Raw genomic sequence first — 69,516 nt, 5'->3', positions numbered from 1 at the left:
TGAAACCAGAGCAGTGAACTATATATATATATATATATATATATATATATATATATATATATTCGGTTTACATATGACTGCAGGTCCAACAACTTTCACCAAGAAAATGTAAATAAAACGGTTTGCCGTATTATTTGTTTTTTCAACTAATGATTTTGCGATGATATAAAAATGGCCAGGAAAGTTATTCCATGTACAAAGCTCAAATAGTACTAAACTACTACTACTATAGACCAACTAATAATTGGCAGCGGGGCACATTACATTACAGGATCTGCACGGCAATTCACATCATCGTCTCTCGTGGGACAGGCACCTTTGATGGCATGATCAGGGGGTGGTACTCGGAAAAGTGGTGCAAACAAGAAGTCATGGTCTGCACGGATCCCTCCCAGAACCTGAAGCCTCAACTCAAGGGCGGCTGAACTGGAGGCCCCACACGCATGCTTTCGCTCCAATCGCCATCAGCAGCCGTGGGTGTGTGGGTCACTCCAGGCTCTCTTTCGGCTGGTGATTATGGCGATCCGATCCTGCATCTGCACCAAACAATCATCATCTAGTTTAATCCCTGTCAACTCCCCGTCTCCTCCTCTGCGGTTGCGCTGCATTGCACTGCACCGGTCACCACTCACCAGTGCACACACACACCGGCTGATGGCGCCGATGCAGAGCCAGGCACTTGTCCTTGGCTCCATCTCCATGCAGCATGTTTCCAAGCAATTTCACCACGGCCTCAGGTCCTCGCCGTCGCTGACGTGTCGCCGTGACACACACGTGGGACCTGCGAGAGAGGGCAAAAGGGACATCCGGGGTTGGGGACGATGCGCTAGCGAATGGTAGGCGCCAGGCACGGCGACAAACGCGACGCTCGGCCCATCCCCCTCGTCCCGTCCAAATCCAATCCAATCCACGGAGCCGGTAAGGTTTCGTCCGGGCCGGCCCCGGGGCAACTTTGATCGCTGCCGCAGCGAGTGCCAGGATCAGGGGGGATCCCCACCGCAGCTTCACTGGTGGTTCCGCGACGCCGCATGCAATGCACGACACGACCCCGTCCGTCACCGTGCGCGCCCGGCGTTGAAGCGTTCGCCCTGTCACGCCCACGCCCAACGCCCCCAGCGAGCTGCGTACGCCGCGCGCGCGAGCCCGACAGCCTGCCGCTGCCGCACCTGGTCGCGGGCACCGAGCGGCGGCTTCCGCGCGGCACTTCCGCGAAGCCACGTACGCAGCCGCGGCGCGAGAGGGACGCCGACGCCGGCCGCGCCCCCGGGGCCGGGCTTGTGGAGTGGAACAGGTCGCCAGACGCCAGGTTGGGTCCGTCCGACACGGCCGCGAGCAGCAGGCCGGTGTTGACTTGTTTGTGCGGCCAAGGCTGGCGTGGCAGCCTGGCAGGTCCGGCGCGACACGCTGGCCCTGTCACGGCGCCGTGAGTGCGTGTCCTATATTATATTTTAGCCTTGTTTAGTTCGTAATTTTTTTTAAATTCGGCTAATATAACACTTTTGTTTATATTTAGGCCTTGTTTACTTCCCAGAAAATTTTGCAAAATTTTTCACATTCCCCGTCACATCGAATCTTTAAATGTATGCATGGAGTATTAAATATAGACAAAAATAAAAACTAATTGCACAGTTTGGTCGAAATTGACGAGACGAATCTTTTGAGCCTAGTTAGTCCATAATTGGACAATATTTGTCAAATACAAACGAAAGTGCTACAGTGTCGATTTTCCAAAATTTTTCGGAACTAAACAAGGCCTTAGCTATTATTATTCAACCATAGATTAATTAAGTTTTAAAAATTCATCTCACAAAATTACAAACAAATATATAATTAGTTATTTTTTAATCTATTTTATGTATGCGTCTAAAGATTCGATATAATAGAAAATCTTGAAAATTTTCAGGATCTAAACAAGAAGCGTTGACATTAGTGGTGGGAGGCGTTGACATTTGGCGACCTGCGTGTCCTACGTGGCTACGTGGTCCTGCAGTTACTTATTACTTAGGCCCTGTTTAGATTGAGGATGAAAATTTTTTGGGTGTCACATCGGATATGTCGGAAGGATGTCAGAAAGGGTTTTTACAAACTAATAAAAAAACAAATTACGTAGCTCGTCAGCAAACTGCGAGACAAATCTATTAAGTATAATTAATCTATCATTAGCACATGTGGGTTACTGTAGCACTTAAGGCTAATCATAGAGTAACTAGGTTTAAAAGATTCGTCTCGTGATTTTTAACCAAACTGTGTAATTAGTTTATTTTTTATCTACATTTAATGTTCCATGCATGTGTCCAAAGATTCGATGGGATGGATGAAAAATTTTTAGGTGAGTAACTAAACAGGGCCTTATTACAGAATAGAATAGTATGAGCAGGGTCAATGTGAAACCTGGGGCACCGGCTGACGTTGGTGTTAACATTCGAGACTTGGTTGTCAATGCAGTGCAGGTCAATCTGAAACCTGGGATACTTGGGCCGTGTTTACTTCCCCAACGAAAAAATTTCATGACACTCTATAGCACTTTCGTTTGTTTGTATTAATTATTATTATCCAACCATGAATTAACTAGGCTTAAAAGATTCGTCTCATCAATTCCGACCAAACTATGTAATTAGTCTTTATTTTCGTCTATATTTAATACTCTATGTATATGTCTAAAGGTTCGATGTTATGGAAAATCTTGAAAAACTTTAGGTTTTTGAGTGGAAGTAAACAAGGCCTTGATCAGGTCATCTGTAGACCCAAAAAAATTAAAAAAACTTTTCAAGATTCCCCGTCACATCAAATCTTGTTATACATGTATGAAATATTAAATATAGATGAAAATAAAAAACTAATTGCACAGTTTGTCTGTAAATCGCGAGATGAATATTTTGAGCCTAGTTAATTCATGATTGGACAATATTTGTCAAATAAAAATAAAAATGCTACATTAGCCTAAAGCAAAAAGGCAATAGATCTAGTACAAACCAAGCAATAGATCTTGTTTAGTTCGCAAAATTTTAGGTTTTTGGCTACTGTAGCACTTTCGTTTTTATTTGACAAACATTGTTCAATCACGGAGTAACTAGGCTCAAAAGATTCATCTCACAAATTTCAGGTAAACTGTGTAATTAGTTTTAATTTTTATCTTTATTTAATGCTCCATGCATACGACTAAAGATTCGATGTGACGAGAAATCTTGAAAATTTTTGCGAACTAAACAAGGCCGCCTGAGGGCAAATAGCGTGCCCTATCCACCAAGAATTGACTCCCTTTGATACGGATTTCCAGTACGAACTCGGAGTGGACGTTTGGGCCTTGTTTAGGCCTTGTTTACTTGCACCAAAAATCTAAAAATTTTCAAAATTATCTGTCATATCGAATCTTTAGACGCATGTATTGAGTATTAAATATAGACGAAAATAAAAATAAATTACACGGTTTGGTCGAAATTGACGAAACGAATCTTTTGAGTCTAGTTAGTTTATAGTTAGACAATAATTTCCACAAACAAAGGAAAATGCTGCATTGTTTCGAAAATTTTTCCTTCAGAAACTAAACAAGGCCTTAGTTCCAAAATATTTTGGGCCAAATGCAAACTTTTTTGTTACTTTGCATTTTGGAAGTAAACATGTCCAAAATATTTTGGTCCTAAACTTTTTACAAAATTAAATAGGAACATTGGTCTTGTTTAGTTCCATTTTTTTTTTGCAAAATGGACACTGTAGCACTTTCGTTTGTATTTGACAAATATTATTCAATAATGGAATAATTAGGCTCAAAAGATTTGTCTCGTAAATTACATATAAACCGTGTAATTAGTTATTTTTTATTTATATTTAATGCTCTATACATGTGTCGCAAGATTTAATGTGAAGGGAATTTGAAAAGTTTTGCAAATTTTTTTGGAAAGTGAACATCAAAATCAAAAAATTTTGATGTTAGAATTTTGATGGAGTCTCAAGGTTTTGGATTTTTTACAAAATACTTCATGAACTAAACAAGACCTTGATCAAGCTACTACTATACCACTGCCACTGCCCATAGTAGTAGCTGAAGTTTTTTTTTTTTTTTTTTTTTGGTAATAGTAGGAGGAGAAGATTGGTATGCGACCTGATCCAAGTGCCGGAAGGGGTCAGCAGTTTGATCCCGTCTCCGCACCCCGCATGCAGGACAGCGCGGACCTGGGTCCTCTCATTCTGCCTTCCGGTTCCGGTCACCGAGCGTCTCTTCTTTTTTCTTTTCTTTTTTTTTTCCGAACAACCCCTCTCTCTGCCTCGTTCCTAGTCCAACTGTAGTAAGGACGCTGTAGTATAATCAAGCTTTGATCAATTCGTGACAGAAGAACATATACTATTCTGGAAAGCTAACGAACAGGCCCTTGAAATGGACTACCCGGAACCTGGTGCTGGTGGTACGTCACGGCACCTGTGACCTGTTCTGTTGGGTTAAAATATTACTGCTACAGTACTATACAACTCCTTCCGTGTGCGGCGCTCGAACAATCGGAAGGGGAGGAACAACGCGTGTCAGGGACAGGCCCACAAGAAGAAGTTTGCGACGGTAACTCCATCGCCTATCATATCAAATGTTTAATATATATATATATATAATATAAATTATTTATAAAATTAGAAATACCGTTAAAAATATACAAGACGAATATTTTAAATTTAATTAATCTATAATTAAATGCTAAATATTAAATAAAATAAAAATACTATAATAGCTGTCGCACTATAATCAGATCACATTGTAGAAGCACTGTTGTGCTGTTGCGTAGATGACCTTTTCTCATCGCCACGTCCCGTCGCCCGCTGTCCACTTCTTGGCGCCCCGAGAATCCGACTCTACTGCGAAAGCGAGCACTGCTCGCCGTCGCCTTGTGTACTGTAGCTTGTACCCCCAACCAACTTGTTCTCTGTCCCCACACCGCGCTCTGCTCTTCCATTTCAAATGTTTTCGCAAACAATTTCTCCTTTTTGTCATTCAAAATATCAGCATATTGGGCCTTATTTAGTCTAAAAAATTTTGCAAAATTTTTCAAATTTTCATCACATCGAATCTTGCGGCATATACATGAAGCAATAAATATAAATAAAAAAATAACTAATTGTACAATTTACATGTAATTTGCAAGACAAATATTTTGAACCTAATTAGTTTACAATTGAACAATATTTATCAAATACAAATGAAAATGTTACATTACTCATTTTGCAATTTTTTTGAAACTAAACAAGGCCTTGGCAGCGTATTGGGTCTTGTTTACTTTTCAATATATTTTTTTTTAAAAAATAAGATTATTCTTCAAATCGAATCTTACGGTATATACATAAAATATTAGATATAAAGAAAAGATAACTAATTATAAGTTTATCTATAATTTACGAGATAAATCTTTTAAGTCTACTTATTCTATAATTAGATAATATTTGTCAAAAACAAGGCTTTGGTATACTACGTGTTTTGCACATGGTATTGGCTGCGACAGGCAGGGCGGTGTGATTCATGGCTTTCATCCCTTGGCACGGCAATACTACTCATCACAATACACACACATACACACATATCTTCAAATATAATTATTATAAAAATATATTTCTAGAATTATCATTACGCATAGAAATATTGCTATAATTTATTTGAACTTATAAAATAATTAACTCCGAATCATCCATATTCCAGTACACATAGGCCGTGGAACAGCAGCACACATGACGCAGCTGTGGTAGTGAATTAATCTTTCTTTTCTTTCTTTTGAACGAGAGTGGTCTCGAACGAACTCAATAATTAAGCGCGTGGGAATCCCGAGGCGGCGCCTAGCGCGGAGAACGAAATCCACGTGCCGCATGAGACCACAGTTATTTCCCTGTGAATCTCGATGCACCATGCATGGCAATATGACATTGGCATGGCAGACGAGACGACGGCACGACGCGGGGCGTTGGTGAGCGTAAAAACTGTCACACAGTCACAGTGAACCTACCGCGCCGTTTGGGCGAATCCCGAGCGAGTGAGCATCAAGATGCATACCAAGTCACTGACTCGGCTGGCGAGAAACTACTGCCCCCACGCCGCCGTACATTCGCTGAAACCTCACAATATTTCCTTTTGTCTGCCGTCACCGACTCACTGCGACGTGGGGTTCAAGACGCAGTTATACAATTTATTTATAATTTACGAAATAAATCTTTTAATTTTAGTTAGTTTGTTGTTGATAATAATTATCAAATACAAACAAAAATAGTAAAATATAAAACTTTAAAAACTTTTGGTATATAAACAAAGCTGTACAATTTGTTGCCCGTCAAACGTGAGCGGCATGCAGTCTGCTGCTGCGTTGCACGCCGGGTTATTAGACAAATCCATCGCAAATTCTACAAATACAGTATACTATAGAGCAGTACTCCTACCAATGTTTCCATGTGCCTTCGTTCACCGTGCTTATGGCACGCATCGTCATTGTTCTTTACTCTAATCTTGAGGAGCTTGTCTAATCCATTCAGTAATAATAACGGTACCCTCAAGACACCAACGATGCAAAATAGTACTATGAAAATACGATTGCCACTACTTCAAAGAAGATCTGCATGGTGGCACATTGATGGTTTCGATCGAGTAACCCACACTCCCAAGTCCCAGCCAAGGATGCAGAACTCCAATGGTACTGGTACAGCAATTATGCTGCGGGTAGCGTGGTCGATTCTGAAAATAATCTCTAATCAAGAATCAAGGAAAAAGAAACCATTTATTAATGGTAGTGGGTTTAGTTAACTACTCCTCCCTCTTGATCATTTGCTCTGTTTTTTTAACACATACGACTGGTTGGTGGGTTCTGTCTACACTGACCACTAAGTATTTTTCAAATACTTTTCCCTCTGAATTCTGATTCGGGCGCGTCTTCCTGTGTGGACCGTTTCTTTTCGTTCTCTCCCTGTCAAAGATCTGCAAATTGGAAATAAATTGACTATTTTGAACTAGTAGCCAGTTAAGTAGCAGAAACCGTTAAGTATTACCGAACGCAGCTACACGGTAGTATAGATTATTGTTGGCGACTCCAGTATGAAATGTGCCTTTCTCTCCGATCATACGTATCATTTTCGTCCTTTTTTGCCCCCTCTCTTCATGATAAGAACATAGCTAGCCAGAGCCCAGAGAGTAACAAAGTCTATAGTTTAGAGTAGAGCCAATAAAATTTTTGGATCTGAGACGTCCGGCCGTCGGCGGGATTTTATATACGGAGTATGTTAACTGCCGTATGATGCATGGCGGTATACATCAAAATGATATAGCTAGTTAGTTGCACGCGATAGATTAATACTGGCACATGGATTACGAATCAAAAATATCATCATCACTGTTTGTTGGTCTAAGTACAGTACTACCGTACAGTTCAGTTATGGGAGATCATTTGGGAAAATGTATTACTTAGGAATATTTTCATTTGTATCGTCACTTGTTCACCTGACTCGTTTACATGTCATCGACTAGCTTGGTGATATAGTCAATAAATCTCACATTTCAAAGAAAATGTATAGATGAAAAGTGCTCTTCGAATGGTGGTAAGATGAAATTTCCTATTTACTAAAAACATTGCCTTTCAGTCACGATGAGATTTCCTTTTTTGTCCCCTCTCTTCCTATTTTGCCATGCATATCCGAAGGAACAATGACATCAAATGATTATGAATGCATCCTTGTTTGCTTAATCTGTCTTAGGCTTTAGATATACTTTTAATTTAGTTTTTGTGAGCTATATCACAGGCCTAATCAGTAAGTGCAGTTCTCCCTATTCTTCTTAGGATGACCTTCCAAATTATTCTTCTTAAGTTATTTCCCTCTATTTCTAGCTACAATGGCAAATAGATCCTAGTGCTCTCTGCTATGTGTGATACCAACAAAAAAAAAACTCAAGATAGCAACATGATGAGAAAGCTCATACATGATAAACCCATAGAGATGAAAATATAAGAATCTAGATAAGATAGCCATTTCTAAAAGGAAAATAGTTTATCGAATGTAACATTAGATGACGTTGAGTAACCGAGACACGTGGGAGGATATTGTCGCTTCTAAAATGGGGAAGCATGGTGTCATTGACGAATGTTACATGTTCTAGAATCCTCTTTATGCAAAAGGCAAAATGCTCCACATGTAAGCGACTCAGCGCAACACATGTAAGGGAATCTCGTCGGTTTCCGAGCGCTATAGGATCTTCTTGACTTTTCAATCACGGGAACAGAGCAATAGATTTGATAACGCCATTGCACAATAAGATTCTAGCCCAAATATGATAAAATTGCTAAGCTTGCCACATCTTTGATAATGTCGTCACGCAAAATAAGCGTTTTAAAGAATAGTTTGACTTATTGACATCTCTTCACCTGACTTACATGTAGGAAGAACTATAGTTTACATTTGGTTTGCTAGATTAGTGATATAGAATAATATCACATCACAAACAAAATGCATAGAGGAAAAAATGCCCTTCAAAGGGTGGTAACATGAAATTTCCAATTTACTAAACAGACGGCATATGGCTTGGGTGGTTACTAATAAAGCTTCCATTTAGTCATGATGTATTCAGTTGTGACTTTATCTTTGTCATGCATATTCAAAGCCAATAATAATGACATCAAATGACTATTAATGCACCCTGATTGTGACTTTATCTTTGTCATGCATATCTGCTTCAATTTACGAAGTTTTTATGAGCTATACTGTAGGCCTATTCAGTAATACTCCCTCCGTCCAATAAAGAGTCAATTTCTAGAGTTGTCCTAAGTCAAACTTTTTAAACTTTGACCAAATTTCTAGAAAAAAATGCTAAGATTTATAGTATCAAATTAGTATTATTAGATTCATCATAGAATATATTTTCATATAATGTGTATTTTATATTATAGATGTTGTTACTCTTTTCTATAAAGTTAGTCAAACTTTTAAAAGTTTGACTGGCACGGATCCTAGGAATTGATTCTTTCAGGGACGAAGGGAGTAAGTGCTATTTACATATAGAAGTTAGTCTTGTCATATTGTTGTTAGGATGGCCTTAAAGTGGCTCTTCTTCGGTTGTTTTCCTCTATTTCTAACTAAAGTGGCATGAAGATCCGATTGCTCTATGCCATATGAGGTACAACTGATGATATGAGAAACCTAATACTTCGTACGTGACAAACACATGGAGGATTAAAAATAGCAAAATCTAGGTAGGATAGCTATTTCTGAAAGCAAAACAGTTCATCTAACGATGAAACGTTCGATGATGTTGAGTAACCGAAATACGTGAGAGGATCTTGTCGCTTCAAAAGAGAGAAAAAAGTGGACACCACGTGTCATCAACTAAACATTACATGTTCAAGAATTATCTCAAATTAAAAAGCAAAATACCTCATGTGTAGGTCACTTAACAATTCACATGTAAGGGGATCATGTCGGTTTCTAAACGCTAGAGGATCTTGTCGGCTTCCGAAAGGCGAAAACGGCGCAATAGATTTGGTAACGCCATTGCACAACAAGGTTCTATCCCAATTCTGATAAAACCGTTAAGATGAGCACAACTTTAACAATGTGCCGAATAAACCTTATTATTAAGAACAGCAGCTTATAAGACAGTAGTTTCTCTGATCCGGTAAAAATGGGAAAAGTGGCAGTTGGGAGTAACATAAGCTAGAGAGGCAATTACAGTTACGCACACACAACGGAAACTGGCATCGCTTTGGCGCAAAACCAGGAAAATCCTAAGCTGCCTTCCCGTCACGGCCACTCGTCTGGTCGTCTATATCTATAAAACACACTCGTCCCTCTCGAACCCACCTTCCCTGCCCCGACCCCGGCCTCTCCCTGCTCCTTCCGCTTCCTCCCTCCTCCGGCCCCGCCGCCCCTCCCACCCCACGCATCGAGCCCAAACAAAACACAACGCGAACGTGACGGGAGCGAGCCACACCAATCCACCAGAGCACGCGCACCGTCACGCGGGCGCGCTTCTCCCCCGACCCCGTCCGTCCTCCCGTTGCCGTCTCTCCCGTCGCGCGCGCCACGCGAACGGCACCTAGCCAAGGGGGCGCGATGAGGCCGGGCGGGCCGCCGAACTCGCGGGCGCTGCAGCCGCCGTCGCAGCAGCAGCAGCAGCCGGGCACGCCGGGCCGGGCACGCCGTCGCCCGGATCTCACCCTGCCGCTGCCGCAGCGGGACATGATCTCCCTCGCCGTGCCGCTGCCGCTGCCGCTCCCGCCGTCCTCCGCGCCGTCGTCCACGTCGTCGTCGGGGTCGCTGTCGGCGCCGTCGTCGCTCGGCGCGCCCACCCCGCCGACCTCCGCCGGCTCCGCGCCGGCGAACCCGCCGCCGCTGTGCGAGCTGGAGCGCGTGCGTCGCATCGGGAGCGGCGCCGGCGGGACGGTGTGGATGGTGCGCCACCGCCCCACGGGCCGGCCCTACGCGCTGAAGGTGCTCTACGGCAACCACGACGACGCGGTGCGTCGGCAGATCACGCGCGAGATCGCCATCCTCCGCACCGCCGAGCACCCGGCCGTGGTGCGGTGCCACGGCATGTACGAGCAGGCCGGCGAGCTCCAGATCCTGCTGGAGTACATGGACAGGGGATCCCTGGAGAACCACCGCATCGCGGACGAGCACTTCCTGGCGCACGTGGCGCGTCAGGTGCTGTCGGGCATCGCCTACCTCCACCGGCGCCACATCGTGCACCGCGACATCAAGCCTTCCAACCTGCTCATCGACTCCGGGCGGCGCGTGAAGATCGCCGACTTCGGCGTGGGGCGCATCCTGAACCAGACCATGGACCCCTGCAACTCCTCCGTGGGCACCATCGCGTACATGAGCCCCGAGCGCATCAACACCGACCTCAACGACGGCGCCTACGACGGCTACGCCGGCGACATCTGGAGCTTCGGCCTCAGCATCCTCGAGTTCTACCTAGGCCGCTTCCCGCTGGGCGAGAACCTGGGCAAGCAGGGCGACTGGGCCGCGCTCATGTGCGCCATCTGCTACTCCGACTCGCCGCAGGCGCCGCGCAACGCGTCGGCGGACTTCAAGAACTTCATCAGCCTCTGCCTCCAGAAGAATCCGGCGAACCGGCCGTCCGCGATGCGGCTGCTGCAGCACCCGTTCGTGGCCCAGCCGCAGACGCAGCAGGCGCAGCCGCAGCCCCTGGCCGCACCGCCGTCATGATGGCCCGCTGCGCCGCAGAAATCCACAATTCCGACCGATTCGATTGATTGATTGCTTCCCGTCGTGATCCAACTGGGGCGGCGGGTGGATTGATCTCTCACCTTTGGATTGATTGCCTGATTGGTTGGATGGCCATGAGATGTGGGACCTAGGGACGTTCTTCCTAGCCATTTTGGGAATTCAGGCCCTCCGCCACAGCAATCATCACCGCATCATCATCCATTGTTGTTGCTGTTGCTCCACCAGGAATTAAGTTATCGTCTTAGCATTTCTTTTTTTTCTTCTTCTTCTTCTTTCCTCACCCCACCTTCATCCTTTCAATGTTCATGTTCTTCCAAATGATAATCATATATAATATGGGTTGTTAAGAAAAACCACTGCGTTTCCATCATTTTGTAATACATGCTGCATCTCACAGTCATTCACTAGACTGGAAATGGAGGGAGGAGTAGCTGGTGGTGGTGATCCAATCCATCAATCAAGCTCCTGCTCCTCTGGTGGTGGAGGAGATGATGGCAAACATCAGCACGGCAGGGCAGCCTTGATGTGTTGTGTGCTTCTTGGATTCCGTAATCCTGGATGGATTCGACGGAATGACGGACGGATGAAATCTCGCTTCATTTTTTAAACCAAAAAAGGGGTGGAGGAAAAGATGGATCAAATCTTGGAAATGAGAACCAAATCATCTCCGTGGGGGGTGGTGGTCTGGGTAATGGCTCGCTCTGTTCCTTTATTCTTCTTCTTGCTGCGCAAGAACGGATGGCTGCCAGTGCCAGGCAAAGCTCAACCCCTGCCCTGCGAGAAACGATCACCGATGTCTCCTTTTCTTTTATTTTTTCCCCCTCGTTTCTGCTCTCCCGTTTTGGTCCTGCGAGTGCGAGAGGCGCCGCCGCTTTGGATGATGCACGGGCCTGCGCTCTGGTCATTTTTAGGCGTCGCTTGCCTCGTCGTCCTAATTTTTACGAGAGTTGAGAGGGCAGGGGAGAAGGAAAAGCAGGGCAACGGAGGCGAAGTGGGGAAGGAAGGCCAGGAGGGTCCCTGCCGGCTGCCGTGCGCCGCTGTGCTGAGAGTGAGGAGAGAGAGAGTTGCTTGGAAATGGACAGATTTGTAGGCCTGCGAAATCGGCGGCACATAGGAAATGGGTTATGGAGGAGGGTATGTGGACGTATGGGAATGGCGTGACGCGTGAGCCAGGCATTCCAGCACTGCCACGTGGGGCCGGGGGTCAGAGTATGAATAGCATGAATAGTGTGTGCTTCTTTTGCTCGCAGTGAATGCAGATTGCAGACACACACGAATCTCGTGCCTTGTCCTTCCGTGGCGTGTGCACCGGCTGACAAGCGATGCGACGAACTGTGCCGCGCCAGGCCTCCGCAGTTTCCATTGCAGGACGGAGAAAATCCCCCCGCAAGTTTCACTGCCAAATGCATGACGTCCCGGAGTTGTATGGACTATGGAGGAATTGGGATCCATGGAGGCCTTGTCCACCTGATCCTCATTCTCCAAGCTGATTCTCCAATAGAGAACCACTTCACAGAATTAAGAGAAGTTATTTTTTGAACTCTTAGTTAATTTATTTTGGAGAATCATCCCATAAAATTAGTAAAGAATCACTTCAATATTCAGAAAATAAATTTAGTAGAGCTCTTTCTAGATTAATTTGAGATTCAGCTTTATAAGCTGTGTCAAACAAACTCTGCTATGCAGAGCTCACCGCTACTACCTCCGAGTCAAGAGAAGAACAGAAGAAGCAAAGCGAACAACTCTTTTCTTCCCTCTTTTGTCTCTTCACACCCACTGGCTAGCGTCACAACCATGACAAGGTGAGATGGTGTCATAAACACAAAGCCAGTCTCAATAGTGTTTTATTATAGTTTTTATAAATATTAAATATATTGATGTGACACTATATTAATAAAGAGAGAGATGATAATACGAGTTTTATGAGAGTATAGAGTTTTATAGAGATTTAACTTTTCTACACTGTTTTAAAATATGGATAAAACTAAAGTTATGAAACTCCAGCGAGGATGATCTGATTGCAGTGGTATGTTGGGCACCATGCGTTGAATTTAGTACAGCGAGAGGTGGCGCGAGAAAAGTCCACAAGAAGTCCGTGAAAGGTGGTACGTAATGTACGTACACCCGAGTACGCCTATATATGTCCAAATCCAATCTGCAGGCCCGATCTATGGCCCCTTTTTTTTCCCATTATTACAGGAGTACTCCTATGTAATAAAGTGAGATGACAGTACAGTTACGTTAAGATAAACAGCGTTGATTCGCGAACGGAACGGCGCCGGATTGGACCGTGCCGTGCTGCTCCGTTCCGTTCCATTTACATGGCTGCTCACGCCACAAGGGGATTGGAGATTGGAGAAGAACCAGAAGGCCGGCCAGCGGCCACACGCCTCGCTTGCTGCTGATTAGAGAGAGAGAGAGAGAGAGAGAGAGAGAGAGAGAGAGAGAGAGAGAGAGAGAGAGAGAGAGAGAGAGAGAGAGAGAGAGAGAGAGAGAGAGAGAGAGTGGGACCGGAGGAAAGGAAACGGGGCATGGAAGCAGCAAAAGGTGTGGGGAAGGGGGGAACTGGGATGAAAGGCACCTCACACGGGCCGGCGCAGCGTGTCGATGGCGAGACGAGCTCGCAGTGGAAGAAGCAGAAGCCCGGCTGCCTGGCTGCGTCTGCCTGTCGCGTAGTAGCCCTGCCACTGTTTGGAAGTTTCGCCTCGGCGACGCATCGTCGGCGTCAGCGTATCTACAGGACACTACAGTAGGATCTACTAGTCCCTGGCACGGGAGGGATCGCGCCATTGGTGCGTGTTGGCTGCGTCATGGAATTGGCCCGGGGCCCAGCCACAGCCGCCGCAGACAGTTATGGGCAGGACTGGGAATAGGGTGGTGCGGTACGGGGCACTTTTGCAGTGCTAGAGGCTAGAGCATCTTTGTTAAACAAACGATTTTGCTAAGGGCCTAAAAACTATGGCATTGTTTAGTTCACCCTGAAAACCAAAAAGTTTTCAAAATTCCCCGTCACATCGAATCTTTTGACACATGTATGAAGCATTAAATATAGACGAAAACAAAAACTAATTACACAGTTTAATTTTAAATCGTGAGACGAATCTTTTGGTCATAGTTAGTCTATAATTGGACAATATTTGCCACAAACAAACGAAAGAGCTACAGTAGCGAAATTTAAAATCTTTTCGCATCTAAACAAGGCCTATATATAGTTTCTATACCTATTAATTTTTATAGACACTATATATAGAAATTATGGTCCTAATAGATAGTTTATATAGAATATTTTTTATCCAATCACATCTATTCTCTCTTCATTATTAACCAATCATATCACTTCATGTATTGGATTTTGTGTAGACATGGTTTCTAACTTAGACCCAGTTTCTATGATTTTTGCTCTCTCTCTCTTTAATAACTCTTTTGCCACATCAGCAAAATGCTTAGGTGGCACTGCAATTAATATCTATAGAAACCAGTTTCTGTGTTGGGAGTGCTCTAATGAATAAATAGCGGGCTATGTTTTTACCTTTTCTGCAGTAATTTTTATACTTGTAGCTTTCTGAAACTCAGAAACCGGGTGTGAGAAGGAAAAAAACAGGCAGGAGAGGAAAAAAAAACTGTGGGAACACCGTGACATAGGAGGCGTCGAGATAAATAGCAAGCTTGGAACCTACGTGTTTTTTTTCAGTTATAGAGAAGATGTACTAAGTGCTTGTCTTTAGATATTTTATTTAGATACAGAACTGTTTGAAGAATGTTAAAAAAACACGATTAGTGAGGCCTTGTTTAGATGCAAATTTTTTTTGATTATGACACTGTAGCACTTTCGTTTTTATTTGACAAACATTATCCAAACATGGAGCAACTAGGCTTAAAAGATTCGTCTCGTGATTTACTGGTAAACTGTGTAATTAGTTATTTTTTTATCTATATTTAATGTTTCATGTATGTGCCGTAAGATTCGATGTGATAGGAAATCTTGTAATTTTTTGGTTTTTAGGTGTATCTAAACAAGACCTGAAGTTGTTTTAGTGTGGGTGCTCGAGCTAGCTTTGAGCCTTCGAGTTTGAGCAGCACCAGCACACCCACTCACCACTCTCCACTCCACTCCACTTCCTCGTGGTTGTGGCCTTGTCTCATCTCACAAAATATAAAACACTGTACGGCGAATATACGGTTTTCAAAATGCGGGATCTGATCGTCTGCTGCCCAAAGCATAGTGGACACACAATTTTTTTTAACAGCACGTTGCTCTGTCCAGACCTCAGAGTTGCATGTGTCTGTCTCCCGTGTTGAGGTTGAGTACTGCCAAAATGCCAATGGGCGTTTGGGATCTGGAGCCCGGCCTCGGCTTCGGCCACCGCGCGCGCCTCGGATCCCTACGCATCGGCGCGCCGCCCCCAAAGGCCAGAGCTGCGCGCAGTACTCGTAGCTAGGCAACGTCCACATCGCATCGGCACAGGCGCGTGGCCAGACCTGCTACTGCTACGACGAGTAGACATCAGAGATCAGACGACCGCAACTTCGGCCTTGTTTAGTTTTCAAAAAATTTCAAAATTCTTGTCATATCGAATCTTTGTATACATACATGAAGTATTAAAAATAGATAAAAATAAAAACTAATTGCACAGTTTATCTGTAATTTACGAAACGAATCTTTTGAACCTAGTTACTCTATAATTAGATAATAATTATCACAAACGAAAGTGCTACAGTAGCCAAAACCAAAAATTTTCTCGAAGTGAACAAGGCCTTCATCTCGTGTTCCCCGGCGACGCATTCATGGCTGCTGGCAGTGCTCGCACTGCCACACGTTCGTGCATTAGCACCGGTCGGGAAGGGCCTGTTACCTCGGTTCTCGAAACGGTGCTGCCCTTCCGGGACTAAAGGACCTTTAGTCCCGGTTCGGGCAACCGGGGCTAAAGCCCTCCCCTTTAACACCGGTTGGTAATACCAACCCATGTTAAAGGGTCCTGTCAGGGCTGCCACGTTGCAGGACTCTTTAACACCGGTTGGTATGGTTTTCTTTTTTTTTGGTTCACTTCTTCAGTTCTGTTTATTGTTTTTATATAATATATAATAATAGGTTTTTGCTGATACAATAATATATTTATATTACACGCATATTAAGCATATATAAATGAAAATTATAGGCTTAGCTTAATAATTAAGCTTTGCCTATAATAAAATGAATAGACCACATCAAAAATTAAATAGATATGTAAAAAGCTTTATATATATATAGTTTTATATGTACAAAATTCGTAACACATATATACATAGAGTTTTTTCTCCCAATGTCTACAAACGATACAAATGATCATCGTTGTTTAGAATAAGAGTTTCGTTGCCGTTGAAGTGAAACTCGCCGTTTGGATTGATCACTTGGTCGCGGAGAAATCCTGCTATCGTCTCTTGGATAGCTTTGATTCGATCTTGTTGTAGGACCTTTTCCCTCAGTCATTCCGTCTTTAATTTGAAATAAATAAAAAAAGGTATTAGTTATCTAAGTTATTCAATATAATTCAGGAGATAATGAAAAGAGACATGTAACGTACTCTGAGCGTCTCTGTGGGTGTTTGATTGACTTGTGCCATCATGAATTTGCACACGTAATATGCACATAGATTGTTCCCCCCTTCTTGTCTTAAACACCACTGTACGATATATATATATATAAATATTCACGACCACGACAATAAGAAGGCTAAAAGTTAGCGAAAGTCTGTTAGCTAGTAGAACTTACTTGTGGATGTATTATGTTAAGCGGCGCTTTACATCCACTAAGATGTTCACGGTCAATGAATCTTTTCCAAACCCTATACACAGCCATTGTGGATCGTGAACTAATAATTACAGAGTCATATTATGATATTTTTGTAGCTGAGATCGACATTACGTACCTTTGAATAATGTTTACCATTTGTTGATAATTTTCTTGTGGTTTTCTCATTGAGTCAAAGATTATCAACCGGTTCTTGGGAATTTCAATGACCATGAGTATCCAGTGAAAGCTGTTTACACACATATATATATATATATATAGTCAGTCCTATAATGTAAAATAAAATATGCATGCACTTAATAACTATATAACTCACTCGAAGTTGAAGAGGAAGAGTATTTTTTTGTTTTTCTTTTTGGTTCACAAAGAACCTCATAAGATTGGTGCAGACTTCTGTCTCATGATCTGCTGTCCACATTGCCTGCGGAGCTTTGAAAACAATATAAGGGTCAACGAACCCAATACTATTGTCATTTCTCATTCTGAGCTCTCTCATTTGGTGCCTGCATATATACACCTGTGCAAAAGATTTCTTAATGTGTTCAATGTATTCTTCCTCCCAGTACCAACCTGTACATCCGCCGGTACCGTCCCACTGAAATTAAAAGAGAGAATCAAAAGTTGAATTAATATCATTTTAAAAAATATGCACATATATATAAGCAAATGTCTAGAAATAACTCACATTACGATCCGGACACTTGTAGAATATACGACCCTTGTTTACTCCCTCGTTCGACACTTTGTACTCCATCAAAATCTTCTGCCCACACTTGCCACAAGTAATGAGAGGGAATTCCGAACGGTATCGCTTTTGAACCCGTTGAGAGACCGAAGACCCGGTCACGGTTGCCATCTACTATCCATACTCAATTTTTAAACAATTATAAATTCCACATTTACTAGTAAACATGTATGATACAATGGACATTATGTAGTAATAAAAATAAATCAAGTGATATTAACAAACCAATTAATTTGAACTATCCTACTTTCTAAGATCATAAAAATATATATATGGATACTACTTCATGTGAATGATTCAAAATAACAAAGTGGATTTGAGCTAAAAAATGATGGGAACATCACAAGCCAAAAACAACATGAAAAAGACAAGAAAGACTGAAGTTAGTCACCTCCAAGCACGAAGAGACGATGACGGAGTCGAAGAAGATCAACGATGGGCGTTGGAGATGAAGAACAAATAAAGAACAAGCAAGAAGAAGCTTCAAGAACAACAATGGTGCTCTCGGTTTCAAATGGATAGAGGGGAAGAGGGAGCCGGCCTATAAACCGGACCGTTAGCACCTAAAGGGTTTGCCTCGGCCCGTGACTCTGGCTGGTGCTAAAGGGACCTCTTTAGCACCGGTTTGTAACACGAACCGGTACTAAAGGGTCTTTGCCCCGACAATACTTATCAGTAGCCGTTGGGCAGGTCCCTTTAGCACCGGTTCGTGTTACGAACCGATATTAAAAGGTCTCCGAGCTGCAAAAGCCGCGAGTAGTAGTCGTAAAAGCCGCGAGTCTCCACCGTGTCGTTCCGGCAGCCGCGCGCGCCGGCCGGTGCACGGGCGGGGCATGCCACTGTCACTGTGGCAGCCCGGCAGGGCACAGGCAGGCCGGGGGACCAGGCCAGGCTCACATGCCCCCCTCCGGCCGCCACAGCGGTGTGCTACATTACACGGCGGCGGCCGGAACAAGGGGTGTAGTCTGGTCACCGTGCTAGGCACGGAGGGCACAGCGTGTTCGCTTGGCACGTCTCACGTGGTCACCGTGTCTCCGCTACCCCCAGCACGCGGAGAGCAAAACCGTGAAAGATTCTGGGCGCGCGCACCGGCGGACCGGCCGGCCGGCAGGGGTCGCGTCCGCGTCTTGGCTTTGGCCGACCTCTGGTTCGTGGAACCTACGCTCCCGCTGCGTGAGGCGAAACGTTGGTGCGTGCCTAGTATCGAGGCCTAGGCTTCCACCATTTTTGTTTGTGTTTAACAAATATTATTTAATCATGAGCTAACTAGTATATAAAATTTGTCTTGCAAATTATAAATAAATTATGTAATTAGTTATTATTTTTATCTATATTTAATGCTCCATATATGAGTCGCAAGATTCGATTTGATGAATCTGAAATTTTTTTGAAAAGTTTTTGGAACTAAGGCCTGTTTAGATTTGAAATTTTTGGCCAAATTGGTAATTTTTTTTCTTTTGAGCCCGAGGGGACAGTTACTCCTACTGTATTTGAGCCGCAAGCAAAGGCTGACAGCGCCTGGGTGTTGCTTGTTCTGAGTTCTGAGTTTCAGACATGCCGACCGGCCGGCGACTCTGACGGGGACGAGGGCACGCGGCGACACGAGCACGGAGCACAACACCAATTTGTGCTTTGCACGCTGCAGGACAGACAGCTTCAGGAAATGTCCGCAAACCGTGTGCCTGTAGGCTGCTGTCCCGTCGGCGTCAGACAGATCGAATGCCCTCTTTCGCTGCGACCAGTGTGACCTCGATGAACCAAATGGTCGCCTGACAGTCAGCGTTACACATCATGCAACGCGAATTTCAGAACGACTCTCGGGAGGAACCGTGCCGTCGGTACCCATTTTTTTTTTTGTCTTTTGATGAAATTTCAATCTGTTTATAGAAATTCACGTGCTTTTTTTCTTTTGATTTGAGTTGAAAAAACTACATACACACTGCACAGTTTACAACTTACTGCCGACAATGCACGATTGACATTGCTATGGCACGCTCTGCTTCTGACAGCTGCATCGGTTAACGGCAGTCACAGTCTATTCAGACCAAGAGAGGAGAAACTATTCAGTTCGTTCAGCTAACCAGTCCACCATGAGTCCATGATCACTGTTGCGCTGCTCCATGGCGTCTCAGTTGTAGCTGGGCCTCCGTGTAGGCAAGGCGGACTGGCATGCGTTCGAGACGTGGTGCGGCCGCGTTGGATCGCTCGCCGCATCCTGCACGTCGTAAAGAATGGAATGGATTCGATTAATTAGTCATCAGATCTGGAAACGATTCTGAAAGGAGGAACTAGGAATGGCGTTAATTACGTGTCGTGGCTGCGAGTAGGGATTGCTGTGGCTGTGGAAGGTGGACGAGCTGTGCAAGCCGCCGCCACCGCCGCGGCAGCTCATGCTCATGGCCATGCAGGAGTCCATGTTGTCCTCGCCGAGCGCGCGCAGGCGGTTGAGCTCGGGGAGCACGACGGTGGCGAGGTCGGGGCGGTCCTTGCGCCGGAGCTCGCAGCAGCGGAGGGAGATCTCGGCGAAGCGGTGCGCCTCCTCCATGGGCCAGTCGTCGACGGCCGGGTCCAGGAGGTCGGCGAAGGTGCCGCGCTCCAGGGCGCGCCCGACGTGGTGCGTCAGCCCCATGGGCGGACGCGCCGTGACGATCTGCAGCAGCGTCACGCCCAGCGAGTAGACGTCCGACTTCACCCCCAGCATCCCCGTCTGCTGGTACTCCGGGTCGATGTAGCAGAAGGTGCCCGCCGCCGACGTCATGTGGCACTGCGTGACGTTGTCGGCCACCGACGGCGGCACCAGGCGCGCCAGCCCGACGTCGCTGATCTTGCTCACGTAGTTGCGGTCCAGCAGGATGTTGCCCGGCTTGAGGTCGCGGTGCACCAGCGGCTCCGGCTTCGCCTGGTGCAGGAACAGCAGGCCCGTCGCGATCTCCGCCGCGATGCGGAACCGGTGCTGCCACGGGAGCACCTGCCCGCCGCCGCCGCGGTGGAACAGGCAGTCGTCCAGGCTGCCGTTGGCCATGTACTCGTACACGAGGCAGCCGTACTCGGGGCAGGCGCCCAGGAGGAGCACCATGTTGGGGTGGCGGATGCAGCTCAGCACCTCCACCTCCTGCTGGAACTGCGACCGCCCCTGCGCCGCGTCCGGGCGGAGCACCTTGATGGCCACCGGCGTGTGGTCGAGGTGGCCCTTGTACACGGGGCCGTACCCGCCCTCGCCCACCTTGCGGGCCTCGTTGAAGTTGTCGGTGCCGATCTCGATCTCCTCGATGGTGTACTTGCGGTACCGGACCACCGACTCGCGCGCGCCGGCGGCCATGGACCGTAGCCGCTCCTCGGCCTCTTTGAGCGCCTTCATCTCCGCGCTGATCCGCTTCTGCGCCTCGAAGTCCGCGAGCCGCTGCGCCGCCTCGGCCGCCTCGATGGCCGCCCTGGCCTTGGCCTTCTCCTGCTCGATGAGCGCCATGGCCGACTCCTCGGTCAGCCGCGTCTCCTGCGACCGCTGCTCCTCGTCCATCTTCCACCGCTGCAGCTCCATGGCCTTCTGCTTGGCGCTCAGCGCCTCCTTGCACGCCGTGCTGTACATGTCCATGGTCTGCTTCAGCTCCAGCCGCAGCCGCTTCATCTCCGCCTCCATCTCGTCCGAAGGCTGGGAGCACCAGGAGGAGGTGCTGGTCTGGGAGTGCGACGTGCTTTCGTTGCCGAACGAGTCGCCCCACCGGCTCGGCGTGCGCGACGCCTCGAAGCTGTGCTGCTGGTGGTCGAGGCCGTCCGACCCGTTGGACAGCCGCGGCGGGTACCGCTCAATGCTCCTGCGGGGGGCGGTCCCGATGAACGATATGTCCGACGACTCCGGCAGCGAGAAGTCCGGGAACGCCTTCCGCGCCGACCCCGCGTTGTGCCCTGTCGTCCTCGCGAACGGCGACCTGTCAACGACAGGAGGTCACGCTCACTCCACCATGCTGTTCGTTCGATCGGGTTGCGTATGCGCGCGAGGCTTAGTAGCTTACATACATGATGTGGTTCTCTGGAAGCATTGGTGTCCCGGAAGACGGAGGAGGAGGCGTCCATTTCTGCGCATGCACCGGCTCCGGCTTGGGTCCCTGGATAATGGTCCGGAGCGGCGACACGGCCGGCGCCTGCCGGACAGCCTGCCGCACCGACGTCACCTTGCCGCCCTTGGAGACGACGTACACGGTGCAGAAGTCCGGCGCGGCCTTTGAGATGCTGCTGCAGATTTCCGCCTTGAACCTTCATGCACAAACCAAACCAGGATTGATTTCGTGCTGTCTTTGTTCACCGAGTTCACAGTGCTGGATCAGGATGAGGAATGGCGCGATGGATCGGACGCGTAGGCATCAGCACAGAACGGCCAGTGACTCGCTCACCTGACGAAGCTGCTCCTGGTGGTGGCGCCGACGACGAGCTTCTCGATGGCGGCGTGCGCGGCGAACTCGACGACCGACTTGGCCACGTCGTGGTCGTCCAGCACCACGTCCTTGCACTGGATCTGCAGCAAACAATACAATACAGGGCACGTATTGCATTACACCAGACACCGTGAAATCGCACCGTGTCACACTGCCGCTACCGTGCTACTACGTCTGATGTGCGCAGTGCATGTGTTTGCGTACGTCTTTGCGCGTGCAGAAGCAGCGGAACGGGAGGAAGAGGTCCTTCATCTGCGGGTCCGTCGGCTGCTTGTACCCGGCGGCGTCCTCCACCCCACCTGCACGCCGTCGTCGTCAGAAACACGGCAAGGAAGCTGACGAGGAAAATTTGGTCACGTCGTGGCATGGAGACGAAGGATGATGCTCGCCTGAGGTGCCCTTGGTGTTGACGTGGACGAGGACGATGGTCTGGCCCTTGTGGGCGAGCGTCTCGGTGGCGTACTTGAGGGCGTTCTGGCTGTTCTTGTCCTTGTCGATGCACACGGCCACCAGCGGGTAGCCGGCGGCGCCGCCGGCCTCGCCGCTGTCCTTACCGCCGTCGCTGTACTTGCCCATTGTGCTTCTGTCGCTTCTCCTGCTGGTAATGTATGCAGAGCACTATTTGGAATGGAGGATTTTGGCCTCCTATAATTTAATTCTATGCTAGCTTTCTACGATTCTGATGCTGGAGATTCATCATCCCCTCAAAGGTCTTGAGGAGGGGATGTGATCAGAGGAGGATTTTGGTGGCATCTCGATCTCTTTTAGACTCCTACACCTGTTCTCTGACCTCTATTGACTATAATTAGAGCGACTTCAGAATGTTTATCTTGTTCCTTTTGTGGGATTCAACCGATTTGACGGGCAGCCACCAGTTATCCCCTTCCCATTTTCCGCCAAGCAGGAGGTAATTAGATGGTGGCGCACAGACATGATGTAGATCTCAAACCAGAAATGACAATACAAGAGACTGACATAAAAGGACATCTTATTTCAGCATAGCAATCAACAAACTTTAGAGCGTCCGAACTACGGATTTTCGATAACATTGTAGATGCACATTTACAAGAATTTGCACTGTCATGCTAATTTTTACATTACTAACATTTACATTGCCAGCAACAAGTACAGGTCCTACGCTCTAATCACCTGGCACTGGCAGCATGGTGCGAGTACATGCCGATCCACTGGTGCCAATTATCTAACTAGTGTGCATAACAACCCCCATAAAAGATTAATGAACTCTCAGGACGAATTCACCGGAAAGAGCAGTAATCTTTTATGTAGTTGGTATTCATCAGAAATAGTCTACTTGTCTAGACTACAAAATTGTCTATCATATGGTATATGACATCTTCTCCATCTGAATTAATTGGATGGATCCTAACCTGCAAACCATTGCAAAGCCAAAAGGAGTGCTTAGACTTCCCTGAAACTACAATCCTACATCCTTATTACGATAATGTAAATCATGTAGCGATACAAGGAAGTTCTGTCTGTTACTACTGAAAAAGGAAGTGTAATATACATCAAGGGAAAAGTTCACAGCTACTGATCAGGTAGTAGTAACAATAATAGTATGTAATTTTTTTTCTCAGCTGCCTAACAGATAAGTTATCATATTACTTAGCAGTTGAACTCCCAATTGGTGGTTTTGTTGTAGCATAAATCTCATGATGGTTAAAAGTATGAAGTGCAACTGTACTAGAAGAATTGTCCACAAATGGCTTCAGTGTTACAGCCTTACCTGTATGTTATTATGAGCATTGTATCTTAGCCAGCTCTTATGAAAGCATACGTCCACACGTTCCCAGGTCACTTGTGTAAGGCCACGGATCATCATCTCTGTAATAACAGATGTCTTAATGCACAGCTATAGCAGGAAACCGACTGCAGTTAGATGTGCAGTGCAGTGCACATCTTACTCCGATCAAATTTTAATTAGCTAACGTTACGAATTAACAGGGAGCATTCAGCAGCATTTCAGTTGCCAGCTAATTAAAATGCTGCTCTTACATGCACTGATGCAACTCTATCCGGTGTTAAAAAAAGGAGAGCAAAACCCACACATGCAAATTTATGGCATATCTATCGGTCATAATTACCTTCATAACTATCTGCCAGTGAATCTTCTACAGATCCCTCTTGCTGATGATCCTCTAGATTTCCTTTGTCGACATTAATAACATGAGGATACTTTTCATCATTTGCTGTTAACTTGAGCTGGGAAACAAAGAAAGGCCACATTATAGACAGATTAGTGGTAAAGCACAGGAAGACTTTTATTGCCTCTTACTAAATAGAAGTGCTGGTTTACTTTTGGTAATTCATGCTGACGCCGAATCGAAGATGTTCTCCAACCAACTATATCTATTTCGATAAGTTAAGGGCACATGTAAATGGATACCTTTGACAATCAACTCATAAATTGATGCAGAAAATAGAAAATGTGTAGTAGCAGCTGGATACGATCATATGTTACATTAGCATAGGCAACACGATGCTTGAAAGAGCGCAATGCAGACCTGGCATAAGGTAACAGTGTAAAGATGACGTTTGAAGCCAGACTATGAATTATAAAGATTGATATGACTTGGTAATTACTGGACTAATACATGAATTTCCCGTCGTCACAATCTTCAACCATTCGTAGGAGAAGAGGAGGCTTTCTGTCATCTCTGTCTGTAAGGAATAGATGTTTACCAGTTCTTCCAACTATAAAATGTGCTGTTCCTGCAGCAGTTCTCTCCAAAAGTGGGACACCAAAAAGAAAGGGAAGCTGAAGAATACAAATATAAAAATGAATCAGGAACTTCGTTCCTGTCTTACTGATACTGTTTTGTTATTGAACTCAAACATACCACAGTGAAAATTTAATGAGAGAAGGAATGTTAAGAAATTTAGGAATAAGAATGAGATTCGGAAAATGGGCTGGTTTCTGAGCTGTTTGTCCAAGTTAATAAAAGGGCTAAGAGTTATATCATAGAAGAAGGTTCAAATATCTGTAGGCTCCTGGGACTTAGATGAATTGATAAAAAGGCTGATGATAATATAGAAGAATATAATAGGCATTCACAACTGAACATAAGTAAATAACCATGGAACTTACTTGTTTATTCCACCTTGAGCCCAAGTGTGGTGTAGCAGATGTAATAAAATTGATTGGTTCTAAACCAGCTATTTTACCACCACCAGGTACATTTTGTTCATCAGAAGGCTTATCATTGTCACAAGAAGATGTTTCATCCATGGCAGGTTCGTAAAGTTTTCCTATTGCATATCTTGTTACTAAACCGCCAAGCGAATGAGCAACAAAAGATATTTTCCTCAAGTTTCTTCTTCTCTGAACAATTTGTCGAACCTGCAGGATAAATATTTGTTTCATCTTGTAACCTTCCTAGTTAATTCAATGACACCCTGTAAACTTTAATGGATTAATAAAAGCAATCGTACTCAACTATGAATTGGCAAAGGACAAATGAACAGGAGATATGAATCTATTACATAATGAAATTAATGAAGTTATCTTTTTCACTTCTTTTTTTGTTTCCTGAATTGTCTGAGCCTTGAGCTTTGAGCTCTGAATCCTTTGTTTTTATCTCTGTTCTTCTTGTTTAACAAATTTCGGTAGGGGCGTAAGCCTCTCCTGTTCCTTAAAAAAAAATAAAGTTACTACTTTATAGTACCTCCTCAGCTAGCCTTTCACCCATCAAGTCAACTCCATCATATGTTAACTTTGAATAATTGCTCTGACTACCTGCATTAAGGAAATATTAATACAAGTGTTCTTAAAATTGCACAAAGTAGATTATATTTCAATAGCCACTTAGTGTGCAGTGGAAGTTGGGACAAACTTGACATGGGAAACTTACCGAGTACCATGAGGGTACCCACGGACATAACAGGATTGTCACTAGTAAACTAGACTGCGCTGCGTACCACTCCTACTTGCATAATCATTTCAGTCACTCCAATCAATTTCAAACTATTATTGTAGCCCACTATGACTGCTTCTACTAGTGCTGCAAAGTTTTCTCAGCGGCTGTTTTTAGAATTACACACCAACAAGCACCTTTTACAATTGCCCTATAGCATCACCAGCTCACCAGATTCAGTCACATCCAAATTTTCAGCAACCAACTAAAATCACCCCTGACCTTGGATCTTCTCCACTAAGATTTACTAAGATTGCTACACATTTCTCTGTTCTGCCCTCCATCCCTTTATAGGAAGGATTGAAGGTACCAATTCAACGGTTGCAATAACAAATTGCACCCGTCGACCATATTAAAAAAAAATGCACCCGTTTCAAATGGAAGAGAACAACTAGTACAAAGTAGAAGCACTCACGATGCACGAAGACTTTTCCGGGCAATCTCTTCACAAACTGCTCCGCTGCAAACTTCCAATCCGCCGAACTGATAAGCCACAAAATTAGCTGAAATAGTAGTACCAGTCTAACACCCCAGAGCAAAACGATTGCGCACACACACCTCCCGTACAGCCCGTTCACCATGACGACGAGGTGGTCAGCGTCCTCCGCACCAACCTCCTCCTCCTCTCGTCTCCCGGCGGCCTTACCCTCCGCGTCCGCCGTCTCCTCCGCCGCCGCGGTGGGCTGCGGCAGACGCTGCGACAGGAAGCACCGCATCCAGCTCGCCAGGTCCGGCTTCTCGTCCCCAGGGCGCGGCTTGCGCCCGAGTAGGAACCCCAGGTCGAGCCCGAGCCCCGGGTGCGGCCACCGCGAGCTGCTCCCGTTTCGGCTGCGGCTGCGCCCGCGTCCCTGGGGAGCGCTGGGGGACTGGCCCATGGAGGCGCGGCGGTGGCGAGGTGGGGAACGGGCGGAGGCGGTGGTGGCCACGGAGCACGTGGCGGAGGTGTAGAATCTGGAAGACGCGGGCATTTCCCGGTTAGTTGCTGGTCCACGTCGGACGGTTCTCGAGTCGCCGGAATGACCCCAGCCGTCCAGGTGTTGCTTTTAGAGAGAATCGAACGACAGCGATTGGCGGGCGGAATCGCGTGTGCCTTCGCATCATGCGGTTCAAATTTTAATAACTGGCGGCTCTTTAATTTGTCAGTCTATGCCACTTTAATCTATGAACTTGCAAACCTGAAAAAATAACCTCTGAACTTGTCCGCCTGTGTCACTTTAATCCATGAACTTGCAAACGCGAAAAAGTGCCCCTTGAACTTGTCGACCCGTGCCACCTTGGTCCATGAACATACAAATACAAAAATAACACTAGCTGCATGGCACTGTTCTGCCACGTTGCCGCCTCTGGTAGGCCATGCATGGCACTATCTATGGTGTTGACATCAGCGATGATGTCAGCATTTCTTTTTTAATTTACGAAATTGATATATTTTTATTCGTAGCGTCAAATATATCAAATAATATATCAATTCGTTGCATTTATTAATTAAAAGAGATAATTTTAAAACAATAAAAAATTATTCGTTTTCTAGGTTTCATATTTTTTCTAGGCAGAGTAAATCATGAAGAGGCTACACAAAACATTTCATGAATTTAGCATTTCACTAATAATTAGTTATGAATAAACAAATATTTGTTGACGTGTTGAAAGAGCCTTTACACGCATGGACCAAAGTGGCACAGGCCGACAAGTTCAGGGGCCACTGTTTTGTGTTTGCAAGTTCATGAACCAAAGTGGCACGGGCGGACAAATTCAGAGGTCAATTTTTCGGATTTCCAAGTTTATGGACCAAAGTGGCACAGGCTGATAAATGTTCACTAAGAACCCACGCCTCAAGAGATTAGTCACTATAGCACTTTTTGTTTTTATTTGACAAACATTATTTAATTATAAAGTAATTAGGTTTAAAAAATCCGTCTCACGATTTACAGATAAATTATGTAATTAATTTTTATTTTTATCTATATTTAATGCTTTATGTATGTGCCACAAGATTTAATATGATAGAAAATCTTTAAAAAAAAATAGGTTTTGGAGTGAACTAAACAAGGCCTCATTTCACCTGTCAAAATTTGTCATGGGAAAGTGGATTTCTTTCTTTCTTACCAATCCAATCCGATCAGTTTTGCACGCTTTCTCTGTGTTGATGCTTGACGCAATGCTACTTCACAAGTGTGCCAGTGCGAGCGCTTGATTTATCGCTTCCTCACCTCACCATTGCTCATGTCAGATTTATGACATGATAGAATAGACTTTCATGGTATTTCTTTTTTCAAAGGGAAGAAAATTTATATCAAAACTTGGTAAAATATATCCCTCTGTTACATATAAAAAAACCTGAAATGAAAACAAATGTTCTATTCAAGTTCATCATCATATCCTCGGTTTGTTGCCTAACAAACATTTGCCTGTCACGTCTCAATGCAAATACACCCTAAATACAAAGACAGAATCCTATCAAACACTAAGCTAGACTGCTAGAGTACTGTCCTCATGCTGAATCCGTCAACCAACACGAAACCTTAGATATGCCGCAAGAGCAAACATTCCAAAACTAGACCAAAATGCAGCTAAATTGATGAAAGAACACCGACGATTAAATCGTCACGTATAGCACATGCTACAGATCCAGCACCTCCAGCACTAGGCTCGATGTTTGATTTTCTATCTGGCCATTGATATTGAGGTCAATAACATTGAGTTAATATCCCTAGTTCCCACAAAAAGTGCACATTGCTCTTGTAAATAGTAAGCATAAACAGACCTCCTACCGATGAAATCGACTTCCACAATGGCCATCTTGTCACGACCAACGTTGAAGTCATTGCGAAGCTTTCAATCGAATATCAATGACGATATTGTCTATAGACTTAAAGAATTGCCTAGCTATAGATGAATGACGAGGCCTTCTTCTTGCCTCCGACAGCGTCGCAAGAGAGGCAAGAGAGGTCCCAAGCCCCAAGGCCGCAGTTGCAAGGGGTCCTAGTGGCAGCGGCAGCGGCTTGGTGCCCTAAGTGCCGTCTAGAGAAAAAGATACATAAACTGTGGCAGTAGAACTATTTGTTGAATCAATAGTGATTTAAGTCTCACCTAAAAATTTAAATACCACAAGATGCTCTCGACGATGTCTGGCAAATTTAGCAGGGACCACAACATTTGGCTCATAACATTGTCACATCAACGGCCTGTAGTCTAGTGGTTATAAGAGCTCTATTAGCATCTCAGGTCCTCGGTTCGATTCGATTCCCTGCAAGAGCAAAGTTTTGTGGCATCAAGTAGATATACTATGAAAATATAATTAATGAAGAAGATAATGATACTTAGTTGATATCATAAATGTTATTATTCTACTATATAAATTTGGTTAAACTTGAGATGTTTTGACCCTCTAAAATTTTTGAAATGACTTACAATTTGGGATGGAGGGAGTATTTGATATTAGAGATGTTTCTGTGTGTTTTATAAATTCAGTTAAAGTCGAAGAAGCTTAACTCAGTATACGAAGCTAAATGGACTTGCAATCCAGAACGAGGGCGTACACGAGAGACTGCAGCAAAGGAACCTTCCACGCACACGAGTCCCTACAATCTTAGATGCGGTCTCGAGTCAGGCACGCACAGGCACATGAAAGCATGTGTTCCCATGTCAATGCAGCTTCTCTTCGCGCAAAATCCCTCCCCAAGAACCATTAAATTACACTGACACTGAACAGACAGATCGCACCCAAAAGCCCATTTTCCAAGCGTTTACTTCATCAGCTGCAAACTGACCAGAATCCATCCCATTCCCATGTATAGACAGCAGGCATCCTCTGACCTGACTCCAAAGATTTGCCCAAGGTGTCAAACCGACCAAATGGTGTCAAAAGAAAGAGCCATGTTAAGAGTATTCGGCAGTTCGTACACTGCCCAGCTGAATTATGAAATCGCAAGTCAAACGAGGACACGCACGACGGCCTGCCTCGATCGATCGCGAGTTGCAGCATGCCCTCAATGCAAGTGCCCCGATCACATGGCATCAGATTCTGCTCATGCGTCCATCACCATCTACTAGGCGTGCTAGATCTATCTGCCACTGGATTCTATAGTAATTCACTCATCGTAACTAATAATAACTTAATTACCGCAGCTGAGTTTCTTTATTGTCGGCAATGCTCGAGTATATAACGACGTACCATTAGGCACTGGAATTCGCCAGCATGCATTTCTTACACAGCTAGACTAGTAGCTCTAGCTTTCTGGAACACACGTACGAACACTGGTCGTCTTCACCATGGAGGGCACCTCAAGAAGCCGCCGGCTCTCGTGCTGCCTCCTCCTGGCGGCGGTGTGCGCCGTCGTCCTACTAGTGCCGGCGGCGGCCGCGCCTCGGCGGCTGCTGCAGACGTGCCCGGGGCAGGACTTCGACGTGCCCCACGCGCACCTCCGCGCGCGGAACAACGTGAGGCCGCTCAAGTACACGGAGGAGATCTCCGCGCGGGCGCTGCAGTGGGCGCTGCAGTTCAAGGGCAACTGCGCGGCCGCCGCGCCCGCCGCCGGCATCAACGTCTTCCTCGGCGGCGCCGGCGCGACATGGCTGCCCAGCGACGCCGTCGCCGCGTGGGCCGAGGAGGAGGAGCACTACGACTACGGCGCCAACTCCTGCTCCACGGGCAAGGCGTGCGGCCGCTACACGCAGATGGTGTGGAGGAACAGCAAGGAGTTCGGATGCGCCGTCGTCGACTGCGACTCCGGGGAGACGCTCATGGCGTGCCACTACGAGCCGCAGGGCAACGTCATGGGACAGAAGCCGTTCTGATGGCCGGCCGCCGGCCGTCATTGGAGCACCGGGAGCTACCATATATACCGGCAATGCGTCCAGTCGTCCAAGGCGCCAGTATACCATCGTTTCTAATCATGTTTTTCGCTCTGTCTTGCATTTCTTCTCATACTACATACCCAAAGTAGCTAATTATTTGCTGGGAGTTCAGTTATTATTAGAGATTATATGTATGCCATGAGAGTGACGAGCATATAGGTTTGTCCTCGTTTGTTTTGTTCATGGCACAATCAAATATGTCTCCTCCTATAACAACTACTTTTGAATTCGTTATTATTATTATTACTGCTGAATTTAGCTGTGTTCAGATCATGCATGTTCTACTAATAAGAAGACCGAACTATATGCCACACGCACAAGAATGTATACAAGAAGTCTGTAAGGATATCAGAAAACAAAGAAGTTACATATGATATTTTTTTCTTGAATATGCAAAAAGTTTGTCCATCTTTATATTAAAATTGAGAAATAGTTGAATACACCAACGTGCTGCCATAGCCGTGTAGGACAAGGAGTCACTTAGAGCACTCCTAATGCAGAAACTATGGTGGTTTCTATAGCAAAATCCAAGACATGAAGTGATATGATTGGCTAAGAATGGAGAGAGAATGAATGTGATTGGATAAAAAAATATTCTATAAAAACTATCCATTGGGACTATAGTTTTTATATATAATGTCTATAAAAATTAATAGGTATAGAAACTATATGTAGTTTCTAGCATTGGGAGTATCCTTACACATAGCAAAGGTATGTCACAGCCTATTAGTCACCAATTAGACAACCTAAGTTTGCTGCCCTGCCTAGATCCACATTCCTGCTTAGGCCTTGTTTAGTTCCCCAAAAATTTTGAAAATTTTTTCAGATTCCCCGTCACATCGAATCTTTAGACGTATGCATGGAGTATTAAATATAGATGAAAATAAAAACTAATTGCACAGTTTGGTCGGAATTGATGAGACGAATCTTTTGAGCCTAGTTAGTCTATAATTGGACAATATTTGTTAAATACAAATGAAAGTGTTACTATTCCTATTTGGCAAAAATTTTTGAAACTAAACGAGGCCTTAGTGGCGTATGGCAGCGACCAAATGGGCGACCGATGTTGCTGAGAGAGAGATAAAAGGTTTTTAAAAATAAAATAAAATACAGAAGTATCTTTCAAAAATATTACATAATTAGGACCACAAATGATGTCAGCTAGATCTTAAAAATATTTTTTTTGCAAAACTTGAAAGTTACACTGAAATTTTGCATGGACTAGTAGTCTAGTACGTAGTTTCTGAAGTTTATTTATTCAGGGATCTTCATTCCATGAAGATCCCTTATTTTGTTGCTTATGCTGATTTGTTATAAAAGAAAAGATCCTATACTAAAATAGTGCTGAAAAATAGAAGGTTACCTGCATAAGTCAAATTTCAACGAAACCTAACAAAGAGCCACTTCTATCTTTTTTTTTTATTCTTTTTGAGTGGAAGAGGACCACTTGTATCTGTCAGACTACGATTGGCAGCCCAGAGGGCCACTTGTATCTGTCAACTTTGGCGGCATAGGATGGACCTCCCTCCATACTAGGCCCAATTGCAGCCCACAAATTTGCATGAAACCACCAGTAGAAATCCATCCTCTCCCAGTCTCCCTGCGCGGCCCCCGCCGTGTTCGAGTTCTAGCGACAACTGATGATAGCTGAAATCAAAAAATTTACACGCTGTATGAAGTGACCGTAAAACCGCGTTTTATTCTGATCGTGGCTCTGATCAAAGCCAGATTGCCACCGCACGCCGTAACATCAACACAAGAACAGATTTACGGAGGCCAACAGTGAAATACTCGACTGATTTCCATCCTTTTCACCGAAACGATCGCTGAATATTTATTTACACACGATAGACACGAGCCTGTCTGTGACCAACTCTGAGCGGAGCTCGATCAGTGTCACGTAAATCCCCAAACCTACTGAGCTACTAGTAGTCTAGTACGGCCTCTCGCCGACGACGTTGCCGGGCGGGTAGTAGTTGCAGGTGATGAACACCCCGCCGCCGTCGCACGCCACCCGCGCACAACCCACGGCGGTGGTGCGTCGCCACACGATCTGCGTGTAGTGCCCGCACTCCCTGCCGGGCGCGCACGCGTTGTCGGCGTACGAGTAGTCGGTGCCCTCGGCGGCCCAGTCCGCGACGGCGTCCCGTGGCCGCCACGCGCCGCCGGGCCCGCCCCAGAAGACGTTCTCGCCGAGCGCGAACTGGCCGTCGGGGAAGGAGTGGCGCAGCGCGCAGTCCCCGCGGCGCTGCGCCGCCCACCAGCGCGCGTACGACGCCAGGCGCGGGGACCACGCCAGCGGCGGCTCCAGCGACGCCAGCCGCACCAGGTTGTGGTAGTAGAGGAACTCCAGCGCGTCCGCCCACGCTTCGCAGCCCGGGCACAGCGCCGCCGAGGCGGCGTACGCCGTCGCGTTGCGCGCGTACGGAGGCGGCAGGTGGGCGTGGGCGTGCAGCGGCAGGCGGCGCGGGGCGGCCGCGGGCGCCAGGCAGAGGAGGGAGCAGCAGAGGAGCAGGGGCGCCACCAGTGGCTTCTTCTTCATGGTGGTGATGCACGGGTTCTTGGTCGCTCGGCTCGCTGCGTGGTGGCCGTGGGATTTAAGACAGCGCGCGTGGCCAATGGGGGTTGCCGGGATCAGTCGTTGGCTTGTCCATGCCACCCGTGAGTGAGTCGGCGAGTGGCAGATTGTCGTCTTGGGTTCACAAAAGACGAGCAGGTTGATTGCTGGTGCTACACTGCTACTGCAGCAGTTTTTTTTTTTTTTTTGGTACGAACCCAGCTGAGCATCTGGAGTAGCAGGCCGATGGACTCGTGACCTCGGATGGATGCTGGTTCCAGATGCTTCCGTGTGGTCACGACTCACGAGCCTGTAAAGGCTCGGCAGCCCGGCACCGGCCTTGCTCCTCCATATCACCCCATTGCACGCGGCTCCGGCGCTCATGTGGCGGCTACCGGAAACTGCTGCCACGCACCGAGAGGTGGTCGTTGGCCTGAGGCCCACGCGTGTCCCCCCAACCGCAAATGTTTCAGCCGCTCCCGGTGGTTTGCTGCGGCGACGCGGCGGCGGCGTCGGTACGTGGCACGTATCATGGCGCATATGACACGACGAGCGTCGCGAGCGGATTGATGCGAACCAAACGTAACTCGGTCTCTGAATCCTCGTCTCCTCGCCTCGATTTGATGAGAGTACTTGTATTTTTTTTAAAAAAGGTAATTTTGGATTTAAATCTTAAAGTCTGCTGGTTTAGTACTTCAGAGTTACTCATTTTGTGTGAGTGTTCATGCATGTAATAAGGTACCTGTGTGTTTCTGTACAGTGGTTCGTACAAAATTCGCTGGGTTCTTCTCCAGGCGTTGTTTAGTTTCGAAAAGTGAAAACTTTTCGGTACTGTAGCACTTTTGTTTGTTTGTGACCAATATTATCCAATCATGGACTAACTAAAATCAAAAGATTCGTCTCGTGATTTCCAGCTAAACTGTGTAATTAGTTTTTGTTTTCGTCTATATTTAATGTTTCATGCATGTGCCACAAGATTCGATGTGAAGGGAAATCTTGAAAACTTTTTGCTTTTCAGGGTGAACTAAACAAGGCCCCAATTTTTGAGCTAGTACAATTTTTTTTTTTTTTGCGCAAGATGAACTCGTCGCGATAGATTCGGCACCAAGGACCAGGAAGCATCTAATCAGGCCGAGTGTTGGGCCTCCGTAGATGAGCCTGGGTTGTACTCCGTACACCCACGCTCTTCTTACCGGGCCGTGTGATTGGAGTGGGGGCTAGTTGAGTGAAAGCCCAAGTTCGTCTGAGAACAGAGATTATCTTCCTTGCCGCAGCAGGCCAGGAACAGACTGGGTGACACTGTCACACAAACACAGATGCGTTGTGTTGTGCCCAGCCCCCGGTCGGTAATACGTGATGCGTGCGTGTCAGTCCTCTTGTTTCCATCAGAATTTCTGTACGTAGAGTACTCAACACTGTCACCACGACGATCCGATCGCAAAGGCCAAATAGCCGTAGACGCACACGCACGCGCCCTGATGCATTTTGCCGGATGAGAACAGGTTGCAGAGCTCTTGCTCGTCGTTGCGTTATGCACGCACACGCGCCACCTGCGCGCGGTGCATCTGCCTAGACGATCGATGCATGCTGTGCTAATATTGTTATGTCACGTGTGAGAAGCAAAGGGCCATTTCGGCAACGGGCCAAGGCCAAGGGCAAGTGTGTTCTCATGTCCCAGGGGTTCAGGGGGGAAAACCGGGCAACCAACGCACATGGCACATGGGATGGGATCATGCCGTGCATGGGGAGAAGGACATGGAGGGCACCGTTCGCGCTGGAATGGGCGGCGGGCGGGGTACTTTTACGATTTCCGCTCGGTCCGTATCTCGTGTAGCCTTACGTACAGTACAGTATTGTAAAATGCGGTCTGACCTGAATACATACCTGAACAGCTGACCTGATCATGGTCACGCAGGGCAGGCATATGCGAACATGCCCATGTCAGCACTCGAGTACAAATAAAATACTACTTCCATCTGAAAAGTGGCCGAGCTTGTCCGATACTACAATTACTCCATTATCTTTATCTTGCCTGGTATTTGGACAGACAGATTATATATAGACGGGCATGCACACTCATCCGGCCATCAGTTATAGTAATAACTTGTAAGGCTCACAAAATTTCCTAGCCATTGCCATGGGTTGACACAAGGCAGCAGCATAATCTACACCATTCACTGTTTGGGCATATGTAGGTCTTGTTTAGTTGGAAAAATTTTGGTTTTAACTACTATAACACTTTTGTTTGTATTTGACAATTATTGTTTAATTATGGATTAAGTAGGCTTAAAAGATTCGTCTCGTAATTTACAGCTAAACTGTGTAATTAGTTTTTATTTTCGTCTATATTTAATGTTTTATGCATGTGTCACAAGATTTGATGTGAGACATGTGCCATAAGATTTGATGTTACGGGAAATCTTAAAAACTTTTTGATTTTTTAAGGTGAACTTAACAAGGCCTGACCTGAATACATACCTGAAGTCCTGAACAGCTGACCTGATCATGGTCACGCAGGGCAGGCATATACGAACATGCCCATGTTAGCACTCGAGTACAAATAAAATACTACTTCCATCTGAAAAGTGGCCGAGCTTGTCCGATACTACAATTACCCCATTATATTTATCTTGCCTGGTATTTGGACAGAGACAGATTATATATATATATATAGACGGGCATGCACACTCATCATCTAACCGGCCATCAGTTGTAATAGTAATAACTTGTAAGGCTCACAAAATTTCCTAGCCATTGCCATGGGTTGACTGACACAAGGCAGCAGCATAATCTACACTCTTTACAGTTTGGGCATATGTAGGCGTTGTTTTAGTTGGGGAAAAATTTTGGTTTTAGCTACTATATCACTTTTATTTGTATTTGACAATTATTGTTCAATCATGAACTAACTAGACTCAAAAGATTCGTTTCACAAATTACAGACAAATTATGCAATTACATGATGATAGGAATAGAAAAATAGTGAAGAGGCAGACACCATTGTCAACGGTTTTCCTTTTTATTGCTTTCTTTGCTTGTAAGACCGTCTCCAACAAGGAACACAAAAGTCTACCCATACATAAAATGGCTAATATACAGTGAAAAAACACTCTCCAAGAGAGAATGCAATGCGAGCACCCATTTTGCGTCGGAAGTGGGAGAGAACTTAAAACTGCGTCGCTCTCTCTTCGTGATCCAAATCCGCGCCACCGACGATGGTGGGCCCATGATGGGAAGCTCTGCTGGGGGAGGTCGTGTCCGCACCACCACTTGCCGATCGCTCGCCGGGCCACCCGCCGTGGTTTGCTTAGATCTCATCGGTCGGCAAGGAGGCACACTCGTGGCGTCCCCGGTCCTCGCCGATGTCCGCGCCACCTCCCATAGGCTGCCGTCATCGGTGACGAAGGGACGAGCGTGGATCCATGAGGGAAGGTGGAGATGGAAGCTATCGTGGATATGCTCTAGAGACGAAGCTTGGCAGGGGAGGTGGAGGGGGAGGCCATCGTGGATCTGCTCCAGAGGCAGAGCTTGGTAGGGGAGGTGGAGGGAGACGCTGCTGTGGATCTGCTTCATGTGCAGAGCTTGGCAGGGGCGACAATCCGCTTTTGTTGTCCATGATAGGAAGGGAAGAGGCGCGACGGTGGCTAAGGAGTCGGGGCTCGACTTTTGCAAGAGGAGTAAGAGAAGATGTGTCTGCATGCATCTGCTGTTGGAGAGAGAAGGTTATAGATCTCGTACCCATTCGGTGTGACTGAGGGCACTCACAGTGTAAGACTCTATCATAAATTCAAAACAATTAATTACATATTATTTATAGTATTTTGCTGATATGACAACATATTTATTGAAGAAAAAGGTAGAAAAAATAAGACTTTGAGTCTTATTTATACTCTAAGGGCAGTCCCAATGCATGTTTCATGAGAGTGTCATGCACATTAAATAGGGTGTCACGTAAGCAAAATTGCTGACTTGGCAGAGTCATTAAATGAAGGAGTTTTATCAGATGAGAGAGAAGTTTCATCCCCATAAAACTTATCTGGCTCGGTTACCTAGTTTATAGTTTTGGTAACTGTGTCATGAAACCATGCATTGAGACTGGCCTAAGTCCACATTGTTCAAGGTAATAAATAACTTTATACTCTATGATAAAGTCTGCATTATGAGTGTCCTGACCTAAATTTTGATCAAATTGTCTGTTTTGGGTTAAGGCAGCGCTCTAGCCTCGAGAAGTCGAGACCGCATTGCTTGCAAGTTGCAACGTATTACGATTTTAGGGCAATCCCAATGGTAAAAACCAAGTAGTTTCTATAGCATTGGACTTTGTATCAAAGAAACCAACCATCCCAATGCAAGATTTGCTTTTAGCGTTCTCATTAAATTATTGGCCAATCGTTGTTGTGTTCCCCTCTCTCACATCCGGGATTGTATGTGCAGAAACCACACGGAGACAACAGCTGTGGGTGGATGTAAAATAAAAATTTGCAACGATTTGCTGTGACATCGTCCTCAACTCCTTGCCACAATGACCTATTGCTCTCTGTCTCTCTCCTCACGCTACTCTCTCTAATCTCCTCACATTGCTTCCTGTGTCCTCTTTCTTCCTCTCCCGAATCCCACGTTCCCACCTCCAAATTCAAGAACAAGGAGCTGCTATTTTAAGCTAGATCAGAAATCTCCGCTTGCATTGCTTTGTTTGCACTCGTAGCCTAGCAGCAGCCGGCGCTCAAGTGCACGCGGCAGCTTGTAAGATCGCAGCGGCCGGCCGGAAGGTGCGCACGGGAGCGTAGCAGCGGCAGACCCGGGGGCAGGCAACGTCGCGGAGGAGCGCTGCGTGCCAGAGCGCTTCCGTGGCTTGTGGATCTCCGCCATCGGGCCTTCTGCCCTTCTCCGCCGGGGCCGCTGCCTCGACCGTGGCCGTTGTAGCCCCCGCCCAGCAGAAGAGCTCCGCGATGCCACATATGGTGAGGGCGAGGCCGGGTCGCCGGAGAGAAGGACGCCTCCACGGCGGTGGCTAGCATCGAGCGGCCGCACGGAGAGTCAGCGTCCAGCCAGCGCGGCCGCGCGCGTGAAGGTCCTCGGCGGATTTTCTTGGCTGCATCGCACCGGATCCGGTGGAGCGCCTTGGATTGCGGTCGTTTCTTCCCAACGGGTTTTCTCCGGTTTCTTCACGTCTCGATACGAGTGAAGACGTCGTTCCTTGCTGTGGAAACGATTTCTTTAATTTTGCTTCTCTTTCTTCATTAAATAGGCTGCCATATCAGCATTTTGCTTATGTGGCAACTCATTTAATAGGGATAGAAAAAAACCATTAATGTCCCATTGGAACTGCCCTTAGGAAATCCTGAGATAAAACGGCTGTGCGCATTGACTCTCCGCTCCTTCCAACGTGCACATGTTGCAACAGTGGCTGGGCTCGGGCAGTTGGGCTGGGGTATTTGCGTTGCAGGAGCACATGCACGTACGTTCCTCTTTTCGGCATTGCCAATTGTCAAACCAGCCAGAGCTAGCTAGAGCTAGCCAGCGTCCTTAAATTGTCCTGTGCTGTTGACATTTGACGCACGGCGAGCCCGTATCCCAGTGCACGACTCATCAACTCCTTGCGATCCTGCAATGCAACTGCCCCCCCCGGCGCGATGAGCCGACGAATTGACCGCTCCGCTCCGGCCTCCGAGCTCCGGCCGTCCGGCGCTTCATGTTCATAGAGCGTAGAGCCCTCGGATTCCTTGACTTGACCCGTCGTCTGATCGTGGAACGCAGCGGCATGCGTTCAGCCCTCAGCAGGCACTGGTCCCCTGGACCCTGCCTCTTCCCTGTAGGGCCTTGTTCAGTTCACCCCAAAAAGCAAAAAGTTTTCAAGATTCTCCGTCACATCGAATCTTGCGGCACATGTATGAAGCATTAAATATAGATAAAATCAAAAACTAATTACACAGTTTAGCTGGAAATCACCAGACAAATATTTTGTCACAAACAAACAAAAGTGCTACAGTACCGAAATCCAAAATCTTTTCGGAACTAAACAAGGCCTAGCCCTCAGCAGGATCGATCGTATAGAGGCCTTGTTTAGTTTGCAAAAATTTTCAAGATTCCACGTCACATCGAATTTTTGGTCGCATGCATGAAGCATTAAATATAGACGAAAATAAAAACTAATTGCACAGTTTACCTGTAATTTGTGAGATGAATCTTTTGAGCCTAGTTACTCCGTGATTGGACAATATTTGTCAAATAAAAACTAAAGTAGTAGCCAAAAATCCAAATTTTTGAGAACTAAACAAGGCCATAAATAAATTCCGGTAGCGGCCCAGCATGTGGCGCAGTGAGCACCCAACAGTGACCACCGCCGGTCCGCCGCGGCTCGTGACGCCCGCCGGCGCGAATGATTCTCGCACGCAAGGCAGCATCCCGGTCGATCGTAGTATAATTGTTTGGAGCAACAGTCGCGTAAATACAGTACAGGTAGGACCGTAGGAGTAGTATATATACAGCTACAGCCTATAGCCTAGCGGCAGGTCTCTGACTCTCTGTCCAAATGCACGCCCGGGGACCGGGGCTGTTGTTTTGTTTACTGCCGCGCCATGGGCCATTGCCATGGACCAGGGCTACTACCTCGCTTGTCCGTCGTCCATCCGGCTCTGCCAATCGGTAGCGGGCATGGCCATGGATCGTGGGTGAATGCTCGAGGCTTTGCAGCCACGCCCACGCGGTCCACGGCGGGCGGAGGCGGCGTCCCTCCCCTCATTAAACATGTGGGACTTGGCTGGCGTGTGGCGCCACACCGTATCGCATCGGATTCCAATTCCCACTGCCCCATGACGCGCACGCTGGTTCACGGCAGAGAGCAGACAGCAGCACCGAGCAGGAGGACCGGCTCGGCAGGCTGCCACCGTCTTCTTCCCCCCACATGCACGCCGGCGCGCCTTGCTCAACAGCTCACCGTTGGTTTGGTCGTTTCGCCGCCACTCGCAACCGCATCCGCAGTTGCTGCGCCAACCAACCCAACCCAACCAACCGCCAACCAGCTTGAGCTGAGCAGACGCAACCCGCAACCAGCAACGCCAACGCAGATCGCATCGCATCCACCCATCCAAAACAGCCACACCCACACCACGCGTCCACCTTTACGCATTTCATTTCGGCCTTGTTTAGTTCTCCAAAAATTTTGCAAAAATTTTCAGATTCTCTATCACATCGAATTTTTAGACGTATACATAGAGTATTAAATATAGATAAAAATAAAAACTAATTGTACAGTTTGGTCGAAATTGACGAGACGAATCTTTTAAGCATAGTTAATCCATAATTGGATAATATTTATCAAATACAAACAAAAGTGTTACTATTTATATTTTGCAAAATTTTTTGAAAGTAAACAAGGCCTTCGTACACTTGGCTGGCAGGCCAAAAACAATTTACTCAGCAAATGTACTACTAGTAATAAATACAATAACGGTGCCAAGGCAACAATAATGCATTCATTTTTGTACACTTGTATCATGTCATCTCGATATTATAGTAGTAGTACTAGCAACGATCAACGATGGCACAGCAAGAGTTACTACTAGGCTGCTGCTGCGCCGTGAGCCGGCCGTGCGGCGAGAGAGAGGGAGCGGCCGGCGGCCGGTGGCAGGCCGGTGACGATGCCGGCCGGTCAGTAGGGGCGGACGCCGACGTAGTTGCCCGGCGGGTCATAGTTGCAGGTGATGAAGGTGCCCCTGCCATTGTAGCATGTGACCTCGGCGCAGCCGACGCGTCGGGTGCTCCGCCACATGATCTGGGTGTAGTGCCCGCACATGCCGCCGTAGCAGCTGTTGCTCCAGTAGTCGTAGCGTGGCCGCTCGGATAGCCAGGCGCCGACGGCCTGCGACGGCGCCCACCCGGTGCCGCTGCCCCAGAAGAGGTTCTCGCCGTAGGGACCCGACGAGTGCACCAGCGCGCAGTCCCCGCGCCGGGACTGCGCGTACCACCGCGCGTACGACGCCACGCGCTCGTCCCAGATCAGAGGCGGCAGGCCCATCGACGCGCGCGCCGCGTTCTGCTGTGCCAGGAACTGGTACCGCATGTCCCCGCCACCGCCGCCGTAGTAGGCGCCGGCATTGCCCGCGCAGCCGGCGAGCAGGACGAGCAGCGCAATGCCCAGAGCGGCGGCGCCGGAGAAGCGAGCTCTGGGCCGACTACAGCTCGAGGAACTCGCCATGGGACTCCGCCCCGGCCTCCGGGAGGCGATGCTGATTGCTGAGCTGTGTGTGCGGGTTGTACTGGCCTGCTACTGTCTTCGTTCGCCCGGGCGCTTCGTTTATATATATAGATCCATGGATGAAGAGAGAGGAGGTGTTGTTGGGGAGACACGAGCCATGTTCGACGATGATTAAGGACGACGCATAATTACGGCTCGGCTCCTTGTGGAAGGTCTACCTAAACTAGACGCGCCTCCGGTGGACTTCAATTAGCACCTAGCAGCAAGCAGCTTCTGAATGCCTGGATTAGAATTAGAATTGGAATTAATGGCAGGCGACGATCCATCCATGGATCGATCGAGGAAGAACCGTTTTGATGCTCCCTGAAACTATTGATTGGTTTGTTAGTAGGTACACGTAGCTCATGGCAGGCCCCATCGTGAAAGCGCAATTGAATTCTTCTGCCTCTCTTCAGAGCTGCTTTTTGCCCCGCAAATGGCCTTCGGACGCGCCGAGCTTGTGGTTGCTGAAAGAATGGTAAGATGAATGTGTGGTTGCTGAACGAATGGTAAGAGGAATCGAACAGCTAAGCTACCACAGATTCTGAAAGCCAGCCTCCGTTTTTTTTTTCCGAAATGAATAGCAGGAGCTCTGCTTCTCAATTAAGGAAGGAGTAAAAGAGTTTTATGTACAGGTGAAAGCCAGCCTCTGTTTCCTAAACGGAGCAGTGCCAGTCATCTCGAGGGGTAAAAGAAAGAAGGAAAGGAATAATTGAATAAATCACTGGAATTTCGCTGGAAAATTTAGAGCGCTGGATCTGCGGCCGGAACCATGATGAGGCGATTAGATACTGTATTGTAAATGTACCTCATCGTTTCCTTCATCAGAAGAGGCCCCCTCTTTACAACTCAGCTTTGCTGTCCAAACAGTGATATATGCCGGTCACTGATCCACAGCGTCCACACACAAAAGCAGCTTTATCTAACCTGGATGGAAACAGAAACAATTCCAATGTACTCCTACTGTAGGAGTGTGAGTCCAATTTACCTTATTTACAGTATAAAAGCACTACACTATACAATTGTAATCTGTCGAGGTTTGTTTATGACTGCTCTGTCAGATTACCATTGACTTTTCCTGCACATTTTCCCCCATGCGTTATGCTGCTCAGTCTGAAACGCTGAATTGGCATTGCATTGACACCCTTCAGAGATCAGTCAAGAAGATCGCATGCATCTGACCCCGTATTTCAACTTTCAAGTCAATAAAGATCTTATGCATCTGACCCCGTATTTCAACTTTCAAGTCCTTCACAACGTAAGCGTACCTACTGATTAAGAGCTAAACAATGCACTTATATTAGCAGCGTACCTACTGATTAGTGAATGAAGAGATAGAACAGAAACGTGCCAATCACTGTCTGCCAATGCCAAGGGGGACGCCGCCCAATATGCGCCGAAACAAGAGGAGTTGATGAAGACTTTTTTCTGGTGCCGCCGCCCACAGCACAGCGCACGCGTATGACAAATTTGACATTCTTCAGCAGCTGGTACTGCTACCCCTCTTGTTTCTTGCGTGCGAGAATTAATACAGATCATTAGGAATATATTGCTGCAGGGTTAGGAGAAGACAGCTTAATGCCTGCTGGGTGTTGACAATTTAAATTGCTCGAATGATGCAAGTTCTATCATCATTATTGGCTTGTCTGTTAAGTTAACCTGGGATTGGTGGCCGGGAGTGCTTTAAATTTGGCACAAAACAAATGATGACCACAACAGTCATAACACAAGACAGGCTATAAAAAAATTCTAAAAATTCTCACAAAACTTGAGAGAGATCAACCATCAATTTGGTAGAATTTAACCATTATTAATAATAATAGCCATTCATCTAATATGTTTTTTTTATAAAAAAAATCATCCACCTCTCCCACACTATAAGAACATAACGTCGCCCCGAAATTTGCATATATAAGTTATCCATTTATGCCATTATGAAAAAATAATATAACCCCCCCTCCCCCAAAAAAAATATGAATATAAATTGCTCATTCTACCATAGTGATAGTGGGCACTTAAATGGCCATCTAATTATGCACTACTGCCTTTTTCTAGAATTTAAATAAAGTACCTCCTCAAAATGATATTTAAATTATCAACTCATACTATCATGAAAAGAATAAAAATATCCATAAATTATGCCAATACATGTTTCTTACCCATTTATAACTGTTATTTAATGCATTAAAAACCAATGTCAAATAAACGTACATGTTGTGCCCATTTTTTTTACGAGAAATACCTCTGAACGACTCATGTAGTAGTGATATTAAAAAATCATTAAAAACTATGTTAATATCCAGGAAAATAGTTTTGTACGTATAAGTTGGTAGTTCAAATAAATTTAATTTTGACTTCTACATTACGACATACACTATATTGATAGTAGAAATGTAAGCAGTATATTTTTGATAAAAAAAAATACTAATGCTCATATTATACTTATACTAATGCCCTTCTTGGTTTCTAAAATTCCTTTGCAGTAGACGGTGATTGTCTTAGCACTACTAATCCCTCCTAAATCTCACTTCAAGCTCCATAGTTGACCTTTAGGCTCCGATTGGTTTGCCCTGTTAAAGTTTACCGCTCGTCACATTGAATGTTTGAACACATGCATGGAATACTAAATATAGACTATTTACGAAACTAAAAATAGAACTAGAGAGTAATTTGAGAGACGAATCTTTTAAGCTTAATTAGTTTATGATTGGATAATAATTGTCAAATAAGACAAAACTGCTATAGTACCTGTTAATCTTTACCACCCAAACCAAACACCCCCTTAGCAGTGTGGTCGCTAATAAAAGTTAAAAGACTGTCAATGTCATCGTAATTAACAATAACTAAGATGCACTCTATAGAATCTTTATTTTGATAGCATACGGTGCAAAATAAGAGAAATGAATAAAAGCTACAGCCTACAGATAAGCACAAGAAGTTTTCTATATTCTCTAGGATTATTTTTGCCTACAGAATCATTGGTTATTGACTGGCTAGCTAGCTGGCCGGACATGCTGGATTTGCGCTGTGTGATCTGGTCATCTGGCGAACGAATTGTACAGCGCAGAAGCAACGGGATTCAATGGAGCATGACCGTATGGTTGGTCGGTGCCGGGCCGGGCCGGCGGCGAGCTTTAAACGACGGTGATCGCGCGGCAGAGCAGCAGTTGAATAGCCTGTGGTGATGCACACCGGCCTGCGGGCTAAATCTGTTGGCGCGGTGATCACGTTTGTCTGTCTGCCTGCTGTCTCCAACACATTGGTTGCAAATGCAAGTGCCATTATTCATAATTTTTAAACCGCCTTTTTATTTCATCCATGTCCATTATATATCCAAAGTTCCAAACAAATTTGAAAAGAATGATGGAACAGTAACAAAACGAGGGGATGTACATTATTATCCCCGTAAAAAGTTCTGACGTGAAATATAATTAAGGTAAAAAAAAGAGAGAGAGAGAAATGGATGGGTGCAAGTAATCAACATGTGGCATGCACGACTTGCTTGTCAGTAGGGCCTCATCCCCACGTAGTTGCCGGGCGGGCTGTAGCTGCACACGGCGAACGTGAAGCGTCCCCTCGCCCCGGCGCAGGGCGCCATCGCGCACCCGACGGCCTTGGTACCGCGCCACACGATCTGGGTGTAGTGGCCGCACGCGCCGCTGCCGCCGCGGCACGAGTTGGAGGCCCGGTTGTAGAGCGCGCTCTCCCGGACCCAGGCGCCCACCACGGCCGCGGGGCTCCACCCGGCGCCGCCGCTCCCGCGGAACAGGTTCTCCCCGTAGGACCCGTGCGAGTGCGCCAGCGCGCAGTCGCCGGCACGCGCCGCCGCGTACCAGCGCGCGTACGCCGCCAGGCCCTCGTCCCACCGCAGCGCGGGCACGCCCACCGCGCGCCGCGCCGCGTTGTGCGGCTCCAGGAAGCTCGAAGCCAGGCTCGTCGTCTTGGCGTCCGCGGTCGCGGTCGCGCTGGCCAGCACGACGACGGCGAGCTGGAGGAGCGCCGCGGCGGTGACCGTGCCCGCCAAGGGGAAGCGACGACGAGGCATTTTGGTAGCTGATCGATCAGGTGCTTTTCCTGGGATTTTTTCGTGTCGCTGTGCGAGGCATTTTATACGAGTTTTTGCGTACGAGAGTTTCTTGATCGGGTGAAGAAGGAAAATGCGAGCGCAGAGTAGTGCTGTTCATGTTCCGTGATGGCTGGCAAAAAAAAAAAAAAAAAACTGAGGCAGGGAGAGGAGGTCCACGCGGCACGTCAAGTATGTGCGTCCATGTTCATTGTGACATGCTACATTTTTTTTAAAAAAACATAGTAGATTTTTTTTAAAGCAACATTGTTGTGAGTTTGTGACGTGCAATACTTCGGTTGGCGCCATTTCGGTAGCTGGATTCGATTTCAGGGACGGCGATGTTGAATGGGGTATAAAATGTAGGCCTTGTTTAGTTCTAATTTTTTTTTAAAATAGAAATAGTAGTATTTTCGTTTGTATTTGACAAATATTGTCCAATCATGAACTAACTAGGCTCAAAAGATTCGTCTTGTCCATTTCGACCAAACTATGCAATTAGTTTTTATTTTCGTCTATATTTAATACTACATGCATGCGTCTAAAGATTTGATGTGATGGAGAATCCAAAATTTTTTAGTGACAACAACGTAGAAGCTTTGCGGCCTCACCTGAGACTTTTTTTTTCTTGTCTATACCACACCTAAACGTTTAGAGGCTGATTTTTTTCAGTCATTCCATTTGAAGACCCAGATCATATCTAATACCAACAGTTTCAGGTGTTATGAACATCATTAAATGGTAGTACCAATTCTCGCTTCTGAATTAACAACCACATACTGTATTAAGTTCAAAAACTTCACAGTCAATACTTTTAACTGTACAAATCCATTACAAATCTGTTAGAAACGGGAACAGGGACTAGTAAGACCTTGTTTGGATGTTGTCGGATTCACCTCAATCCACATGTGCTGGAGTGGAATTTAGTTCAAGTTCCACTCTAATCCACCTCAACACATGTGGATTGATGCGAATCCGACTACATCCAAACAAGGCCTAAACAGTGATTTCCAACACAATTAAGAAATGCCAAACACAAAGTTCGTTGGAGCTTGTACCTATTTTTCGTTTGAAGTCCTTTTATGCATGGAAGAATCATTCTTACCGGAGGTCAGCCAACGCGGTTTTCCCACAACGGCTTGCGTCCGCATACACTATCTGGTGGTTGCTATTTCTTCAAGATTCACGCTACTCAAAGCCCCACTTGTTTCCTGGTTCCTCGGTATTCCGATGTTTCATTCCTTCTCTTCTCTTTCACCATTCCTAACTGCAATCCCCTTGCCCCGATTCCATTCCTTTTCTTTGTACAACTCCATCTGACATGCTACAAGATGCGTCTTCTACCTCCGTCACTGCCCAGATTTCTCTCTCCCTCTCTCTCTCTCTCTTTCTGACTCTCTCTTTCTCCTCTGCTCTCTCCACTTCTCCCTCTGATCTGGCTTTCGCCATCTCTCTACGAATCTCCCAGATACAGAGAAATCTGCTGCTCTCCTCATTGCTAGATCTCACAAATTTTTCCCCGTGCTCATCGCTAGATCTCACTGTATCTCCGTCTCGTTCCACTTTCTCTGATGAGTTCTCTTTCTAGCATTCCATGTGTATAAACTAGATCTATTGGACAAAAGAAAAGCTCTTCACTGTTTGTCCTCAATCGCACTCAGATTCAGATCCGACAATAAAATTGAGGCAAGTCTTCTTCTGCTCTTGTTTCCTTGATGTTTCAATTTTGCTACATATTTGGATTGATAATCTCGAACTTTGACGATGAAGACAGCTGTTATTTTGCCGGTAGTAATCTCTGTGTCATTTTTTTATGCCATTGTATAAAACTTGAACTGGATTTCAGTTGCTTATTCTATAATTCCGATAGATATATTTTTTGGTCCTAACGAAGTGTTTATTTCTATTATGACAATAAATGGGAGAAGCTTCTGATAGCAACTATTTTAGCTTCTCCTGTCTGGACTGCCTGATTACCAATTGTTTATATATTTTGCAGCAATGCATTCTATTTGCTGATAATTGTTTATTTCCATTTCTTGACAGTAGTAAAACTCTAAAATGTGTGCAGTTTATTATTTATTTATTTTGCCGGTAGTAATCTCTGTGCAGTTTATTATTTCTGCTACTACTACTACTCTGAAACTTGTTGCTGCTGCTTACAAAAACCCATTTATGTCACTGCTACATCATGATGCACTAAAAATCCATTATTACTAGAACATCAGGCGCCCTTTGGGCGCCCTACCATGATTTCAAAAACAAAGTAACTTTAATAATCATGTATAAGCAATATAATAACAAATGGCAAGATGAACACTAACCAATAATTATACTATGTCCATACATACTTCATAATTACAGTCAACTAAGTTGTAACCATGTAAACAATAAGTGCACAATACATAAGGATTGTTGAATAAACACGTGCACTGTTGCAATCTTCTCTCTCAAGTCTCATTCAGCAGAATCTATTATTTTCTTCTTCACTTTTCATCTTTGTCCTTTCAGCCATGCAAGAATTCGTCATCTCCACAACCTAAAATTTGGTATATATGTTTTACTATAAAATAATAATCAGAACAAGTCATTAAAACACTAAGCAATTGGATGCATACACACACTCAATTCACACCTAAAAAAAATCCCTGCACATTACGAAAAGTCTTCAGCAAATAAGAAATTACAATCTAGAGATACTTCAACCCACTGCTAACAGCCTTAAAATAAACTAAAATACTAAGCAAGGATCCTAGTTTAGTAGCACATGAAATTAACATATGTGAGTGAGCATTCCAGTACTTTTAAGGTATTTTTGTAGGCATGTAGGCCAATGAGCAAATGGATTATTACTCAAAAGTCTCAGACATGTCAAGCTGAGCATGTGCCCATGAATAAATAGATTACTCAGACATGTGAAGCAGGATAGAATTGACAAATTTGTATCAGCCAAGGTATCATCATAAAAAGATCATTGTACTAAAATGTTTGCCTATAAGTAATTTTTATGGACCACTGAACCTTGAGAAATCGTGGCTGTGGAATAGATGGTGCAACACATTTTATTTCTATTCTGAGCTATACGTTGCTAAAAGGAGCATTTGTAGTGTGGTGATCTAAATCAACCTGCTTACTGTAATGCAAGCAAAAAAAAGTTGCCTTCTGCTTGCTACCATCTAACAAGAGCAGAGATAAACTCGTACATCTCATATGAGTGAGATCCACAAGCAACTGGAGAAGTAAATTTAGACATCTCAATGGTATTTTCAAATCAGAACATCTAACAACACATAAAAGTATAAGATGCTGCTTACCTATATTCTTTATCAGAATATCTGAGGTTAAGATCTGACAGAACATCAAAGTCATTAATGGGGAGACCCGCAATAGACAAGATCTTTACTTATTATAAGAATTTAAATAGCAGTAGAGCACATGGACATCAGACAAGTGATACCGTTTGCCTGCCTAACCTTCATTTCAGCAGGAGCATCCCAATACAGCTACGGCTATGATAAATGCAATAATTAGTTCCGTCACTAATAATGTAAAGTAAAAATTTGGAAGCACATTTCAAAGAGCACCTAAATTCAGCCAAAAGAGTGATCTAAAGAGGCATAAACCAGTGAACATTAACGCATTGATCCATGCAAGAACATAAATACCATGCATCATGATGGTGTAATAAAAGTATGTACCAATCTCATAATAGAACACTACATCAAGCTTCCCCTACAAGTACAAGCACACAATACTTTTCTGGGGAGCAAAGACCCCACCATGGCTGGTTATCTCGGCACTGGCGTCCAGCCTAGTAGTGTGGAGGTACTTGTCAGCAGAGAGCAAACAACAAAGGTGAACATTGAACAGATGAGCGCAGGAACAAAGATTGACACAACAAGAAGTGCATGCAGTTATAAGAATAGAAATCGTCTATAGCCCATCAATATCGAGTAAGGCATGGAATAGTTTAGACTTTCTTGCATTTTAGAAAGACACTACTCGTTGTTAACCATCAATACAACTTGGAAAGCATACTAAATTTAACTGCTAAGTGGATGGTTATTAAATTTAGGAAAAGTAGGTACACCTAATATTATCACCAACCCTGTTGAAATACATGGCAACTCTGAAATTCAGTTAGCATAAGAAGAATATCTGCCATACTACTATAATAAAAACACTACAGTAAAAATCAACGATCCAATTTCGATCACTATAGATAATGATATAGCTTGAACAAGATATGAAAGACCAAGAGGAATATTGCAGTTAAAGTATACAAGCCTGATGTACCTACGCATGGTGACACAAATTTGATATGCTGGTGTTCCTGTTATGTTTTTTTATAGCTATTGAGCGAGGATCATGTTACTGTCTAGTATAGCATTACACTCCTTTTTGTAAGCGTTTCTGAGTTCAATTTATTCTTTATCAATGTAGTGGTGATTCAAGCTGTGAAAAACAAAATCTTTGGTATTTAACACAGAAGAAGAACATAGTTCTACACACTAAAGCCAATTCTATGATTCAGGACAACCACTTGTGGAGTAATAACAACATATTTCTAAACACCATCCCCTCACCTGCCATTTTGGTCTTGATGCCCCAGAGTTCAACACTCTAGCTTGGCAAGATCATATCACCCTCATTCTCTTGCACGAGTCTGGCCATGCAAATCCTGCAAACCAGACACATGCATTTGCCTATCATCTTTACTCCAATCCTTCAATATACAAGGCAAGTGCAGCTCAGCAAGGGTGCTTACTTGCATGACACCTCAACAGACGGCAGCATCCAGTCACCATCCTCATACACCATGGTGTGCTCCCAGTCAGCATCGCCGTCCACATACACCATGGCGTGCTCCTAATCACAGCCGCCGGCTCGCTGCCCATCAGCCCTACACGGAACAAAATAGAAAGTGCAATTCTTCTCAGTTTCTATCCTCCCTGTGGCCTATATATGCAAGCGTCATTGACCTACATGTATTTGTAATAGATCTTGCGCATTATAGCAACAAGCTTACTCGAGCAGGTTGGTGATGCCGCTCTCCACGGATCGAGGGGGAAGACGGATGCCAGAGTCGTGGAAGAGGTGAGGCAGTACGTCGCACATGGCCTGCGGGACAGTGCGAGAGGCAGCTGTCCAAGGCGGCGCAGTTGCCGCAAGCACGGGGAGGCACAGATTCGGGGAGGTAGAGTGGAAAGAAGGAAAAAGGCGGCGGCTAGGGTTTTGGGCACCACCCAAGATGTTGGTGTGGGAACACAGCGAGGCGGAGGGGAGCAGAGGGAAGATGTGGCTGCGGCTAGGGTTTCGGGCACCACCAAGCGTCGATGCCGGAGCGAGGCTGTTGGAGTCGATGCGGGAGCGAGGAGAGGAGAGAAAGAAGATAGGGATCGGGAGGTCGGGGAAGGCTGCGGTGCAGCGTGGGAGCAAGGGGGTTTCTGGAAAGTTGCAAGGGTGTTTTTGAAACAGCGATTCGATCTGAGAATTCTCCCTTCTTCATTCACGATTGCTGCTCTGGACTAGGGATGTCAACGGGGAATTCCCCGTCGGAGGTTACTGCCCCAAACCCGTCCCCGCGGGGGCAAATTCTCCCCCATCCCCGTTCCCGTGAAGGGTCACGAGGAGAACTTCTGCCCCATCCCCGTCCCCGCTCGGGGATTAAATCCCCGCGGGGATCCCCGTCTCTGCGTCAATTATATAAACAACAACAAATCACTTACATAAACAACAACAAATATCCAATAATTCACATGCAAATAACAGTGTTTATAATTGCCTATTGCATAGTTCATAACAACACAGAAACAATCACATTGTTCATACATTCACCACAAGTGATTCATCAACTAGAAATAGCAACTAAGAATCCAAACATCGAGCATAGGTTTATTATTATCGGGTCTCCACGGGGAACGGGGACGGGGGGAGGCACACCAGACCCGCCCCCGCGAAACCCGACGGGGACAGATTTTGCCCCATTTAGCTCCCCGTGGGGAGAGATTTTACCCCAAACCCATCACCAAATAGGGGAATTCCCAGCGGGGAATCGGGGATCGGTTCCCCATTGCATTTTGACTCTGGACGACTGAGCTGGACTGAGGATATGATTTTCTAAAAGCCAAAGGGTCTTTCTGAAAAGTTATGAAAACACGTGTCGTCACGTCGAAGAGCCACCCATGCTCCAAATTCTGGCGTGCGAGCAATCCCGAGCAGTCTTTAATCAACCCCGATACATCTTTTGTACTCCTGAATGGTAAAAATCGTTCTAGTGGAGTATAGTATACTGTTAGATTTGTTACAAAATTAGAGCTTTTTCTGATGTTAGGGCTTGTGTTTTAAATTAATTTCAGTTCACCAGCCAGATTTTCATCTATGTTTTTTCAAATTTTCATACTGGTACCTTAAAATTTATTGCAGATAGTTATTATATTCAATCTTTTCCCTGACAGTAATAATTTATTGCAGATAGTGCAATAATTTCTCTGACAGTTTAACACAAAATGCAGCTTTTCCCCGACAGTTTTCACTGAAAGTTCACTATTTATTAATTATTTGTTTAGATAGATTGGTTAGATTGCTAATCGTATGATCTCGATATTTTTCTCAAAAAATATCATGGTTTTGAAAATCTTTGATAAGATATTTTCAGGGAAATGGATGATCGTACATTTAATGAGGAGGCTGGGAACAAAATGCCGGTTAGAAAAAAAGCTGATTTCAAAGGATTCTTTGAAGCGTCAACAAATGAAACAGGTTTGTTTCTGTGTTTTGTTCGATTGGTTGTGTAAATAGAGACATTTACTCACTGACAATTGTTCCATTAATTTAACAGGTTTTGCCAGGGACACCAGGAAGAGTTCTCAAAAAGTTCGATGACAACAAGTGGACCTTACACTTCAGCATTGTTTGGTAACGTGGATGTGCTGCTTGGTGCTGGAGGACCTTACACTGCAACAAATTATGGTAAGTAAAAGATATATTTCACAACCAAATTTTGGTATTTTTTATATGGTAAGTAAATATATGTTTTTTTACAGGATCGTTCAGAGATCTGTTGAACAAAGCTTCGGCTGGACATTACAATTCAGTTTGATTACCGCATAATCTTGACACTTTTTTAATTTTTACTGAAAATACTTGTTGACCATGAATTTTAAATATTTTAATATATTAATTACCTTTTTCCAGCTATTACTTTTTTTGTAATCAGCTGGTTCAATAAAAAAAATATGTGAAATCAATTATTTTCACATTGTACAATTTGTAAAATTAATTGTTTCCACTTTGCAAATTTATGTAGTATTTTTTCACTTTGTACAATCTGTACAATCAATTGTTTTCGGAAGATAAAATCCATTATTTACAGATATTAAACATACAATGATCTAAACTGATTATCGACTTGAGTTTCTAAATCGCAGGAGACCTTAAGTATATTTAATCTTTAATTTGCTCTCTCGCACCACTGTCACCTATTGTTATTTATAATAACATTTTGCAGTAGAAGGCTACAATGCATTGCCTGTAATGTCGTGTTCGTGTTAAACATGATAGCTTTTGTGCTGTTCTTTCTTGAGTTATTGAAAATAAAATTTGGATTTAGCTACTATAGCATTTTCAATTATATTTAGTAATTATTGTCAAACTATGAATTAATTAGAATTAAAAGATTTATATCGTAAATTATAGACAAATTATGCAACTATTTTTTTATTTTTACTTTAATAACTATATGCATACGGTAAAAGATTACGATGGAACTTTGAATTTTTTTTTTTTCAATTCGGAACCGTGGCTACATTTCACATGCACGCAGAACAACACTCTACGGTACAATACTGTACTGTAGCTAAAACAGATCGGATACGGACGGATATCATCAATATCATATTTGTTTTGTTTTCGACATCATAAATATACGATTTAAGTATTCGGATACGGATACGGTATCAGATGTTGAATATTCAGATTCGGATACGGACATATTTGAATCCCTCTAAATGAATTCGGTCTTGAATACGGGCCTTGTTTAGTTCATCCCGAAATCTAAAAAGTTTTCAAGATTCTCTGTCACATCGAATCTTGCGGCACATGCATGAAGCATTAAATATAGACGAAAACAAAAACTAATCACATAGTTTGACTGTAAATCACGAGATGATCTTTTGACCTTAGTTAGTCTATGATTGAACAATATTTATTATAAATAAACAAAAATGCTACAGTAGCGAAATCCAAAAAATTTTCACATCTATCAAGATAGACCACGGTCGGAAAGTGGCAGCCTCGGCAGGCGCTGCTCGATCTACATGGTGGCAGGCGCTGCTAATGCGTTGCGTGTACGAAACTTCAAGTGCAGGCGCTGCGAGCGTTGTAGCCTCGAAATATAATTTTTTGCAGGCGCTGCGAAACCGTGACTATATAATTAGTTATGTTTTATCTATATTTATGTTTTGTACATATACCGAAATTATTTTAAATTTTAGAGTGAACTAAATAATTTCAAAAAGTTTTGCAAAATAAACACCATAGTATTTTTGTTTGTATTTGATAAATATTATCTAATCATAGACGTATTTGATAAATATTATCTAATCATAGACTAATTAGGCTTAAAAGATTTATCTCGCAAATTATAGATAAAACTATGTAATTAGTTATTTTTTATTTATATTTAATGCGTCATGTCAGTGTATGTGGCGCAAGATTCAATAATCATAGAGAATCTTGAATATTTTTTAGATTTCCGGGTGAGCTCACCTTAAAATAGAAAAACTTTTTATGATTATTCATCACATCAAATCTTATGGCATATGCATAGAGCATACAATATATGCCTTGTTTAGTTCACCAAGCACCTAAAAACTTTTCGAGCACATCGAATCTTTACACACGCATGCATAAAACATTTAAATATAGATAAAAATAAAAATCAATTGCACAGTTTATCTCTAATTTACAAGATAAATCTTTTTAACGTAGTTAGTTTATGATCGAACAATAACTACCAAATACAAATGAAAATGCTACTATAGCCAAATTCAAAAAAAAGAACTAAACAAGGCCTATAAAAACAATAACTAATTATACAGTTTGTTTGTAATTTGTGAGATGTAGAGCCTAGTTAGTCTATAATTGGATAATAATTAGTTAGTCTATAATTGGACAATAATATCAAATGTGTTAGAGTACTTTTTTTTACCCCAACAACTAAACAAGGCCGTAGCTTAATACTTGTTATATCAGAATGTGAAGTGGGCTACGATATTCTGATAATAAAAAATAAACTATAGATTCTATTACTCTGAGAATAAATTATTAAACATAATTAATTCATTATTAATACATGTATTACTGTAACAAAGAGTATCTAATTATAGACTAATTAGGTTTAAAAAATATGTCGTAAATTAGTCTATATCTATATTTTTAGTTTTGTAAATAGTCTATATTTTATACTTTATAAATATATCAAACATTCTATATAATAGGGACTAAATTTTAGTTGCAGAATAAAAAAACCCTCTTAACAATGACCTTTTTAATCATGGTAAATTGGATTTATAGGGAAAAATCATTTTTTTCTATCTAGATTTATCTACAAACAAATAGTTTTGTCAAATTGGCACTGTACTATTCTCTCCAGACGTTGTCTGCACTTGCGTTGTTTGTACTATTCTCTAGATATGTCTACCAAATAAATGATTTTGTTAAATTGCCTACCGAATAGAGTGCCTTGTTCGTTTTGGCTGATAAGCCATAGAAGAAAGTACCGTTGGCTAATTTATTGTGAGAGAAAAATACTGTTGAATGACTGATAGATTTCACTTAATGACGTTATTGTTTACACATGCGCGTGGCAAGCTATTCTGCTTCCATCTGCAAATGCTTGGCACTGTACCCTCAAATAGTACTTTCTTGGTCTCAAATTAATTATTATTTTTAATTTTTGTACTCCACATTTGTAATTTATTAGGGCCTATTACGTCATTCTCAATGGGGGTTTTATCCAGTTTCCAACACATTCATATTTTGAAAACAGTGCAGAAGAGCTACATCCTCATGAAACTCTCTCTACTTTCATAAAACTCTTATCATCTCTTTCTTTATTAATATACTGTCACATCAATATATTTAATATGCATGAAACTCTAATGAAATGCCATTGAAATTGGTCTTAGTAAATTTAGATGTGCTAAATGGATTTAATATGTAGTAGCCACTCGCTATAGTTATTTTAGGATAGATAAAGTATTTTAGAACATCACATTAGTGTCATCCATGAGCTTACTGTACTTCCTCTATACTAAAATAAGTACACATCATGTACTTTAATAAATCAAATAAATCTCAAGCTTAACTTAGATTTTATATCATAAATGTTATTACTTTTTATATGAATTTAGTTAAAATTCAAATAACTTATCTTCTCGGACATTGTTCAAATATAGGGTGTAAACTAATAGACAAAAGTCTGCTAAAAAGTGTTGATTAGGGGTCCAGATTTTTGAAGACAGAAATTAAAAATACATTCAAATACGTATTTGCGTATTCATTAAGAAAAAAATAAAAAAGATGTGTGTGTGTTTTATAAAGTCGTGAAAGGGTTTGTGTGCTTAGAGAGACGTGTGAAGGATTTATAGGAAATTGATAAAAAAAACTGCTACAAGTCGTTGAAAACTAAAATTAAGAAAAAAATATAATAGATAAAATAAAAGGCAAATCGATATTCAGATAAATACTCGCTCCTTCCAAGTTATGTCTAGACATAGGATAGAGGAAGTACTATTTAAGAAAAAGAATTAAATAAAATATCTAGTTGAGCGGTAATCATAAGAATTTTGGCATGCAGTGTTGTAAATGTGAAACATGTAGAGTACATTTCTTGGAACCCCAAGTGCATAGCAAAGAATGCAGCAGTAATGATCACTTGGCTTATAGTCAACTATTGGTTCCACTATCCCTTAGATCTTGACACTAGTACTAGTTCGAGGTAATGATTTTAAAGGGGTATATTACAGTTGCTAAAACAAATAAGTTCGTCTAGTTGATTTTCATGGTGTAGTAAAAAACTTATTAAGAAGAGGTACATCCATTGAGTACATAAATACAACTAATAGGCTAATAGTCTAGAAGAGGTACATTACTAAAACATGATTACAATTGTACCAAAGGTGCTAGTTGATGTTTATGGTTTAGTCAAAGAATTATCAAGAAAAGATACATCCATGGAACAAGTACTTATTCAAACAATAGGTCAGTAATCGACAAGAGGTATATTATAAAATATGATAATTATTGCACCAAAGCTCCTAGTTGATGTTCATGGTGTAGTCAATGAATTGTTGAGAAGAGGTACATCTATTGAATAAGTACATAAACATAAGTAATAGACTAATAGTCGAGAAGAGGTACATTACTAAAACACAATAACAACCGTACCATCACCAGAGTCTGTTCTTATTTGGTATAAAATATTTATTGAAAGTACATAAATACTCAACAACACAATGCTCGGATAATAGGACATGCAGCCCATAGCAACTGTAACTATAAGAACTAAAGAGTAGAACTTGAGAATGAGATTTTACTAAGACTTGGATTTCTTAAATACATAGGCTACCTCCGTTGGGGCCTAATTAGTTTTTATATATATATATATATATATATATATATATATATATATATATAATTCCTTTTTACTCCTGTCAGTACTTACTCCTATGTGTATATCTCTAGATTTAGGGCGTATATGGCCCGATGAACTGTATGTAGATGAAGTATATGATCATACTAAACCATCTAAGGTAGTATATATGTTAAGTATGCATGCATACATAGAGTATGTGGTTATACTTATTATATATACTACAGTAGTGGCATTTTAGTAATATATTAAAAAATATGAATTATTTTGAAAAAATTTCACATGGTAAGATCTAGAGTATCTTAATATAAGTATATGAACATACTCAAACCGACAAACAAGTATGAATACATACGTAATGTGGTTTATTGAAGATGGGTGTAATTACTCCCGGAAGATTTTCCGTACTCCGTTGGACCATATACGTCCTAAATCTAGAGATATACACATGAGAGTAACTACTACTGGAAGTAATATATATATATATATATATATATATATATATATATATATATATATATATATATATATATATATATATATATATATATATATATTATTTTTTATTGACAGTACATAAATACTCAACAACACAATGCTCGGGTGATAGGACATGCAGCCCATAGCAACTGTAACTAGAAGAACTAAAGAGTAGAACTTGAGAATAAGATTTTACTAAGACTTAGATTTCTTAAACATAGGCTACCTCCGTTGGGGCCTAATTTAACATACATGGTTGGTTGGAGGAAGTAAAGTTTAACATGTACTGTAGCATATTCGTAACTATAATAATTAGTATCTAATTATGGACTAATAAGGTTTACAAAATTGTAAGTCTAGTTAATTTATAGTTGGATAATAATTGTTAAATATAAACTAAAAAGATTTAGCTGCCTAAAATTTCCTAACTTTTAAACACATACGTAAAACATACTATAGTACTCTAGGGCCATTTGGGCCTGGTTTAGTTCCCTAAATATTTTGTAAAATATTTTATATTTTTCATCACATTAAATCTTATGGCCTACGTATGGAGCACTAAATATAAATAAAAAAAATAACTAATTACGTAGTTTATCTGTAATTTGTGAGATAAATATTTTAAATATAATTAATTTATGATTGAAAAATATTTATCAAATATAAACGAAAATACTACTATTTTTATTTTAATTTTTTTAAGTAAACAAGACCCTCGAAGTCCATCCCCATGGTTGTCAGCAGCCAGGTACTGGCGAGCGACCCCGGCATTGTTTAGTTCCGAAAAATGAAAAGTTTTCGGTATTGTAGCACTTTCGTTTGTTTGTGACAAATATTATTCAATCATGGACTAACTAGGATCAAAAGATTCGTTTCGTGATTTACAGCTAAACTGTGTAATTAGTTTTTATTTTTTGTCTATATTTAATGTTTTATACATGTGCCACAAGATTCGGTGTGACAGGTAATCTTGAAAACTTTTTGGTTTTTAAGGTGAACTACAAGGCCCCTGTCGTCTTTTCATTGTGACGTGGATGGGATGGGAGCGGCGACCGCGGCGCCACGGGTGAACGACAGCGTCGTACTTCTACAGTGAGGGGAGTGGGCGCATAGTAACGGTGGGGACGGTGCAGGCATGGTTTTTTTTGAACTTGATGCAGGCATAGTTGAAATAGTGCGGTGCAGGCATGAGAAAATTGATGGACTCTTGTGAGTACCGTAAGTTGTTTTTTTATGAGATGATTTAGAAAAGGCACAAAAAATTTTGTGTGCCTCATGATATAATAATAATGAACTTGCGATGTTAGTTATTGCAGTGTAGTGGGAAAAAAAAGCTTCTTTTTTTTGAGGGAGGAAAAAAAAAGCTTCTTTATTTTGGAAAGTGTATCAAATATCCACACTTGGTAAATTTTTATGTTTACTTAGGGCAAAATATTAAAACCTCATATTGTATAGTCAGAAAGATGTTCGAGTGGTGTGGATGTCGTTACTATTGCCGATGGATTAGTGTAATTAGAGGCCCGTGTGATAATTAGTCACCCGTGTGAAGTAATATTAAGTAAAATTGGACAGATTTGAAAAAAAAGATTCGCAGTGAGAGAAATGTAGAGATAATGAAGAAGACAAAAATATACGAGAAAATAATTAAAGTGATAAACTTAGAGAGCTGTTGTAGACAAACATAAAAGAAGTGGAATGGAGAGAGAGAGAGAGGTGTGGAGAGAGGAAGAAAAAGAGAAGATGTGTGGAAGGATAAAGAAAGGACGAGTGGGGGAATGTGAATCCAGACAAGTATGTGCGTGTGTACAGACAGAGAAGAATGGGAATGATGTATTTGGTTGGGGAATGGAATGGGTTGGGAGTGGGAGTTGGCTGACGCACAAATCTTGAAGCACTCTAGACGGAAGGAGATAAGGGATGCGGCCGCAAGCCGTAGCGGTATGGAGTTTCCGCCTGCGGTGGCTGGTGGAAGTGATCTCATCACCAAATCAAATGTCCTATACTACCAGTACAGGAACAAAAAGACCATGAAAAACATCAGCCCATGGGCCATGGCCCATTATAGTGACTCGTACTCCATTTATTGCTTCCACAGAACAAGTGATCTGGCCAATTCCAACGCGCTAAGAGCATCTCCAAGAGCTTAGCTAAAATGAGTAGCTAAATTCTAATGTTTAGCCATTTTGTAAAATAGATAACTTCTTAAAAAATAAGAAGTTTACAACAGCCTTGATATCAGATAGCTAGTGCCAGTGGTTGGCTATATATGGCCAACGAAAATTAAGGGATAACAAACTTTCTATTTTACAAAACCAAATAGCACATCTGTTGGAGCCTATTTTTCTACTATAAAAATTCTAAAATGCCTCCATAATAAAAATAGCAAAGCTGTTGGAGTTGCTCTAAGCCTACCTGTGTAAGAGCATCTCCAAGAGATTAGCAAAAAACATTAGCCAAATTTATTGATTTAGCTACTCTCTAAAATAAATTTTGACAAAAAAATATTAGAGTACTCCAACAGACTCTATAAAAGATGACTAATGAGGTAGACTATCTAAAATTAGAGAGCGAATAAGATGGATGAAGAGTTACTAAATTTGAAGAGTCATTTATAGAGTCTGTTGAAAACATTTTTTCTTCAACAATAGCTAAATTTTACCTTTAGAAAATGATTTAGCTAATCTCTTGGAGATGCTCTAAGGCTAGGTAGGGCTTTATTTTTTAAAATTTGCTAATACATTTTTCATTCGAAATTATAAAATTATACCCTAGATCTTCTCATTACATAAACAACATAATGTCGTTTTCTGGGAAAAAGAACTTTGAATTTCATTTTCTAGGTAGACAAAATTACCCAAGGATTATTTAAGCCCTGTCGATACTGCTCTACCTGTCATTCCACACCCAGCTTCTAAACTCACCCAACTGCCCAACCAAACAGGGCAGGGTGGCATTTGGCTTTGCTCCACCCATGATTCCCGCTTGTTGGAGCCGAAACTCTCCGTGGGAGAAAAAAAAAAGCTTGAGCTGACTCCTTTCACTACTATAGAAAAACTTAACCATGGTGGACCTTTTGCATTTACTTTGGCGGTTTTTGCAACCGTCACGGCCATACAAGTCATGGTTAATCGTGGCTTAACCGAGGCAGACATTGTAACGTAACCGCCATGGTTGATGAGCTATTAACCTTGACAGGCACTATAAGCAACTGCCACAGTTAATACTATTAACCATGGCAGTTATCTTACAACGTCCGCCACGGTTAATAGATATTAATCATGGCAATTACTTTAAACTGCCCGCTACGGTTAATAATTAACCGTGGCGATTGTCCGATGGGCTGGTCGGCTTCAGCCGGCCCTGAATAATCATGGCGGCAAAAAATAATGCCCGGCTCGGAGCCCTTATGTGAAACGCTGCGCAGAATAAAACGTGTAGTAGTGTTTGTCTGCATGCAGACCATCTTCTCGAACTACCCCGTCCTCCTCGAGCAGGTCGTGGGGGGCATATAGAAGTGGATTGAGGTGCTGAGGCAGTGAGGCAGGCGGGGCACACTGTATAGCGGTTATTAGCCATAAGCAATATACTGACATCTACTTTTATGTACCACTTGTATGGGCTACAAACAAACCACAAAAACCATTTACCGTTTGGGCCATGGCCCATTAATGACTCCTGATCCGACTATTGAATCCATAGAGAAAGTGATATGGCCAATAATCAATTCCAATATGAAGCCTATGTGTAAGGCCAAGGCAGGGCTTGATTTTTTTTAAAAAAAATCTTATAATATATTTTTCATTCAAAGCTATAAAAATTATACCTTGGATATGCTCTGTTAAAGAAATAACATAATTCGTTTACTACAAAAATAACACCAAAAAATCGTTTTATGGGTGGACGAAATTACCTAGAAATGTTTGTTGGTAAAAAACCTTATTTGGTACCGCTTCGGACAAGTAGGCGGTGTTCTTCCGCTTCGTTCTACCTATGATTCACACTCTTTGGAGCCAGAAGCCTTTGTGAGAGCTAAAAAAGTGGTTTCGCCTTACTTGTTTATCTAGGTGCGTGGGTTGTGTCCTTGAATTGTTCCTGGTGAGGTGAGACAGAGTCGTAGGACACTCGACACTGTCATGGTGGATGAGGATCAAGGATCTAGGGTGAACAAGGCACACAATATATTATAGTTCTTGGCCATACACACCATTTCTGTACACTTAGGGGCAGATCTAACATGAGAAGTTGGCTCTAGCCCCTACCCCCTAGGCACCATGTTGCCCTTGGAGCCCCCCTGAGGCCCTGAATCCCTCTCTAAATTTTGGAGTGATGAAAAGGAAGAGATGAAGATGAGAAAGAGGAGATGAAGCGTAGAGGATGAATATGATGGAGAAAGGCATGAATGCATGTTGTTTTGGCTGCACAGTCTATTAGGACCATCCGACCATGATTTCTCATGTATCACGAATATTGATGTAATATTCTCTCAACTACCTATGATTTTATCTACCCACCTCTTGCTCGAACAACTCTTGATGCAAGATGAATGGATGAGAGAACAAGGGCATTCGAAAAATCCACTCTCGGAAGATGAGCCCCTCCCACATGTCTGTGACAACTAGTTACCTATCGAGCAACCACTTGAAAGGGGTTTAAAGATGTTCAAGGTCAACTTCTGATTGGCATGAGGTGCCAATGGCGACAATGGATGACGACGACAAGGTAATCTTGATCACTAGTGTGGTACCACACCCTGCACGCTTAGAACGACACTTACGTTTCATTCGTTAATTTGTTACTATGCTTGAAGCAGGTGTAGGCGAACCAAATCAAGTGATCAACCTTAAGACAGTGTAGCCAAGATGAGGTAGAAATTACACAAGCATCAGCAAGTTCAAATGTTTAGTACCAAACAACCATGGTTCATGGCCATGTTGGTGTAAGGCTCACATGCCAGGTGGCACTTGTGGTGACCGGTGACGTGGTGATCGCTCAAGGTGGGAGACGCGAGTTTGAACCGAGGCCGGCCAGGCGGGAATGGTTGACAAATGAGGCAGACGGTGACCGCGCCCCTCGACATGCTCTGGACAGGCAGTTTCACAGAGGCTCCCTTGTATCGTGTTTTTAACGATTCTTTCTGTGTAACCATTACTGTGTGAAAGCTGTTGATATAAATAGCTGGAACTCTGATGTGTGTGTTACTGTGTTAGCATATTGTAATTGGTGTTATCATGTTTGTACCACTCTTTCATATCAGTGGAAAATAGCACTGTCATCGGACGACAGTGTTGCCGTTGGTCTTCATTGCTGTTCATGCACGTTCTCGAGATTCTAGGCTAGCCACCGTGTACATTTGTGTGTGATTGTTTATCTGTGCTAAGAAACCATACATGGACAAATGGAGATCTGCCGAGTACAAAATGTCGGCAGGTACGGTGTTGCACCATAACTTTGCCGTATGAAGACAATCAATTCACTCCTGCGCGCGGTCTCTCTTCAGTCTCCATCCTCTTCCTTAGAGCACCACAAAGTTCTTGTACATGAGAGGGACAATAGATACGATGCAAAGAATATGGATTGATTAATTATCCAGAGATATATAATATATTGATTGAATTACTAATTCGCATCCATTGTATATTAACAGCAAGTTTTAAGATCAATCGAAACGAAACATACATATATAACTATATGGACTGGACAATTTGGAAAATGAACTATATATAAGCTCTAGAATTTTACACACACAAATACGACACGCGACACCAAAACCCTACTCTCATTGATCATAGCCGCCTAGCACGTAATCGTGCATAATGGAGTTTCCCTGCTGGATCTGATGGCCACCGGCCGCGCCGTAATCGCAGGCGGACGCGGTCCATGCCGAGAACTTCTCATCGGCTCCGACGACGGCAGCGCCATCCGGGCACTGCAGCTCCGGCAACGTTGGAACATGCCCGTCGTGCGCCAGCTCCCCCACTGATCCGTACTTGCTGTACAGGAAGTCGTATAGCTCGTCGTGCTGATGATGCGCTCCGAACCCGGCGCCACCGTAGCCGCCGCCAACCATCGGGGCGCCCGAATTCATCTCTACGCCGCCGCCGGCGGGGGCTTCGGCCTCGGCGGATGGAGAGTAAAACCCTAGCTTGGGGCGCTCGAAGAAACCACCCGGCGCCATGTAGTTTGCTGCCCCACCGGCAGAGCTGAGTTGCTGCTCGCCCTCGACAGCCGCCGCATCACTGGCGCCGGCGGCGAGGCTCTGGTGGTCGACCAGATGCTGATGGTGCTGTTGCACGCTCACGGTTGTGGCCATGGCGTCCGCCGGCAGTGACCCAGGGAGCAGCCTATTCGCCTGCAGCAGCGCCTCAAGCTTCGGCCACTGCGGCGCCGCCGCGACGGCGGCGGCGTTGCTGTCGTCGTTGGCGTCGGCGCTGCAGCCGAACGCGCCGTAGATGCCTTGGAGGCGCATGTGGAGCTGGATCCGCTCGAGAGCCGACGCGCTTAGGGCTTGCGTGGACGTCGCGGCGGCGGCGCTGTTGTTATTGACGCCGCCGCTGGTGCTGCACATGTTGCCGGCCCCCGCGGCGAGGTAGGGATCCTGGTTCGCCCTCGCGCGCCGCGACGGCGCGCGCTTTCCGAGGAGCTTCTTCTTCAGCTTGGTGTTCCAGTAGTTCTTGATGTCGTTGTCTGTTCGCCCCGGCAACTGCGCTGCAATGATGGACCACCTGAACATATGAACAATGAACAGCAGGAAATTAGTCAGTATAATATGCCATGTTTATGTATATGGGATATGATGTACAGAGTAGCTTTCTTTGAAAAAAACTAAGTATATATATGATCAAATTTAGTTCAGGGAAGAGAGGAAATTGAAGTACTTGTATATATACTAGTTGTATATTGTAGATGCATGTGCCAAGTGTGCACATGCGATGCAGTTTGTAAATATTGTGCACTGATTTCTTACCTGCTTCCAATGCTAATGTAGAGGCTGCAAATGATATGCTCCTCTTCCTCTGTGAAGTCACCATGCTTAATATTTGGCCTCAGATAATTGAGCCATCTCAACCTGCAGCTTTTCCCGCATCTCTTCAGCCCTACAACAAATTATATATATTCATACATATATACTTGAGTTTAATTAAAGCAGATCAAATTAACAAGTAATCAGATCATATATATTCAGCAGGCAAAAGGATACAAGGAAAATGACTGGCATATATATATATATATATATATATATATATATATATAGGGAAATTCCTTTGTACACGTACGTGTAGTTACTCTCATCTTCAATAAACTACATTGTGTATGTATTCATACTTGTTTATCGGTTTGAGTATGTTTATATACTTATATTAAGATACTCTAGATCTTACCACGCGAAAATTTTTCAAAAAAAATTATATTTTAAATATATTACTAAAATGCCACTACTATATTATATACAATAAGTATAACCATATACTCTATGTATGTATGCATACTTAACATACATATCACTCTAGATGGTCTAGTATGATCATATACTTTGTCTATATACATTTCGTCCGGTCATATACACCTTAAATCTAGAGATATAGAGATGAGAGTAATTACACGCGCGTGTAAAAGAAACGCGTCCTATATATATATATATATATATATATATATATATATATATATATATATATATATATATATATATATATATATATATATAGCAATATGTATTAGATGCTACTGATCTAGTACAGGGACAAAACCGTAGAAGAAAAAAGTAGTAGCAATGAAAAACCTAGCTAGGTATACAGAAAACAAATCCTAGCAGGATATAGGAAAGGAGCTGGGCAGATAGAGATGATGTAACTATACACACATAATTGCTGCGTACGTATTAGCTAAGCCTAGCTTATCGTTTGTTTTGATCTCATGTAATTATCATGTTTACCTTACGTACGTATTTCTTAATTAAGAAAGGGGGACGAAATGGACTAGTTCTTTACCACGTTGATACTCTGTCTAGCTATAGATCTATCACACCACGACAAACAAATAGATCATTCGATGATGGAACAAGAGCTAGCAATCAAGCATCTATCCTTTCATCAAATAAAACTACAGATATAAAAAAATTGCAGATATTTTATTGTGAAGACATACAATTGCACCAATCAGAGACATGCATATGATACTAAAGTTCTCTTGGGGATTGATTCGGTTTTGAGCTACGGGGAGAAGGCGCACGCATATATATAGGATCTAAATCAATACAACAAAGGCAGCAGATGTATGTATATATACACATCTTTTGAAAAAGTTTGCTTCGTTTGCTTGATTCTGATCTTTCAGAAAAATGTTTGCTTCTAACAAATTGGATGAATATGGAGAGGCCATATACTATGTAGTACTAGTAGGAATCCTAGGTAGGCATCCATATACATGCATATGCATGTTGCACCACCAGAGCACCACGCCTGACAAGACTAGTCCATATAGATGATGGGCAATTGGGCAGTAGCACACGGATCATCGTCAGAAGGATAGAACAACCAAATAAATTAAAGAGGCGCCTAATTAACGAATTTCATCAGAAAAACACAAAAGCATCGATGAGATCGATAAGACGACGCATCATGATGCACTGCACATACCAATCTTCTGCGGCAGGGCGATCCAGTTGCCGCCGGTGCCGTGCTCCTCGATGTAGGCCTTGAGCTTGGCGTCCTCCTCCGGCGACCACGGCCCTTTCTTCACGCTCGCCTTGTCGCAGCACGGCGCCCTCCCCATGGCTGCGGCGGCGGGTTGCGTCGTCAGCTTCTTCTTCAGCGAGCAGCTGGATCTCAAGTCAATAACCTCGATCGTCTAGCTTCTAGCTCCCTCGATCACTAGCTAGGTACAGGAGATCGATCGTCGGAGCAAGAAGGACTCTGATAGATGAGTCAAGAAGCAGGCAGGCGGATATATGGAGCGAGCCAGCGAGGTGTGTAGCTAGGCAGGCAGCAGGTGCAGGTGGTCATGGCCGATGCCCGATGGAGGCCGGGGTGCGAGTCCGGAAGAGGCCAGGAAGGTGGCGCCGAGCTTTATAGCCGCGGGGGGCGGGGGAGGAGGGCACGCCGGGCGACCACCGGAGTACACCGCGAGAAAAATACGGGAGTGATCTGATGCCTTTTTTTGCCTTGTGATGACAGATGAGACGGTTGGCAGGCTCCACACCACACCACACTCCAAGTCCAACCATATCATTGTTCTTTCGGTCTACAACGGAGGAGAGAGGATCGATCCATCTCACTAAGCGGCCTAGTTCCCATGCACTCGCCGGGATCTTCTGTTTGCGAAAAAGAGCGTGTAGTGTTACTAGCTACTAGCAATGAAAACGGATCGGATACGGACGGAAATCACCGATATCATATTTATTTTCATATTTGTGGTCGGATTCGGATTCGAATACGGATAATGTCAATCATGTCGGATAAGATACAATTGTATATCGACATCATAAATATACGATTTAAATATTCGGATACGGATACAGTATCGGATGTTAAATATTCAGACTCGGATATGAACAGATCTAAACCTCTCTAAACGAATTCGGTCGGAAAATATCCGTACCGTTTTCATCCCTACTAGCTACACCCTAGCTCCCTCCGAAAATAATATGATAGATTTGTTCAGTTTGAACATTTCGGTCAAAATAGGTTTAGCCGCTCGTTTGTCTGAAAAGCTATGCAAATACTGTTTGCTAATTTATTGTGAGAGAAAAATATTGTTGAATGACTGGTAGATTCGGCAGGTAAATTTAAGCGAACAAGACCAATTCATTATTGATCTAACGATATTTTTTCGTATAAATATGGTTTAACTTATACTAAGGTCTTGTTTAGTTGCGATTTTTTTGGTTTTGATACTGTAGCACTTTCGTTTTAATTTATTTGACAATTATTGTCCAATCGACTAAATAGGCTCAAAAGATTCATCTCGTGATTTACAGGTAAACTATACGATTAATTTTTATTTTCGTTTATATTTAATGTTTCATATATATGCCATAAGATTCGATGTGACGGGAAATCTTGAAAAGTTTTTGGTTTTTGGGGTGAACTAAACAAGACCTAATTTTTTGTCTCTTGGAAAAATGAGAATTGTATATTTTTTTAAAAAAAAAATAGTGTCGGCTGATGCTGAACAGAGTATCTGGTAGCATATTCTCATCGTTTGTAGTAGGAGTAATATTCTACTAGTACTATATATATGGCAGGACTTCGTTTAACTATGCCTCTGAATAACCTCAGCAGCTCAGCTAACTGATCGACAGCATGTGCAGAAGTAGAAATCCATGGATAGATAACCATGGCTGATATGGATACAGTAGTATCCACCGCATCTGATGACTGATGGTATGAAAGGAACAAGACGATGCAAAGCAGAGCCTGGATCCGCAGCCGATCCCCGGATTGTTTGGCGTGTGACACAAAACCCTTTGAACAGCGCCGCGGCATATATATATGCTGCCTTTTTTCTTTCCTATACCGCTGCCCTGCCTACCTTTTCCACAAAAGTTTATCGATCGTCGTGACATCAAATCCGCCATCGACGATGCCAGCCGGTTGAACACCTCATTTTTTTTTCACTGCGTCTGCGTGCATTGCTGCATGTGAATGCAGCTCCCCTGAGTATGCCGGGATCATATATATGTGCCTTCAGAGACTTTCAATTCAGTCCTAGCCTAACATCCATGACAATGGATCGATCCTGCAGGCTCTGTGCAGCGAAAAGCTTCCCTTTTTGGTTATTATAAGTGCGGTGCTCAGATGTCGTATGGGCTGGAGCTGGACGACTGCTGCCCATGAAGCTGGACTTTGAGGGCACCAGGTTTGAAATTGCGTTGGCTCTCGCCACTTCCTGTTTCAAACAGCTAACAGCGTATTGACCAGCATAACATAGTCAAGTAGTATAGCCGGACCAAAGCTAGCTACTGGATGTTTTATTATTGTTTATATATACTATATATATAAGTGCTGATGTGTACTACAGGTACCAAACACGTATGCAATCGATGCAATGAGCTCATCGACGACCATCAGCTAATTACTAGTATATATCTAGCTCCTTCTGTATATATATGCAGAATGTTTGTGTCAGAAACCGTGTATGCGTGTTGTTGTTGCTACAGAGAAACACACTTCGATGCGATGCATATATATAACTAAGATTTACTGTAAATTAAGCAATCGATCTGGTCACAAAAGCCTGATGGATACACATCTCAATCGCGTCACTGTTTGCGTGTGGATCGTTAGAAAAACACAGCTAGTGATCCTACCCGTACGTCATGGACGTACAACACAGTTCTTCGCTTCAGATATGGTTCGTACATCCATAGGCTGAATGAAGTGAATGGAGTAAAGTTTCATAGAATGCACCAGGAAAAAGTAGACAGAGTCACATATTTTTTATAGCACAAGAAAATAATGGTGGATTATTGGTGGTGAACATGAGAACATATACTAGTAGTTCAAAGAGATAGAGTCACATATTGAAAGTGTGGCAAACGTAACTGTAAGACCAAAAGAAACGTGGATGACTGGGTC

The 69,516-nt window shown here is 43.8% G+C and overlaps 8 protein-coding genes and 1 long non-coding RNA gene across 9 annotated transcripts; 3 read left to right on the top strand and 6 right to left on the bottom strand.

The window, feature by feature from the left end:
- LOC8082709 (mitogen-activated protein kinase kinase 5) lies at positions 9,796-11,596 on the top strand. Its single transcript, XM_002454628.2, has one exon. The coding sequence runs from the start codon at positions 10,057-10,059 to the stop codon at positions 11,173-11,175; it is 1,119 nt and encodes a 372-aa protein (XP_002454673.2). The 5' UTR covers positions 9,796-10,056; the 3' UTR covers positions 11,176-11,596.
- LOC8082708 (U-box domain-containing protein 52) lies at positions 19,608-22,765 on the bottom strand. The gene is made up of 6 exons (XM_002452899.2): positions 22,549-22,765; positions 22,364-22,458; positions 22,118-22,239; positions 21,744-21,980; positions 20,038-21,655; positions 19,608-19,944 (listed from the first exon to the last, which is right to left on the bottom strand). The coding sequence occupies exons 1-6, from the start codon at positions 22,733-22,735 to the stop codon at positions 19,858-19,860; spliced, it is 2,346 nt and encodes a 781-aa protein (XP_002452944.1). The 5' UTR covers positions 22,736-22,765; the 3' UTR covers positions 19,608-19,857.
- LOC8081957 lies at positions 23,131-27,116 on the bottom strand. Its single transcript, XM_021459988.1, has 10 exons — positions 26,653-27,116; positions 26,510-26,577; positions 25,846-25,916; positions 25,269-25,520; positions 24,775-24,938; positions 24,629-24,684; positions 24,477-24,529; positions 24,265-24,382; positions 23,907-24,004; positions 23,131-23,547 (listed from the first exon to the last, which is right to left on the bottom strand). The coding sequence occupies exons 1-10, from the start codon at positions 27,060-27,062 to the stop codon at positions 23,476-23,478; spliced, it is 1,362 nt and encodes a 453-aa protein (XP_021315663.1). The 5' UTR covers positions 27,063-27,116; the 3' UTR covers positions 23,131-23,475.
- On the top strand, positions 30,272-31,205 carry LOC8082707 (pathogenesis-related protein 1). The gene has a single exon (XM_002454627.2). The coding sequence runs from the start codon at positions 30,367-30,369 to the stop codon at positions 30,889-30,891; it is 525 nt and encodes a 174-aa protein (XP_002454672.1). The 5' UTR covers positions 30,272-30,366; the 3' UTR covers positions 30,892-31,205.
- LOC8082706 (pathogenesis-related protein PRB1-3) lies at positions 32,631-33,811 on the bottom strand. The gene has a single exon (XM_002452897.2). It carries the CDS (start codon positions 33,491-33,493, stop codon positions 32,885-32,887), a length of 609 nt encoding a protein of 202 aa, XP_002452942.1. The 5' UTR covers positions 33,494-33,811; the 3' UTR covers positions 32,631-32,884.
- On the bottom strand, positions 40,833-42,111 carry LOC8082705 (pathogenesis-related protein PR-1). Its single transcript, XM_002452896.2, has one exon. The coding sequence runs from the start codon at positions 41,703-41,705 to the stop codon at positions 41,160-41,162; it is 546 nt and encodes a 181-aa protein (XP_002452941.1). The 5' UTR covers positions 41,706-42,111; the 3' UTR covers positions 40,833-41,159.
- Positions 45,026-45,936, bottom strand: LOC8082704 (pathogenesis-related protein PR-1). The gene has a single exon (XM_002452895.2). The coding sequence runs from the start codon at positions 45,787-45,789 to the stop codon at positions 45,250-45,252; it is 540 nt and encodes a 179-aa protein (XP_002452940.1). The 5' UTR covers positions 45,790-45,936; the 3' UTR covers positions 45,026-45,249.
- Positions 52,473-52,954, top strand: LOC110434629. Its single transcript, XR_002452220.1, has 3 exons — positions 52,473-52,569; positions 52,649-52,779; positions 52,854-52,954. It is a non-coding gene; the product is annotated as an uncharacterized LOC110434629 (long non-coding RNA).
- LOC8082703 (transcription factor MYB36) lies at positions 63,537-67,073 on the bottom strand. Its single transcript, XM_021458773.1, has 3 exons — positions 66,577-67,073; positions 64,908-65,037; positions 63,537-64,665 (listed from the first exon to the last, which is right to left on the bottom strand). The coding sequence occupies exons 1-3, from the start codon at positions 66,710-66,712 to the stop codon at positions 63,720-63,722; spliced, it is 1,212 nt and encodes a 403-aa protein (XP_021314448.1). The 5' UTR covers positions 66,713-67,073; the 3' UTR covers positions 63,537-63,719.

Source organism: Sorghum bicolor, chromosome 4 (genome assembly GCF_000003195.3).
Source record: "Sorghum bicolor cultivar BTx623 chromosome 4, Sorghum_bicolor_NCBIv3, whole genome shotgun sequence".
Taxonomy (NCBI): Eukaryota; Viridiplantae; Streptophyta; class Magnoliopsida; order Poales; family Poaceae; genus Sorghum; species Sorghum bicolor.
This window is presented reverse-complemented; position numbering and strand designations above follow the sequence as displayed.

What these genes read in the sequence shown, in the direction of transcription:
- LOC8082709 (XM_002454628.2), top strand. Translation starts at nt 10,057, where the DNA reads ATGAGGCCGGGCGGGCCGCCGAACTCGCGGGCGCTGCAGCCGCCGTCG.
- LOC8082708 (XM_002452899.2), bottom strand. Translation starts at nt 22,735, where the DNA reads ATGGGCAAGTACAGCGACGGCGGTAAGGACAGCGGCGAGGCCGGCGGC. An exon ending in CAACACCAAGGGCACCTCAG is followed by an intron (nt 22,459 to 22,548) that starts GCGAGCATCATC and finishes GACGGCGTGCAG; the next exon opens with GTGGGGTGGAGGACGCCGCC. An exon ending in ACCAGGAGCAGCTTCGTCAG is followed by an intron (nt 21,981 to 22,117) that starts GTGAGCGAGTCA and finishes TTGTGCATGAAG; the next exon opens with GTTCAAGGCGGAAATCTGCA.
- LOC8081957 (XM_021459988.1), bottom strand. Translation starts at nt 27,062, where the DNA reads ATGCCCGCGTCTTCCAGATTCTACACCTCCGCCACGTGCTCCGTGGCC. An exon ending in GTGAACGGGCTGTACGGGAG is followed by an intron (nt 26,578 to 26,652) that starts GTGTGTGTGCGC and finishes GTGGCTTATCAG; the next exon opens with TTCGGCGGATTGGAAGTTTG. An exon ending in GCTCAAGGTGGAATAAACAA is followed by an intron (nt 24,939 to 25,268) that starts GTAAGTTCCATG and finishes TGTATTCTTCAG; the next exon opens with CTTCCCTTTCTTTTTGGTGT.
- LOC8082707 (XM_002454627.2), top strand. Translation starts at nt 30,367, where the DNA reads ATGGAGGGCACCTCAAGAAGCCGCCGGCTCTCGTGCTGCCTCCTCCTG.
- LOC8082706 (XM_002452897.2), bottom strand. Translation starts at nt 33,493, where the DNA reads ATGAAGAAGAAGCCACTGGTGGCGCCCCTGCTCCTCTGCTGCTCCCTC.
- LOC8082705 (XM_002452896.2), bottom strand. Translation starts at nt 41,705, where the DNA reads ATGGCGAGTTCCTCGAGCTGTAGTCGGCCCAGAGCTCGCTTCTCCGGC.
- LOC8082704 (XM_002452895.2), bottom strand. Translation starts at nt 45,789, where the DNA reads ATGCCTCGTCGTCGCTTCCCCTTGGCGGGCACGGTCACCGCCGCGGCG.
- LOC8082703 (XM_021458773.1), bottom strand. Translation starts at nt 66,712, where the DNA reads ATGGGGAGGGCGCCGTGCTGCGACAAGGCGAGCGTGAAGAAAGGGCCG. An exon ending in CGCCCTGCCGCAGAAGATTG is followed by an intron (nt 65,038 to 66,576) that starts GTATGTGCAGTG and finishes AATTTGTTGTAG; the next exon opens with GGCTGAAGAGATGCGGGAAA. An exon ending in TACATTAGCATTGGAAGCAG is followed by an intron (nt 64,666 to 64,907) that starts GTAAGAAATCAG and finishes TCATATGTTCAG; the next exon opens with GTGGTCCATCATTGCAGCGC.